The 72,089-nt window shown below is 38.7% G+C and overlaps 4 protein-coding genes and 3 long non-coding RNA genes across 9 annotated transcripts in view; 2 read left to right on the plus strand and 5 right to left on the minus strand.

Annotated features, from left to right (window-relative positions):
• Nucleotides 1-3,065: 3,065 nt before the first annotated feature.
• LOC306988538 lies at nucleotides 3,066-6,836 on the minus strand. The gene is made up of 5 exons (XR_013795423.1): nucleotides 6,771-6,836; nucleotides 6,241-6,407; nucleotides 5,238-5,302; nucleotides 3,929-4,029; nucleotides 3,066-3,700 (listed from the first exon to the last, which is right to left on the minus strand). It is a non-coding gene; the product is annotated as an uncharacterized lncRNA (long non-coding RNA).
• A 640-nt stretch (nucleotides 6,837-7,476) lies between these two features.
• On the minus strand, nucleotides 7,477-18,863 carry LOC306988540 (uncharacterized protein). Of its 2 annotated transcripts, none has more exons than XM_079593594.1 (7): nucleotides 18,819-18,863; nucleotides 18,617-18,706; nucleotides 9,527-9,722; nucleotides 9,301-9,426; nucleotides 8,861-9,221; nucleotides 7,615-7,653; nucleotides 7,477-7,516 (listed from the first exon to the last, which is right to left on the minus strand). In XM_079593594.1, exons 3-5 carry the CDS (start codon nucleotides 9,717-9,719, stop codon nucleotides 9,130-9,132), a joined length of 411 nt encoding a protein of 136 aa, XP_079449720.1. In that variant the 5' UTR covers nucleotides 9,720-9,722; nucleotides 18,617-18,706; nucleotides 18,819-18,863; the 3' UTR covers nucleotides 7,477-7,516; nucleotides 7,615-7,653; nucleotides 8,861-9,129. The 2 variants fall into 2 exon arrangements, with proteins under 2 accessions (XP_079449720.1, XP_079449721.1); XM_079593595.1 differs by lacking the exon at nucleotides 18,819-18,863 and adding an exon at nucleotides 18,384-18,486 and having other exon boundaries at nucleotides 18,617-18,636.
• A 23,258-nt stretch (nucleotides 18,864-42,121) lies between these two features.
• On the minus strand, nucleotides 42,122-45,995 carry LOC306988705 (uncharacterized protein). The gene is made up of 4 exons (XM_079593848.1): nucleotides 45,578-45,995; nucleotides 45,402-45,471; nucleotides 44,716-44,890; nucleotides 42,122-42,370 (listed from the first exon to the last, which is right to left on the minus strand). Exons 1-4 carry the CDS (start codon nucleotides 45,896-45,898, stop codon nucleotides 42,208-42,210), a joined length of 729 nt encoding a protein of 242 aa, XP_079449974.1. The 5' UTR covers nucleotides 45,899-45,995; the 3' UTR covers nucleotides 42,122-42,207.
• A 2,669-nt stretch (nucleotides 45,996-48,664) lies between these two features.
• LOC306988706 lies at nucleotides 48,665-52,624 on the minus strand. Its single transcript, XR_013795480.1, has 3 exons — nucleotides 52,405-52,624; nucleotides 49,287-49,495; nucleotides 48,665-49,032 (listed from the first exon to the last, which is right to left on the minus strand). It is a non-coding gene; the product is annotated as an uncharacterized lncRNA (long non-coding RNA).
• A 10,581-nt stretch (nucleotides 52,625-63,205) lies between these two features.
• Nucleotides 63,206-64,252, plus strand: LOC306988601. The gene is made up of 3 exons (XR_013795449.1): nucleotides 63,206-63,775; nucleotides 63,891-63,953; nucleotides 64,197-64,252. It is a non-coding gene; the product is annotated as an uncharacterized lncRNA (long non-coding RNA).
• A 4,068-nt stretch (nucleotides 64,253-68,320) lies between these two features.
• LOC306988784 (putative nuclease HARBI1) lies at nucleotides 68,321-70,416 on the plus strand (the record flags this gene model as incomplete). The annotated part of the gene is made up of 5 exons (XM_079593933.1): nucleotides 68,321-68,978; nucleotides 69,037-69,180; nucleotides 69,746-69,857; nucleotides 69,934-70,286; nucleotides 70,405-70,416. The coding sequence occupies exons 1-5, from the start codon at nucleotides 68,547-68,549 to the stop codon at nucleotides 70,414-70,416; spliced, it is 1,053 nt and encodes a 350-aa protein (XP_079450059.1). The 5' UTR covers nucleotides 68,321-68,546.
• Nucleotides 70,417-70,482: 66 nt separating this feature from the next.
• Nucleotides 70,483-72,089, minus strand: part of LOC306988613 (uncharacterized protein) — a 1,700-nt gene continuing 93 nt past the window's right edge. Inside the window, exons 1-5 of one of the 2 annotated variants that reach the window (XR_013795456.1) lie at nucleotides 71,680-72,089; nucleotides 71,529-71,596; nucleotides 71,269-71,451; nucleotides 70,731-70,895; nucleotides 70,483-70,654 (exon numbers count right to left, since the gene is read on the minus strand). The exon at nucleotides 71,680-72,089 is cut by the window's right edge and continues 93 nt beyond it. Coding sequence is in view for 1 of the 2 variants with exons in the window: in XM_079593703.1 (XP_079449829.1) it covers nucleotides 70,888-70,895; nucleotides 71,269-71,451; nucleotides 71,529-71,596; nucleotides 71,680-71,840 (420 nt within the window). In the remaining variant the exon portion in view is untranslated. Of the gene's footprint in view, nucleotides 70,896-71,268; nucleotides 71,452-71,528; nucleotides 71,597-71,679 lie in introns of both variants that reach the window. The other variant, XM_079593703.1, reaches the window with a different exon arrangement.

Consider the following 72,089-nt stretch of genomic DNA (forward strand, 5'->3'; position numbering starts at 1 on the left):
TTGATAAAAAATACAGAAACAACAGTAATATTGTGAAATATTATTACAATTTAAAATAATGATTTTCTATTTTAATATACTTTAAAATATAATTTATTTCTTTGATCAAAGCTGAATTTTCAGCATCCTTACTCCAGTCTTCAGTGTCACATGATCCTTCAGAAATCATTCTAATATCATGATCTGATAATCAGGTATTATCAATGTTGGAAACCGTTGTGCTGCTTAATATTTTTTTATAACCTGTGATACTTTTTTCAGGATTCACTGATTAAAAAGAAAAGCATTTATTCAAAATAGAAATCTTTCCTAACAATATAACTTAACACATCCTTTAAAAAAAAGAAAGAAAGGTAGTGTATACTGTTACAAACAGACTCATGGGCGAATGTGAGTAAACAGAGGTCACTTGCGGTCCAGTTTCCCGGGCAGGAATCACGCAGTCTGTGCAACCATGTCAACATCAGTCTCTGTTTTCCATGACAGGGTGGACTTGGACCTGTTGCTTGTTTGCCATGGCTCTCTTCGGGACCGGTGCTTGGACATGTTCATTGTCACATCTGTTGATAACACAATCAAAGAAACTGTATTATTATCGCTATCAATCACTATGGCCATGGATTAAGAAAAAGACAACCGATTTTGTAATTTCACACAAGAATAGGTAGGCCCTACTTGTATATTATGATGAGTATATTATGTATATTGTAAACACAATTACATTTCATCAGTAAAATATTACGTCTGTGCACTTACCATCCCAGCGAGCAAAAAGTAGTCTAGAACACGTCTATAAGACGTATTGTTAGACATCCAGAAGACGTCCTCACAGGAGCCAGAATGAAAGTTTTTTATACGTCTTTTCTGGACATTGCATAGACGTAAATTAAAGACGTTCCACAGACGTAATTGTTAGACATCCAGAAGACGTCCTCACAGGAGCCAGAATGAAAGTTTTTTATACGTCTTTTCTGGACATTGCATAGACGTAAATTAAAGACGTTCCACAGACGTAATTGTTAGACATCCAGAAGACGTCCTCACAGGAGCCAGAATGAAAGTTTTTTATACGTCTTTTCTGGACATTGCATAGACGTAAATTAAAGACGTGCTACAGACGTAATTGTTAGACATCCAGAAGACGTCCTCACAGGAGCCAGAATGAAAGTTTTTTATACGTCTTTTCTGGACACTGCATAGACGTAAATTAAAGACGTGCTACAGACGTAATTGTTAGACATCCAGAAGACGTCTTCACAGGAGCCAGAATGAAAGTTTTTTATACGTCTTTTCTGGACATTGCATAGACGTAAATTAAAGACGTTCCACAGACGTAATTGTTAGACATCCAGAAGACGTCCTCACAGGAGCCAGAATGAAAGTTTTTTATACGTCTTTTCTGGACATTGCATAGACGTAAATTAAAGACGTGCTACAGACGTAATTGTTAGACATCCAGAAGACGTCCTCACAGGAGCCAGAATGAAAGTTTTTTATACGTCTTTTCTGGACATTGCATAGACGTAAATTAAAGACGTGCTACAGACGTAATTGTTAGACATCCAGAAGATGTCCTCACAGGAGCCAGAATGAAAGTTTTTTATACGTCTTATCTGGACATTATATAGACGTAAATTAAAGACGTGCTACAGACGTAATTGTTAGACATCCAGAAGACGTCTTCACAGGAGCCAGAATGAAAGTTTTTTATACGTCTTTTCTGGACATTGCATAGACGTAAATTAAAGACGTGCTACAGACGTAATTGTTAGACATCCAGAAGATGTCCTCACAGGAGCCAGAATAAAGTTTTTTTATACGTCTTTGTAGGACATTATTTAGACGTCAATTAAAGACGTGCTACAGACGTAAGTTAGACAGCTAAAGGCAGCCAGAATAAAAGTTGTATTAGATGCGTTTTCTGTAGAAATGTCAAAGACGATTGTTAAAGACCCATACTAACATGGAAATCCCATCTATGCATATTTGCAAGAATCAAACATTAAGAAATGTTTTACTTCAAACAGTGGCAGTGAGTTAGTTCTCACTGAGAAAAACCCAGTTACTCATTGTTAATGGTTGTCGCGTCATGAAACTGCAGACAGACCATATACCTAAATTAGATTTGAAAGATTATTGAGAATAGTGAATATTCAATTGAATAACTGTGTAACTAGTCTTGCATTTTTGTATCTTATCAATATAATTGTAATAAACTGCTTATCATTTTCCAGTAAACCAAACTGACCACTCCAAGAAATCAACTATTTAAATCTCAAAATATATTTTTATTACTAATAGGCTACTTGACAAAACTTAAAACTAGAACATTAGTATAAATTAACACAATAAAACTTAGAACGAGAACAGGAAGTATAAATTAACACAATAAAACAAAAGCCAAAACAGTAAAGTTATAAATAAAAGTGCTATAAAATGTTATAAAAACGGTAAACGGTTAACAAAATGTGGCTGCTTTAAGGTCCCCAGTATATCTATTTATAGCCACCACCCCCAACTCTCCCAGGGGCATGTTTTAAATTAGAGGTCGACCGATAGTGGATTTTACCGATAACGATAGCTAGGTTGGGCCATACTTGCCGATAACCGATTATTGAACCGATAGTTTTTAAAATTGATACTGGATAAAAACAAACATAACACTCCAAGTAAAACAGTGCTGAACTTTATTATATATAAAAAAAAAAAACTGTATTTAACCATGAAAACATGCTAAATGAAATAAATATATAAATGTGAATAAATATTTAAGTCAATAAAAGACATTCATTCAAACTGAAACAAAAAGTAATACTCTAAATAACAAATAAAACCAGTTACATTCAAAATGTAACTATTTAAACTGTTCTTTTCAAGCCAACTTAATTAATAAAAAAGTAACAAAATTTGTATTAAAGTGAAGATGAAAAAAATAAATAACCGAAATCGAATGCTTTTCTGATTCATTTATGTTTGTCAACTGTGAACATATCAGTTTGCTTACGTCTCTAGCTTTAAATATGCAACTCATCTGCATATTTAATGCAAAAAGTGACCAGCTGGATATGAACTAATGCAAACAGAGGTAACAATTGTGACATTAAACATTCGGGTCGGACTTACGTTTATGTTTGTCAGTTTTAACCGCTTGAGGTACTAGTAATGTTAGCGTCCTCTCAGCCTCGAAGGCAAACAAACATACTGTTGTGCTGTTCTTTCTCTACTAATGCAGCATTTAGTCAACAAATTAATCACTTTATAATGATATGACAAAATGTACTGTATACATACATTTGAGCTGTCGGTGCTTTAAACGCGCATCTGATGTCAGCGCTCTCCACGCAGCATGTGCTCTCAGTGCAGCACGCAGAATCACGTGTCGAAATAAACAACACGAGGCACGAGTTTTTATTACACCTCTAGAGGCCGCTCTTGTACTGCATGATGCCAGCAGACCCTTCTCAGCTCTTACAGTGTGTAATGAATGACAGCGCGCGCTTCTCAGCCGCTCCAGCAATGGACGCAACCAGGGAAAACTATCGGTATATATTTTTGCCGATAACGATAGTTCCACCAGTCAACTATCGGTGCCGATTAATCGGCAAAACCGATGAATCGGTCGACCTCTATTTTAAATGGTCAGATGCAGCAGACTTTATTTGGGCCTCTGTTGCAGCTGGGTCCCATTTCATGACAGCATCTACAATAAAAAATAAATAAAAAATCCACATGTAAAATAAATAAATACGCCACTGTCTCTATCTCTGCTGCAAGCTAAACCACAACATAGTATACATAGATGAAAATTTGAGTAACCGAATCAATTAAATGAAAGTTATTAAATCACAAATCAAGTAAAATTACATCAAGCCTGATATTAAGCATTCCACACACACACTTTTTTAAATTACCATAATATGAAGCTTACCTTTTATTGCTGAAAACAATTTCTTGTCTTCAATTCCCATTTTGTCTTTTTTGCCCTTCCCCTTCATATTACATCTGGTCATGAGCTGATTGGTGAAGAGCCTAATCCAATCAAAGACAAAAATAATATGCAATTATTCCCCCCCACACACACATTGAATTGTCTTCAAATTAAATGAAAAACCAAACAGAGATTTTGATAGAGCAATGGCATTTTACACAGCCACACTATTTTTACTTCATCAAATCGCCTGAAAATGACACTACACAATATAACCATACAGATCTCTACATACATTAGACCTCTTGCTTGGCTAAGAAGGACATAGGGCTTCATAAATTAGCCAGCGTCAGCCTTAGGCTGGCTACACATTGGCTGCGTCGCATGAGCCTGCCGTTTCTGTTGCGTGGCGGCTGCATTGCGCTTTCTACAGCATGTCTTTGCACACCAGAACGTGTTTGAATATCATGCTGCTGCTGATAGCCTTTTCTGTACACGAGCATGTTAACAATTGATTTACTGCAGTAGTACACTTCATGTTAAACATATACTGATTTGAAGACAACTTTGGAAGTATTGACGGGAAAATAGGCTACAGACTATCTTGTTCTGTATTGACAGGTGCAATATATAAAAAAATGTATTGGCACTTCTCTAAACCAATCACAATCGTCTTGGGCGGCGCTAAGCACTAGGCAAAGCAACGGTGCTGCAGCAAAATAGCCTCAGGAAGACATTTCTTCTGGTGGAACGTGCACGTTCAAAAGTTGTTTTAGTCGTGCAACAGAAAACTTGAGCTTGGACAGATAGTCTAGCTAGCGGTCTGGATTTACCCTGCTGAGCAATTTAAATAAAATCGACCAGTTTAAATTCACTTTAAAGAAAGGTAACAGACATCTGTCCGAAAAGAGTGAAATCTGGTGGAATTTCCTCTCATGCTCTCTCTTGTCCATGAGCCCCTGTCTGTCTCTCCTTCTCCCTCTCTTAATCCTGTTATTGTTGAGAAATAGGGCTTTTTTTATTCAACGTAGGGAATAAAACAGGGATTTTATTTTAATGACAGTCCGTTTAAATAAAAGTGCATATGACATCTCACAGGTGGCTTTGACTTACAAACTTAGCCATTTTCATAAAAAAATACGATATACAGTTTATTTTTTAGCACCATTTAACCAAAAAACACCAAGATATAATTGTTTTTATCCATATTGCCAAGCCCTAGCACACGGTCCTGCTCAACTAAACCAAATGAACCATCAAATGAAAACAAATTGGGGATCTGTGTCCAAGTTAATGTGTAAATATATACCTGTCCAGCACTTTGTGGGTGCAGTCCTTTACGTCTTTCCCCCCCACTCTTGCCAGCTGACAAACCTATAATTAAAAAACACATGCAAATATATTAAGGGTAAAAAGCTGAGAACATGTCAAAAATCCAATAAGGCAATACAAAAGACAAACAAGAACGGTGTAGATCCAGGACAACGACGTGTGACGACATATAACAAGGACTCAGTGAAAGACACCAAACAGGCAGGGTATTTAAACACACAGAAACTAACAATCATGATGGGGAACAGCTGGGTGAAATGAACAGTGATGAGAGCAGACAAGGATTGTGGGGAATGTAGTTCGTAATGTGACAGACACCGTGGGGGAAAAGGACCTCTAGTGGACACCAGGGAACATGAACCAGACACTGTGACAGAACATTGTACGGATAGAAAAAACTAAGTTCAACCAGTGGGGTCCAGTTGTTTGCTGCCCTGAAAAACAGTGTCAATTTTGACAATTATATACATATAACTGAGTGTATAGTCTTGAAATAATTGAAAGATTTGTTTAACGCAAATATCACATATTTTCCAACACATTGTAACAGCAGGTAAAATACAAAATGCAGATATAATTTGCTGGATCGATATTGAAATGTATCAATACATAAGATATCTGCTGTATTACTGTGTTGCATATATCTTCTGGCATAAAATGAGACTGCAGGGTGTGTCTCCTTATAACAAAATTAACACGCCTAATCTTTCGGAACCATATCACCCTGACTGAATTGCAGCTTGGCACAACAAAAACTCCTGCTTTTCGGATGTTGCCATTTCTGATATTTTAACATTCCAACATTTTAATTAAAATACACTACAATTTGATCAGAAATAAGAATTTTATTATAATAAGCAATACTTAAGTTACCTAAGACATGACCTACCGCTGCAGATGTGTACTGAAGTGAAAAGTGGAAATGATTAGACCTGTTTTCCAGTTAGAACGTTTGGCATTAGAGGTTGAAAACTTCTTACCAATGTTTCAAATTTGTTTTTATCCAGAAGAGAAGCCTCCTCCCTCTCGAACTCTTCCAAGGTGTCAATCTTTCTAATCTGAATCCTTGAGTTAGGTACGCTCCTCTGGAGTTTTTTGACCTCATCAGTGAGAGTCACCAGTTTTGTAAGCACTTTTTTCTGGAATTCTGGCAATAATGGGAAATTAAGAAAAAAATAATTACTCACTATAATCATGGTTCTCTGGTAACAGCAAGGCATTCCAGCCTTTCAGTAAAAGAGTGCTCTCTAGCAATCCCAGAAAAATGAATGACTATTAAATTAGTTACATAACACTTTATTTAACAGGGAAACTTTAACCCTATATTTGACATCAGTTTTTATTAAAGAACAATTTTATTAAGAGATGGATCTAGACTAAATGTCATAAATGCCAAAGCAAAAAGATGAAAACCTGAAGTCTGATTTACCAAACAGTTACAAAGAGAATGCAATGTTATAATACATAAGTAATTAGTCTGGGTGTCACATGTAAATATTATTGTACTTACTCGCTTCTGACAGGGGGAATGTGGTTGGCACATCCCTATTATAATTGGACTTTGCATGTGAAAGACCTAAGCAGGAAAGAAAAAAGTGTGTGAAGCGATCAATATATTTAGAACATTTGTACAATGTGCCTCATTGAGTGATACAACCAATGACATTCACCATCTATGGACCTGCTTTCCACAGTCTGGGACCTGGGTACACCTGAGAAACCCAAACACCAACATTAGTCAGTCCAGTAGCAATAGTATTCTTCATGCTAATTTGATATTCAATAAGACAAGCCAAATGTAACTGGCAATACTCACGACTACTTGAACTGTCCCAGCCCACGGACCTGGATGAACCTGTGCAACCCAAATGTAGCCATTGTCAATAGTGCTAATTACCTATGCTGACTTGATATTCAATAAGACAAACCAACTGCGCCTGGCTATACTTACAACTACTTGAACTGTCCTGGCCCACAGACCTGGACCTGGACGAATCTGTGTAACCCAAAACTGAAACATCAGTTTGTCATGATCAATTAGTAACCTGCATGCTGATTTCATAATCTGAAAATGAAAAGTTAAACTCACGACTAGTTGACCTGTCGCGGCCCGCAGACCTGGGTGTCCCTAAGCAATGCAGAGCAGAAACATCAGTCAGTCATTATCAATACTCCAAGTGACCTGCCTGCAAAATTCAGCAATGAAAGGCTACTCACGACTAGTTGGCATGTCGCGGCCCGCAGACCTGGGTGTACCTAAGCAATGCAGAGCAGAAACATTAGTCACTCGTTATCAATGGTGTTAGTTACCTGCATGCTGATTTGATAATCTGAAAATGAAAAGTTATACTCACCACTAGTTGACCTGTCACGGCCCGCAGACCCGGGTGAACCTAAACAAACCAAATCGAAAATGTCAGTTAGTCATGATCAGTAGTAGGGCTGTACAATTAACCCTCTGGGGTCGGCAATCACGCCGGCGTGATTTGTGCGATTTTTTTTTCACATATCAGCTGAATGGACTTAAAATACTCCGTCATTTATGGTCATACAGACTTAATAAATATGAAAAAAGAATCTGTGAGATGTCTACTTTTGTATGTGCCCACTTACAATCAAAACAAAACGTTGTGCTTTTGTAAAATAAAGAAAAAAAACGGTGTGCTTTCTGCCTCTCCGTCTCGTGCACTTTTTTTTCTTGAGCATGTCTCTAAACAAACAAAACTCAGCGAATACTTGTCGCACATTTATGAGCTCTATATCTTTAAACATTTAAGTGTAAACATATAAAAAGTAAACTGACCACCAGGGCAGTTGGAACGAATTCTTAAAGTCAAATATAATTTGAATAGTAAAGAAAAATACTATTTGAATCCTAAAATTACAAAATGCTTTTCTCACGTCACGTTTTATGAACAAGTCAATTCAAGTTAGCGAGAGTGAGAAACACAAGGTAATGTGAGGTCTTTAGATTACTGAGCTAACGTTAAGTACCGAATAACGTTAGTACAGGGAAGAGTGACAGGCTGCGGCTGAGAATGGGAAATAGCTTTAACAATAACTTTAAAATCGTCATCCACCGAGCCAAAATGTTTGTTATCATTAGTCAGCAAATTATTTTTTCCTCACTACATTGCGAGTTAAAGAAGTTTAGCTGGGAGCTTCATGGAGACAGCTAAAGTTAAGGTAAGCTGCTCTACAGCTGTCAGAGTTGGCTTCGACTTCATATATTACCTTCTAATAGCTGATTCTCATTAACATCACAATCAGCAAGAAATAGGTTGCGTATTAACTCACTATAATGGTAGTGACAGCACTGCTTGGCTTAATTAGCAATGCCGTTAGCATCGTGGCTAACACTATTGTTAGTTTATGACAAATCTTTTCAGCTGTGCTTTCGAACATGCTGTAATTGTGCTAACCGAGCACCATTAGCCCTTACAAGAGAGCTGCTTCAATACACTTAGATAATGTTTCATTACGGGGTTGACAATGCATAATAGTGAAGTACAGGCTGCATTTGAGCATTAAATATTTGAATATTAAAAGAAAAATGAAATTTGAATGGTATTAAATAGGAAGATTGACAGCTCTACTCACCACTATTTGATCTGTCGCGGCCCACTGACAACAAAGATAGACAGTTTAATACAAATACTTAAAATATGAATCTGGTTAAAATGCGCATGGTCATCTTAGCAACAACTCACCATTCTTTGACTTTTTGATTGGTGGGGTGGGAAAGACTTATAGGCTTATAAGAAAAAAATTATAGGACTGGCATCTTATCAGTAAATAAGGGGTATAAAAAAAATTAACATATAATTTACTTAATTTTTTACTGAGCACAGGCAACATTTCAATACACATTAAAGTAATGCCACAATAAACATTTCTGTACCTCCTTTCCTCTCTTTTTCTTTTTCCTCCCCCTCAGCAGACGCCTCAGACAGGTCTGATCCTTTTAATATTAAAAAACACGTTACAATTGTAACATGAGTTTGCATGGTTTCACTATTCAACCAATGATGGGGACATACCTTCAACAAAATCTTCAAAACTTTTTGTTTTTTTCATCCTCTTTTTCACTACAACCTCTTCATCTTCATCTTCACATTGTTCAGCATGGCTGGTTTGATCATACTCCTCACACTCATGGTGACTTTCTGCAAAGACAGCATGCATGTCATCAAAGCTTATATCAATGTATAGTCCACATTACTTCTCACATTTGTTTTACCGTTGTATCAAAATATAAGAGGTTACCTGAGGTAAATTTCACTTTCAACAATGGGAAAGTTTCCCAGTCCTCCTTAGGAGCCACATGGTTGTCAAAACAATATTTTGCCCTCGTCTTTGGCCATCGAAGGGTTTTTTCAGCTACATTAACCCAGGCATCAGGGATGGTCCCCTCCATTTCCTTCCCATTTTCATTCCAAACGGCTCTGACGAAAAGCATAACCTGCAACAAAAATGAATATAATAAATAAATTAATATATATATATACATTAGTGCTGCACAATCATATGATCAACCGATCATTATTGTGAGAGAATGAGGCGCGAGATCCGCGTCTCTGTCAGCAGTGGCTGGTCTTAAAGAGACAGTAGCCACTAATTATCTTGGTCAGTAAAATTAATCAAAGAACAAAGAGAACAGTGAACATTACTCACTGCTCTTGGCTAAAGAACTTTTGTAGCTTTAATAAGGATTTGTCTATATTTCATTTATAATTTATGCAGTGCAGGCTGTTGTATAACTTTATTCAATGTCGGTACATGTCCAAGGAAAGGCCTACCAGTTAGACAGTAAGGGCACAGGTAAATATGACATCTCTTTTTTACTGTTGTACTATTGAGACAAATAACAAGCCTGCAGTAATGTAAAGATGTCAATATTGAATTTAAAAATATATATTATTTCAATTTGAAAACTCTGTGCATTTAGTTGTTGCATGTTTCTAGATTTCAGCATTATCACTAATCTGTGTGTGCATTTTACTTGAGAACCAAGCAAGTTGACTCATGAAACCATTTGTTTATAATATCACAATCGCATATCGCAATATTGACAATATGACATTTTTCCCAAATCGTGCAGCCCTATATATACATACCCAACGTACTTTATGTCTTGCCAATCTTCATCATGAATGTTCAATGCCATGCAGCAGAGGAATCATGACAGAGCCATTGTTGAAAGGTAGACAGGCTACTTTTCGACCAAGGTCTTTTTCCTTGACTTCTTTTCTTCGAAATCTACGGCCATTCCCTATGTAAGCAATGTTCAAGAGCTTTGACGGACATGGTGTGTCAAACAGGTTGACAGTGTGTCTCTGTTTTACCACATCGCAAACAACTGTCCCATCTCCCTTCCTCTCTTGAACAAAAGCAAAGCTCTCATCTTCCAGAAGGAAGCAGCTGTCTCTCCTTTTTGATGAAATGTACATTTGGGGCTTCGCTTTAGGCTGTGCACTGGAATTCCCCTGGGCATGTTCGATTTCGACCAGGCGTTTGGACACCTGCGCTAATGGATTTTGGCCAGTCCTGACCAATCTTTTGATCTGCTGCAAATAGTTCTCATATGGAAAGCAACATATGTCATTTAAAGAGCACCTGAAACGAGAGACATCTTCATGGATGTGTAACAGGGCATGCACATTGTACACCGTAAATGTTTTTCCATAGAGTGCAGGGCAGCTAGACACAAAGTGCCTCATCAGTTCAGCAGAAAAATCCAAATAGGCAGCTCTTGTCCTGTCATCTGAGTCCAGCATGATGGATACTGCCACGGTAAATGTCACAAAATGATCATAGAGCTGTGAGGAGACAGTATTTTTGAGTACTATGGGTCCCGTGTAAAGAAGAAACTGACGGAACTCTGTGGCTTTCCACCTGTCCAACTCCTGAAGGCCACGGGGCTGTCTCGCAAACTCACTGGGCATCTGGCCTCGTAGCATGTTTAGTTTTTGTGAGATTTCCATTTTCTGTCTCACAGAGATCCTACACAGTTTTGGGCCTCTAGTCAGATACACCAACAGCCGCCTAACAACACCCAAGCAAATCGTATGCATATAATCTAAAACAAAGGCACTGACACAGGGAATCCCAGCAGCTATTAAAGGGCTAGACCCATTTTGATGGCGGGAATACTCTAACTGACTAAATGCTTCATCTGTGCGCAAGGTGGATGTCAGCTGATTAAAGACAACTTTTCTTTCAACATACTGTCCTTTCACTTGGCACCTCTCACAACTGTCATATGCAGTATGACCTTTAATGCATTTTAAATATGCTCTTGCCGGTGCATCACATACAAAGGTACGAACATTTACGGCATATTTTTTCTCACGAAACACCAGGCCATTCTGTTGGAGATTATTGAACTCCTCCAAAAAGTCATGGAGATATTCATCAAGGGGCTCAGGCTTGCTTTCCCCGCAGTATAATGCCACAATAAATGGACTGAAATTGCTAAATTTCACCAGTATTGGCCAGAACTGGACTTTACTACTTTTAAAGATTGGTAGTCCATCAATGTTGACATCCAAACTGACCGTACTGTGTTGTTGTCTGAAAGCATCATTTTGACACAGTACACGGGAAATGCCACCCTCCAAGCCATAGTATATATACTGGCCATTGCATTTTGAATGGCTGTCAATGACTTGAGGAGTGGCTAGTAATGTGCGTGCATCTTTGGGGAGTACATGTCCATGATCCCTTAGAATCTGCAATAATTCATTTAGGGACCTATTAGTAATTTGGTGTCTTGTACTCCACTCTCGCAAGTCATCGCCTAGGTTTCTAACTTGGACCTCTGGTTCGGGATTCAAAATCTCCACATCTGAGTCACACATTCCGATGTCAGTGTCAAAGTCTGAACCATCAGTGGTCACACTGGTGCTGTGCTCATCAGTATTGCTTCCACCATCATCATTGGTTGTTTCCTCTCTATCATTTGTCGTCACTGCGTTGTCGATTGTCACCGCATTGTCATCGTCAGACTGGAGAAGTTCATTGATGTCTGCTTTACGTTTTCTCCACATTCTTAAATAAGCCATCTGTAACCCTTAAGTTGAAAGTGTCAAAACAAAATCCAGTAATATTAAATATAGGGCAGGATAGGGCTGGGCGATATGGCCAAAAAAAAATATCACGATATTTTTTTTTATATCAGTCGATATCGATAATTATCGATAAATGTCAAATCTTTATTTATTTCAAGTTTTAAGACAGATTTGTACTCCTAAGTGAAAGCTGTAGAAACCAGAGCGTTGTGTTTTTAAACTACTCTTTATTGTCAGAACATATGACAAACACTTGCCAAACAGGGGAACATTCACAAATCCGAGGTAGAACATTCAAACATTTGACATTTTTCCTTAACAAAATAAATATCTTTATTTCAGTAGTATTAGCTTGAGTTAGGATGTAGATTTACTTTATACAATTTATGTTCATTAACAAAAACAGTAACATCTGTTAAAAAAGTAACATTATTTTTATTTGGTAAAATGTAATATTCTTTAGTTTTATTAAAATTAACCATTGGTCATCCAGCATCATGCATTTAGATCATGATAACCACAGATAAAATGTAACTTTATGGTTTCTATGGTATTTATGAAAACCAGTAGCCTAAATACATTATTAAAAACGAATTATATTCCATTAGTACTTTAATACATTGTCTACATTAATAATATTATACAATTCAATATATATATATATCCCACATTTCATGGTGGAGTTAATATTACTAGGCTAACGTTACAGTAATGTTAAATACGTGGTAAATGATGGGAATGTGTCGACGGAGAAGCTTCTGACTGTATCGCTGCGCGGTCTCATCTGCCTTTAAACTGGTTTAAATCACTGAGACATTTGTGTTCCTCGCTGAATTCAAGCGCTTCTCACTGGATCTCGTGTCCGAGACCGATCAGAGTAAACGCGTCTGCTTGAGTGAGCTCGCGCTGCGCTGCCGTTTGGACTTTGAGCCGAGAGGATAAACGGTCCGTGTGGCGCGCGGTTCAAATGAGATTCGTTCCGCTTTTGGCGCAAAAACATTATCGAACATTTATCAAACTCCTGATATCGTTTTATCGAGAAAAAGTATATCGCGATAATTATCGTTATCGTTTTATCGCCCAGCCCTAGGGCAGGACAATAATTCGATATCAATATGTATCGCGATATAATTTTTTTCAATAACGGTGATATGATTTTTAAACACATTTACGATATTTCGATATACATTGCAGGCATGGGCTACGTTTACGTTTTCATTTTTACTGCGTGATAAATATAAGCAGCACGGCACAACGGTTAATATGTTCATTGCCTCCAAATTGACCGTTCGCAAAGACCCGCCCCTTTAGTTACTGTTGCTATGTCCAACAAGCTACACCGCTCTCTCACGCCACACTGTTCTCACTCAGTGAAAAATACATAGCGGAGCAGAGAGCACACTGACATCGCGGAGCAGAAAGCGCGCCGACAGATAGGACAGAACAGGTTACTTTAGATGTGAAACAAACTTAGATGTCTCAACTTTCAAATTTGGCAATTTTGTCAAGAAATGTAAACAATAAATACAGTCTTTAATGTGTCTGACAGATCGCTGTAGAGCATCAGTTAAAGCCTATCGAGTTCTCTTTCGGTCTTGAACAAACCATAACACACACAAATTATGCCAAAATGTCCGTTTTGTTGAGTGTCCTTATAAGAGCAGTCTTAAATGATTTAAATAAAGTCTAAAATAGAGATTTGTGAGAAAATGGGACGCGTGTCATATCGCGTCTCTGTCAGCAGCGACCGGTCTTAAAGGGGGGGTAAAATACTTAGTTTCAGTCAATCTCATGTTAATCTTGAGTACCTATAGAGTAATAGTGTGTCCTTCATATCTCCCAAAAGTCTTTAGTTTAATCATATTTATAAAATAAAAATACAGCTTTCCGATTCTATCCGGAAAAAGCCGAGGTCCTTGATTCTGGGCGTGGGCGGAGCTATAGAGTCAAGCGGGAGCGCGTGATACCGTTGTACTTACATGAATGGGGTGTTTTATCACTGGGACCGCGCCAGGTTTTAATTGCAACCGGTTTGCAAATCCAGCGACGGCCTGGGCCTTGTTAATAAAACATTCGTCACTGAAATGACCAGAACACAAAACCGCACTTGCCGAACTCCTTTGCTGTCCCGGAAATACAAACTGCATCCACTGTTCCAGTAACACTGGGTTCTTTGGGAAGCTGAACAAGGTAAACTTTCCCTCACATCCCAAAACACACTTTTTTGGAGACATTCTTGACATCAACCATTCCTATTTTGCGCTGATGATGATGATTTGCGGTAGTAGCCCGTCGATGAGCGCTGTCTGTCTCTCCTCTGGTCGACGTGTGCGTGAACGCGCTTTTCCGAGAGCAATGCTCATATAAGGAGTTCCACTCTGGTCTACGTCATTAGATCTACGATAGAAAAAAACCAGCCGAAAACGTGTTGCAATCCGGAAGTATGATTTTCAGCACAGAAATTCTCTGTTATTCGTTCAAAATAACTTTTCAAACTTTGGCCATTATTAGCATGAGAATCCATCTCTTTAACACTGTAAACAACTCTGAATACATGAAACACCATTGTACCCCCCCTTTAAAGTGTCATTAATGTTAAAGGTCCCGTTCTTCGTGATTCCATTTTTTTAACTTTAGCTAGTGTGTAATGTTGCTGTTAGAGCATAAATATACCTGTAAAATTATAAAGCTCAAAGTTCAATGCCAAGCGAGATATTTGATTTTACAGAAGTCCCCTTTCAAAGCCTACAGCGAACGGCCGGTTTGGACTATATCCTCTACTTCCTGCTTTAATGACGTCACTAGAACAGTTTGACTAACCTCCGCACACATACACAAAAAATGTATTAGTATTGCACACTGCAAACACAATCAAAGCTTCAAAAACACATGAAAAACGGGACCTTTAATCAAAGAACAAAGGTAAGAGAGTAAATGACTCACTCAGACCCGGCGCCAGGAGGATTATTATACAGGTAGCCTAAAAATTATGAATGCACTCCGTTCTTTTAACACATCTCCGGCGAACGGCTTCTTCACGCAAAAGAAAAACTCTTCATGAAGCGCAGTGAAATTCAGCGACAAATTTGGCGTTTCCTGATGGATAGAGGTTGTTCGTTAACTTCATTATATATGTGCAATTAGGGGTGTGCGATATTACGATTTTTGATCGTGGACGATTAAAATGTCTCCACGATCTGCTTTTGAAGAAATATCGTAGGATCGTCCATTTGATCAGTTTGCATTTCTGGCGCCTCCGTCTCAACATACTGTACAGCGCGACGTATATCCACATGAAATGCAGAGGAACATACTAGTTCATAAAAATTAATTATTTGCATGTGCTTTAAAGCCTTGCCGGTTAAACATGTAATTCGCTGCTGATGCGCTGTTCTAACGGGCGCTTTTCTGAGCGCAATACACCCGACGCGCACATGCACTAAAAGCCTGTCTAACAGCGCCTGATTACTGGGCTAAGTTATCTTTCGAGTCTTATTGCGCTAATACTGTCAAATACACACAAGGTTTACATAAACAAAGTTGGTTATGTCTAAAGTGAAAGAACAATAGAAAAAATGAAGAAAAAAATCTGCTTGTCAAATGCGTGTAGACTCGTTGCGCGCAGGTCTTAAAGTGACAGTAGCCCTAATAGTAAACATGCTGCCGCTTGTCCTTAAAGGGACAGTTACCCAAAAAAAAAAAAATTCTGTCATTATTTACTCACTCTCTAATGTTGTTCCAAACCTGTATTAAATTTCTTTCTTGTGCTGAACACAAAAGAAGATATTTTGAGGAGTGTGTAACCGGGCGGTTGCTGGTCCCCATTGACTACCATTGTAGGAAAAACCTATTATGGAAGTCACTGGGGTACATCAACTGTTTGGTTACCCACATTCTTCCAAATAACTTTTATTTTCAACAGATGAGTGAGACTTAATCGGGTTTAAAACGGCTTGAGAGAATTTAAATTTTTTAATAAAACAACAAAATACAAAGAGCATCTCACTCACTCTTGACTGAGAACTTTAATAGTAGCTTTAATAAGAATCAATGTAAAAGTTATACAGTGAAGTCTATGTTTTATTTTCATATTTGTTCATTTAATTACTTTCTTCAATGCTGTTAAATACACCTGTAGCTGAAAAAATAAAGCAGTTTATTTAATTTGTATATTAAGTTGTGTATGTGTATCTTTGTTCTTAATTTTTAATAAAGAAAATGACAAAGATTTTTTATCTTCGCCACTTTGGCCTAAATGTCTGCCATTCTTTTTTATTTTATATTTTGTTACCTAAGGCTTTGTTTTTAAATAGGGACATTAGTTTGGCTGTGATGATCTTGCAAAATAGTAAAACCAACATGAAAAGGAATCGTGATAAAATCGTGATTTTCCTGAAAAAAATCGTGATATAATATTTTTGCCATATCGCCCACCCCTATGTGCAATTCACACGAGCTCTAAGCGCATATGAGACTGCTGCGAGTAGTCAAACTTTATTAATGAAGCAGAAAATCAGAGGGAATAATTTCTGTAATGTTGGCCGTCACACGGCTTTCATAGTTTTCAGTTACGTGACTGGTGCGGAGACCTGGAGTGTTATTTAAATTTTTTATTTAGTTTTATTCATTTTTTTTTTTTTTTTTTTACATCACTCCTCCCCCCCGATGAAACCGATATTACCGGTGTTGTCACAAGTCGAGACATTATTAATGGGAGAATATTATCACTGTCACATCTCTATTGCTGCCCTCAAATGTCAATCTGAACTAAAATAAACATTTGTTTATAAGTACAAAATATTACATTTCATTGTTTTGTTTTATATGCTCCTATTATAGCTCCATCATTGCTCAAAGTAAAAAATATAATACTTTATGAAGTTAGTTTTAATAAAAAAAGAATAAAACAAAATCAAGGAAATTTCTCTGGCATTTCTTTCTTTTTGCTGTATTGAAAACGTACAGAACCGTGACACAAGTGTAACGTATTGAACCGAACCGTGAATTTTGTTAACCGTTACACCCCAAGTACTTATTATTAGATACTAGTACTTCTATGGCAAGCCGTTTTTAATCATTTCAACCGACTAGTATCTATTTTCATGCTACTAGTACGTTTTTTACTAGTATCTATTCTATTCCATTAAGTAGCCTACTAGTACTTATTCTTTAGGTACTAGTGCTTATTCTTTAGGTACTAGTGCTTATTCTTTAGGTACTAGTGCTTATTCTTTAGCTACTAGTGCTTATTCTTTAGGTACTAGTGCTTATTCTTTAGGTACTAGTGCTTATTCTTTAGGTACTAGTGCTTATTCTTTAGGTACTAGTGCTTATTCTTTAGGTATTAGTGCTTATTCATAGGTACTAGTGCTTATTCTTAGGTACTAGTGCTTATTCTTTAGGTACTAGTGCTTATTCTTTAGGTACTAGTGCTTATTCTTAGGTACTAGTGCTTATTCTTTAGGTACTAGTGCTTATTCTTTAGGTACTAGTGCTTATTCTTAGGTACTAGTGCTTATTCTTTAGGTACTAGTGCTTATTCTTTAGGTACTAGTGCTTATTCTTAGGTACTAGTGCTTATTCTTTAGGTACTAGTGCTTATTCTTTAGGTACTAGTGCTTATTCTTAGGTACTAGTGCTTATTCTTTAGGTACTAGTGCTTATTCTTTAGGTACTAGTACTTATTTTGATAGTGACTAGTAACGTTAACTATTCTTTTGTTACAATTGAACTCCACAGTCACAGTGGCTGTTCTGACTAGTCAAGAATAACCACTAGGTTGGAATAGATACTAGTATAGAAAAACATATGTAACGTTATAGCATGAAAATAGATACTAGTCGGTTTAAATTATTAAATGTTAAAACGGCTTGCCATAGAAAGGTTTGAGGCTGATTGCTGCCAACTAAGCTAGCAAGTAGCTAGCACGTCCATTTAGAGGAAAAACATTTAACGTTACCTGGACCAACTGGCACTAACGAAAAAAACTTTATGATAACATTTCGGGAATCACTCACTAATAGTATTACCAATATTATAACATAGTTACTTACAAAGTCCTTGATGCGAACGTCGACTCAAGTGCAAAACGAGACAGCGACACGAGACGAAGACGGCCTTCCTTGGCAACTAAACTAGCTTAAGTAGCTAGCACGTCTATTTAGAGGGAAAAAAAACATTTGAATTACTTAGCTGGACCAACTGGGACTAACGATAAAAACTTTGAGATAACATTTCGGGAATCACTCACTATTAGTATTACCAATATTATAACATAGTTACTTACAAAGTCCTTGATGCGGACGTCGACTCAAGTGCAAAACGAGACGAAGACGGCCTTCCTTGGCAACTAAACTAGCTTAAGTAGCTAGCACGTCTATTTAGAGGGAAAAAAAACATTTGAATTACTTAGCTGGACTAACGATAAAAACTTTGAGATAACATTTCGGGAATCACTCACTATTAGTATTACCAATATTATAACATACTTACGAATTTTTTGATGGGGACGTCAAGTGCAACTCGAGACCGCGACACGAGACGAAGACCTTGGTGCGGAATGCGCGGAGAATGTTGCGCGGCGGACTACAGTCACATATCCGTCCGCCACAGAACCGGAGAAACTTGTATTCCGAGCATGTTTGATCATTTAAAAAAATCTCAGTATCATGTTATAAAAGTTAAAACATTTTTTCAAAATAATGTATACTTGACACATTCCCTATTATTTATTTTCACTATAAAGGAAGAACTGTTTTTCACAGGGGATCGAGGGATATCACGATCTTCTTGAAACCGGTGTACCCAATAAAACCGCCTTTTCCACCACACTTAAACAAAATAAAAATAACACTCTTATCCGAAAACCTTCTATGCTTATCACTTTTTTAATATAATTTTACTAAGCAGCATACACATAAAAAAAAAAATAATAATAACAGCAAAACAATAAGCTAGCCTATTATAAATTGACAAATTTAACTAAAATTACAAAGGCTGACATTTGGAGGAGTATAGTTGTTATGGGTGAAATTGATTTTATATTTGGGCTTGGTCCCATGTAGCTCAAGGTGGTCAGAACAGCTATTTTGGAACCCCGGCCAGGCCTTCAAAGAGCACTGAAGGCCCAATATAAGTGGACATTTCATCACCCTCAAACAAAGACAATGACGAATAAAAAAAATACAATAAATGAATCACTTTTTCTAGAATATAAATATAATTTTATATAAAACTTTAGAATAAATAGTTCATGGACTGGAAGAAATCTGTCCTAGCCATTTTCCCTGTTCCCAAAAATTCATGTGGCTATAACTCACATGTTATCAGTTATTGACAGTTTGGTTTCTTCCTCGCCTTGAGTTTGAGGGATTAGATCTGTCAATTTGTGCCGACCTGCCTGTATCCTATAGGCCTATACTTCTCAGAGATGATCAGATCATAAAAAAATCAGTAAAGTCATCCTGCCACTGCTTTCCCCATGCTGACTGACCTGCCTAAAGTGAAAGTTTAAAAGAGCAAGGTGACCAAAATAATTAAATTATGTAGAGGGTTGAATGACAGGGATAAAAAAACCAATAGCCAATATGCATACACTTAGCGTCAACTAGCCTACACGCAGACGGCGTCGCTCCTACAGCGTTGTGACCCTTTCGGAGTGGCTAGGGGTGATAAGTCTGAGGTTATTTGCAAGGTGTCTGCCGTTAGCATTAGCAAGCAAACCTGCCCTAAAAAAATACTGCTTGCTGGCTAATTTCAAAATGTTACTGCATATTTAAACGAATAACCATGTTATTGTAACCAAAATATGTATTTATTTGCAAAGTCAGTGACCGATGCTTAACACCATCTAACATACAGGACGAGTTGACCAAGTCCTTGTGGCCTGCGTCGCCTTGACATGAATTAGGGTTACACATTTTTGGAGGTGTAGACTTTAGGAAATTATCTGGACTGAGGGACTCACCAGTTATGACAATGACAATGGTTGTTAATTTTTTTTAACAGTCATTTATGACATCTTTTTTGATTGGTTGACGTTTTGTTTGTAGCCTTATCCAGATTTAGTCAATAAATGACAGAAAATATGTTGTTTACGGATGTTTAGATTGTGGGCCGATTGGACATCTTTATTCACGTCATTCATCAATTAAGATTATTGCCTGTATTAACGTCTTTTCTCAACTAATTCTGGATGTCAACGGACGTCCAGATTATGGCCAGATAAACATCTTCATTCACGGCATAAATCGACTAAATCTAGATGTCAATGGACGTTTAGATTATGGTCAATATGAACGTCTTTCCTAAACTAGTACTGGCTGTCAGTGGACGTTTAGATTATGGTCAGATTGGACATCTTCATTCAATGGCATAAACCGACTACATCTAGATGTCAATGGACGTTTAGATTATAGTCAATACAAACGTCTTTCCTAAACTAGTACTGGCTGTCAGTGGACGTTTAGATTATGGCCAGATTGGACATCTTTATTCACGTCATAAATCAACTAAATCTAGATGTCAATGGACGTTTAGATTATAGTCAATACGAACGTCTTTCCTCAACTAGTACTGGCTGTCAGTGGACGTTTAGATTATGGCCAGATTGGACATCTTCATTCACGTCATAAATAAACTAAATCTAGATGTCAATGGACGTTTAGATTATAGTCAATACGAACGTCTTTCCTCAACTAGTACTGGCTGTCAGTGGACGTTTAGATTATGGCCAGATTGGACATCTTCATTCACGGCATAAATCAACTAAATCTAGATGTCAATGGACGTTTAGATTATAGTCAATATGAACGTCTTTCCTCAACTAGTGCTGGCCGTCAGTGGACGTTTAGATTGTGGCTAGATTAGACATCTTTATTCACGTCATAAATAAACTAAATCTAGATGTCAATGGACGTTTAGATTATAGTCAATATGAACGTCTTTCCTCAACTAGTGCTGGCCGTCAGTGGACGTTTAGATTGTGGCTAGATTAGACATCTTTATTCACGTCATAAATCGACTGAATCTAGATGTCCACGGACGTCCAGATTATTGCCTGTATTAACGTCTTTCCTCAACTAATTCTGGTCGTCAGTGGACTTTTAGATTGTGGCCAGATTGGACATCTTTTTTCAAAGTCATTCTTCAACTAATTCTGGATGTCAACGGACGTCCAGATTATAGCCAGTATGAGTGTCTGTTTTGAACTAGTTCTGGCCGTCAGTGGACGTTTAGATTGTGGCCAGATTGGACATCTTTATTCACGTCATAAATCAACTAAATCTAGATGTCAATGGACGTTTAGATTATAGTCAATATGAACGTCTTTCCTCAACTAGTGCTGGCCGTCAGTGGACGTTTAGATTGTGGCCTAGATTAGACATCTTTATTCACGTCATAAATCGACTGAATCTAGATGTCAACGGACGTCCAGATTATTGCCTGTATTAACGTCTTTTCTCAACTAATTCTGGTCGTCAGTGGACTTTTAGATTGTGGCCAGATTGGACATCTTTTTTCAAAGTCATTCTTCAACTAATTCTGGATGTCAACGGACGTCCAGACTATAGCCAGTATGAGTGTCTGTTTTGAACTAGTTCTGGCCGTCAGTGGACGTTTAGATTGTGGCCAGATTGGACATCTTTATTCACGTCATAAATCGACTAAATCTAGATGTCAATGGACGTTTAGATTATAGTCAATATGAACGTCTTTTCTCAACTAGTACTAGCTGTCAGTGGACGTTTAGATTATGGCCTGATAAAACATAATTTCTCAGTGTCATTAATCGACTTATTCTGGTTGTCAATGGACGTTCAGATCATGGCCTGGACGGACGGACGCGATATCAACCTGTTTTGTATGTCCACAGACGTCGCTTGCTCAGTGGGATCATTCTCGATTGAGAACTGAACGACACCTGCGTCCTCTGCGGTGCTGGAGAAGGAGAGTGTGATGCAAACACATTCCTAAAAAAATAAAAACAACTGTGTTAGCATACATTATCCAAAGATGGGCGATTAATGGGTATGGACGCACAATGCATGTAGTCTATATATCTTTTGATGGGCCATAGGACGGAGAAATATCTATTTATGGGCCATAGATCGCGAGCTGTTGATGGCCATTATCTGCGCACGCATTTAGAGCATTTAAAACATTTACACCTGCATTCACAATCATCTGTGGCAATATTTTAGCGTGTGTCATAGGCTAACCAAAACCGAACATTTATATATAAAAATATAATGTCTAGTATTTAGACAGTATCACATTTTACCGGAGGCTGAAATATATTTGCACAAAATCATATTTACACCTAAGCAGATATTCGCAAAAGTCAGTATTTTTAGCATGATAATCAGTGTCATAAGCTAATCAAAACGGATTGAAATATAATACAAATATGTTTAGAGAGTAATATTACATTGAAACACGACCATATACAAATGTTAGGGATATTGTAAGGCAATCTTTCCTGTAAGATGTCAAAAGCTAACCAAAACTAAGCAAAATATAGTCTGAAAATTCACATGAGTTCTATATAATCAGAAAATAATTATATAAACACTAAACAACTTACTCGAACTTGTAACTGTTATCCTCTGTGGGATCAATTCGCTCTTGAAAATGCAGCCGTTCTCCGTCTGAGATGCAACCGTTTCTCTGAGGAAAAGGTGAATTCTTCCTCGCTGTCCATAATCATCTGGAGGACGACTTTACCGGAGAAGCGTGCCATCCTCAAAACGCGATGAACTATCCGTGAATCTGACGAGAAACTGCGTGTTTTCATCATGGCATTGATCGGAGGGCGTGTGCGATGCGTATAGATCACCTCAACTATTAGCATGTGAATAGCGCCGGGGGGCATGGTGGCATCAGCTCATTAAAAATAATGAAGAGAGAACGAAAAACTGCGACTCTCCTTGGTTTCAAACGGATTACATAAACTAAGAATATGTGTTTTTTAATATAAATTACTTCATTGAAAAGAAGAGAATTCTAGCTTCATAAAGACATATCTCTGGTTCCTGAGTGACAAGTATTCGCTGAGTTACAGTTCATTTTCGGACGCATTTCAGAATGGACTTCCCTGACAGAGAGAAGGCAGAACTCGCATCATGTTTATTTTTCTTTATTTGGCGAAAGACACAACACTTTGTTTTTATTGTGAGTATACACAAAAAAATAGAAACTTAACTGGATCGAATGATGTAAAACACTTAAATGTAAGATCAAAACCAACAAAGTATTTTGAATCTCTTTTGCACTGATAAGAAAAAAAGCGAGCAGATCACGCCGGCGTGATTGCCGACCCCAGGGGGTTAATGCATCAATGTGATGGTTCTAAATAAACTGAAATGATACAACACACTTTACATTGTTATTCATTTGTTTATTCATTCATTGATTTAATCTCATGTTAGAATATTGTCACAGCTGAAAGGTGTAGAGATATTTCTGTTTGTGTTAGCTGGTGAATGTCAGATGATTGTATAATTTCATGCCATCTGTAGCCATCAGTACCACTGCAAATCTCAAAACAAGCACTCGACCTTAACTGACAATGAGAGTAATTGGTTTTATCCTGACAAAGAGTATTAGTAAAATTCATCCAGTGACTTCAAACAAAATAAAAAGAAAGAAAGAAAGAAAATTACAATTATTTTTTGAAAATACATTAATCTGTGTTTAAAGAACTGCTATTAACTGCACATTCACTATATAAAATTCACTGGAGGAAAAAGTTTGTGTGGCCGTCGTCAGATTTGGAAGTTGCTCAAAAGGCTCTTTCGCGGTTGTGGCTTCAGTCAACTTCAGTGAGGCGCAGTGGTCTTGTACCTTTGACTTTTTTTGGATTTCTCTTAGTTTTTTCACTCGAAATTATATGTTGTATGCTTATGAGTTCCGCCGTAGCTGGTTATCCTCAGACATGCTCTAAAACTCTTTAGATACGGATTTTTCCAAAACGTCAATGGGAGAAATGAATGGGAAATTTACTTCCGGCACCTAAGCTCTCTCTGGTTGTGGGCGGGACTTTGATGCTCTATAGGCTACTCCGTAATTTTTTAGTCATACAGATAAGAGTAGAGTAGCCTACATCGTTCAAAACTGTAAACTTTTATTCATATTAGGCTAACGACAAAAGTGTATCTGTCGTCTCTGTCTCCGGGAAATGCGTGTCACAAAAAATTTACTGAAAGCCACTTGCCTCCGCTCAGTCACAATAAGTGATCAGAACAACATGATGTTTAGTTCTTACGCACACAATCATCAGAACGACTCTTACATGCGGGGGCTGAATCCTCGTCCTCGATGTATTTGGACACAGAGACGATGTGAATGGTGGACAACGGCAAACATGACTGGTTTTGAAAGATCAGAACATCATAATGTTAGTTTTAAGCCAACAATCATCGGACTGGTGCATACATGCATGAACCAGATCTTCAGCTTCGAGGGGATTATGGCTCACAGACAGCGTGAGAGATGGACAATAACAAACATACTGGCTTTGAGAGATTAGAACATCAGAGTGGTTAGTTTCCAACCAGTAATCATCCGACCATCACATCCATATAGGAACAAAAAGCTTTGAGGATCAATATAGAAGGTAAGCGTGGTACTTAACTTGTTCCAAAAATAGCATGTGCACATCCGTTCTCCGGGAGTCCTCCTTTACGGAATCACCCTCCAAGGGAGAAAGGTTCCGCTTGCCTCTAGTCACCCTGTGACATCAGGATACAAAGATCCCCGTGGAATTTAACATTGAGTTTAACATTTAGTTCATGACAACAAATGAACATGCGTTTAAAGATTGTATTTAGTTTTGCTTGGAAAAAGCTGGCCCAAACCGAGGTAGCGTTTTATTTCTTCAATTATTGAAATAATTAAATGTTTAGTAATAAACTTTTATGACAGAAATATTACTACATGTAGCCTAAATAATTAAATTCCTTCATTATCAACACTTTAATAGCCTAATGCTAATGTCTAGAATTAAGTGTGAATTGCGACTTCTCTTTGTTTTAAGTCGGTTTCAAACTCAGATAGCCTGTGGGGGGTTGGGGGTTCAGGACTATAGATGTTAAATGTTCTGTCTTTCATATGGAGAGTAAGCTTGATGACCAGGCAAAGGCTAAATACTTTTAAGGATATATCTATATCCTATTAAATTATAAATATTGTAGTTTTATGTATTGTATTTAAAGGTTCTTCACTCAAAATTTCAGTTGAAGTGGTAAATCCGTTTGTTTCAACTGGTTTTGTAGAGTTTTAAAATGTTTGAGTAGTGTGTTTGTCAACAATCTGGCATTATAAAACATGAACTATTGACGAAATACGTTCTTGCCACTAAACGAATGCAAGTGAGCAGCAGATGCAGAGCTCTTTTATTCGCGATCCACCTCGTTTTATTGTAAGGTGTTATTTACTGTGTCTTTGAAGCAACAAAGGCTAAATCATTTGTTAATTATTATTTTTTTCTTCGTGATTTGTATGGATGGCACACAGCGACATATATAATATTATCAGCTGTTAGATGTGTTTTAACCCTGAAAGGTTTAATTTCGAGAGAGTACCGGCGCGCAGTGCAGGTAGACTAAATAAACTTGCTGAAAAAGGAGATCCAGCGCGAGAGAGGTTTCAAACTTAATTTTTGTGTTCTTTTACATTTTCATTGTTTTTTATATTGAAAGCAATAGCCTACTATTTTGTTATTTTGTGAGGTCAACTAAATCAGTCTGTGTCTGATTTGTTCAATCAATGCATGGATCTGTTTTTAAAAATTTCTTCCTTTGCTATGGCGGGTATCAATGTCAGTCATGTCAATTTCGTGAATGATTCACAAAACAATAATTTAGCAGATTAAAGACTATCTTCATCATTTTAATTTTCTGACGCGATCGGCTGATAATCTTCCTTCATCAGTTTTGTCATCAGTGCAGCGGCTCTACTGGAATGTAGCAAATTTATGTTGTAATGTGCCATTGATAATTAAACAAAACGCTTGACTTTAATAAACAGTTACCTATCTAAGCATCAAGAATGGTAAAACTGGCTTCCGGTTCCGGCGACTGAGGGAATGGCAGCGTAGTTCATCGTCTCCTCCGACGATCTAATTAAAAGCTCCACTAAATCTTGAGAAAAAATAAAAGCCTTCTTTAAATCAGTCTATAATAGTGGAACAACAATGGAAACAAGAGAGAAGAGCAGGAAAACTAACACAGAGGTCCTAGAAATCGAAGATGGACAGCAAGAAGTCGCCGGCGCGGCACATGCGTTAACGTTAGCTCAAAAGCAAAATGCTAACCGCCAACAAACTCACCCGGATAACATGCAAATCAATCTGGAACGAATCTTGGAGGAGATTCAAAACTTTCGCAAAGAGAATAATCGTCAGCTGGATGAAATTAAGATCGAATTAAACAAGACAAATCAAAGAATTGGTCACGCAGAAGATCGCATTGAAGTAATCGAAATGCGAATCCAAAACGTGGAAGAGACCATGCAAAAAATGATAAAAATGCAGTCGCATCTGGAAAGCAAACAGATTGACCAAGAAGGTAGATCGAGAAGAGATAATATAAGGATATACAACGTGCCAGAGGACGCAGAGAGAAATCCCATGACTGACTACGTCGAACAACTTCTGCGAGAAACTTTGGATTTTCCTCCGGAGACCGAACTGCATGTGGAGAGAGCACACCGGGCACTTGCACCCAAACCTGGAGTGAACGCGAGACCCAGGTCGATTGTAGTGAAATTCCTCAGGTACAAAATGAAAGAAGAAGTGATCCGGAAGGCATGGATGAAAAATGGATGTTGATCTTTGTGGGTCAACAAAAAATCTACTTCGATCATGATTATCCTCCTGCGGTTCTTCAGAAAAGGAAGGAATACACAGAGGTGAAAAAAGTCCTGAAAGAAAAGAAGATTCGATTCCAGACACCTTACCCGGCAAGACTCCGTGTGTTCTACGAGGATGGGACCCACATCTACTACACAGCTGAGGAAGCGTATCTGGATATGGAGAAAAGAGGGTTCAACGTGGAGAAAACTTCGCTGACTGAATCACTCAGTGAACAACTAGAGCGCACGTCTTGGGAGACTGTCTCACAACGAAAGGCAAGAGGTAAAAAGGCTCCGAGATCGACAGACATCAGGGAACGTCTACAGGCGTATAGAAGATAATGTGAGGCTGCATATAAACAATATTTAATAAAAGGAAAAATGCTGTTTTGGACCTTAAATCGTTAGATTGACTTTAATTTAATTTCTCTCTTCATAATATTGAATGACAGTACATTACGTCGGACACGTGAGTTATGTTCTCTTTTATCTCATGTAAAAACGGTGAACAGAAGGGCCCCGATCACCACTGTGGAAGAGAAGGTTTCCCCTTCATGCTAGACGCCACTACCAACTTGTTACAGGGTCGTTTGTTTGAGACCCCTATCTTGGAAGCACATTATGTTTGTAAGTTTTTTTAATTTTCTTTTTACTTGTTCGTATATTGTTTTCCAGGGACTGTGCCTCTATCATCCTTTAGATTTCAATGTTATATTGAACAGACATGACTGAAAAGTAATTTATACCAGAAAGACTCGGGAGATAAATTGATATAACAGCGTATATTTATTAACAGCCCGGCAAGCATGAATTTATAAAGTTCTTTGGCGTAGGCCCCGTCCTTAGAGAGCAATGCGAGGGTAGCGGAATCTGCATATCCTGCCTGAAGACGAAGGCAGGGCCGCAGCCGACCCCCCCTGGAGGTTAAGGAAGGGACCATCCTGGTGGTGGTGGGGAGGATGAAGGGGAAGGTACCATCTTGGTGGTGGTGGGGAAGGTACCATCTTGGTGGTGGTTGGGGAGGATGGAGGTACTTGGCAGCATCAGCATCTGCGAACTCAGACGAATGTAAGTACCAATCTTTTATACTGTGAGTGTTAGCACATGATTGGTTAGAAGAGAAGTAATACGTGGCACGCTGATTGAGTCTTCCTGGCAGAACCTACGCTAAAGCTGTCATTTCTACCAGAAAGACTCGGGAGATAAATTGATATAACAGCGTATATTTATTAACAGCCCAGCAAGCATGAATTTATAAAGTTCTTTGGCGTAGGCCCCGTCCTTAGAGAGCAATGCGAGGGTAGCGGAATCTGCATATCCTGCCTGAAGACGAAGGCAGGGGCGCAGCCGACCCCCAAAGATAGGTGGAGGAATAATTCCACCGGGACGGAGCCCACCCCCAAAGAACTAAAAGTAAGTATACCCACCGGTCGAGCATCCTGCAGTTCCTGAAACGAGAAAGAAAAGTTAGAAAAATAACGTGATAAAAGCAATATAGTGGGTATATACGATATATATACTTTTTTTTTCATATTAATAATGCATGGTTATGATGCCTATAGACACGGCCGCGATGGACCATTAGACCGTGATGGCTGTACATGAACACGGAGAAACAGACAACAGAGACGAGGTCCAATGGACCACACACAGAAGCCATAATAGCGCAAGGTCGAGATGACCACATAAAGACGAGGCCACGATGGACCACTTGACCACGATGGGCCGCACATAAAAGCCGATGAGGCGCCAGGTCATGATAGACCACATAAACACAAGGTCATGCTTGACCACAGGCCATGATAGACCACATAAACACGAGGTCATGCTTGACCACAGGCCATGATAGACCACATAAACACAAGGTCATGCTTGACCACAGGCCGGCTTCGACCACACGTAGTAAGGCCGCGATGGACCAACATACCTCAAGGGCACACACAGACAAGCCGCAATGGCCACACGGCCATTATAGACCACATATAAGCAGGGCCACGATGACCACGAGACCACGATGGGCCACACACAGGACAGGCCACGATAGACCACACGGCCATTGGACCACATAAAACCAGGCCGCGATGGACCACAAGGCCATGATGGCCGCATATGGGACAAGGCCACGGTAGGCCACACGGCCATGGTAGACCACAGAGACGAGACCGCTTAGGAGCCACAACGGCCGCTAATGCCACATAAATATGAACCTATAAGACAAGGCTACTAAGCCACACGAAACAGCGGCCGCGATGAACCGCACATAGGACAGGCCATTGAGGCCACACGTAGACGGCTAAACAGACACGACCATTAGGCCACATGAAACCAAGACCTCTATAGGTCACTAGACCACGATGGGCCTTGGAGGACAAGGCCACAGTAGGCCACACGGCCATGGGAGACCACAGACACGAGACCGCTTAGGAGCCACAACGGCCGCTAATGCCACACAGAGACAAAACCTATAAGACGAGGCAACTAAGCCACATGAAACCGAGGCCACGATGGGCCACAGACCACGATGGGCCACACGTAGGACAAGGCCACAATAGGCCACACGGCCATGATAGACCACACGGAACAAAGGGCCGCGATGGGCCCGGCCACGAATGGCCACGCACAGGACAGGGCAGCAATGAGCTACGAGCCGCTAAAGGCCACACATAGACGGGCTAAACATAGACACGGCCGTAAAGCCACATGAAACCACGACCTCTAGAGATCACTAGACCACAATGGCCTTACAGGACAAGGCCACAGTAGGCCACGCGGCCATGGGAGACCACATAGACGAGACCGCTTAGGAGCCACAATGGCCGCTAATGCCACACAAAAGACAAGTTTCACGAGACAAGGCCGCTAGGCCGCACGAACCAGGCCGCGATGGACCATGAGGACAAGGCCACGATAGGCCACACAGACCATGGCTAAGGCCGCCTACTTGGGACAAGACCGAGCTCAGCCACTAGGCCGAGAAGGATCACACAAAGACGAGAGACAGGCTGGACAGCCACACGGAACGGAGTTGCAACACATGGAGACAGACATAATGTGGTTTATCATAATGTGGATGATGTGAATTAGGCTGCTCGGTAAGTGAGTGATATACAACCGAGACACCACCACCAGTATTTGCGTGAGGATTTACCTGGATTGTTACTGGAGAGCTTGCTGAGCTTCAAGGATAATTTTAGAATCGGTTCTTATATAGGATTTGAAAGCGGAGGAAGACCATCTTCCCATGATCTTAATGGCTGATGTAGAAACTCCTCGTTCGGCTGCTGTAGTGGCTGCCCCAATTCTGGAGGAATGGCCAGTATAGAGAAGGGGATAGATGGCAGCTTTTGAGGACAGCAACTAAATGAGCCCTGAACCAGGCTTTAGATAGAGGTGCTTCATTAGGTTGGATAACAGGGGGAGTGATCTGAGAACTTGGGCAGATTTTAAGGAATTTAATCATAGATGAGAAGGAACAGAATTTATTGCTAATTTTGGAAATTGTTAATGTGATAACAGAACTTGAATTCTAGAGTACATTTAGCAAAGTTACAACACTCAAAAGGTCAACCATGGAAGATTTTCATTTAATGAGATTGCTTTAAAGGACTACGACAAACGCTGAGCGGCATTCCTCCTGGGTTAGTGGCATCACAAACCCTAAAATTACATAAATCCAGTCCCCAGAATATGATTTATAGATATCAAAACAGAATGAGCAAATCAATGACTAGGAGATAACTACGCATAAGCTGCGTAATCATGAACTAACCATCCTGAAGTGAGGTCTACATGTTTACACTTCTTGGGTCTCTCCATCTTTGACTGACTCGGATTTGAACAAGCTAAAAGTTTTGAGATTTGTCTGTGAGGGGTAAGCGAAGCTGTAGTACGAGCTGTTGAAACTCCGCCCCCTGTGCTGGGAGCAGTAGCCTGACTGCATCCGAGGGATAGACAAACTGTGTGCTTCACTCACCCTCAGTGACAATTCCGGCATCAATACGAAAATATCTGTGGGGCTTTGTGAGCCAAAACCCCTCGCACGCACCCTGGGGACACCGGAGACCTACCACACGTAGATTTTGTTATTGTAGACAAGGAAGGAACAACCGGCCATGATCAGGATGGGAAATAAGAGGAATCTGAAAAGATAAGTGAAACATTATAACAAATACTGCAGATTCTGAGCTTTTAAGGTGTTGGGAGCCACGCCTTCAGTGAAATATGGTCTAGCTGGATTGACTTAAATACATGATCTCTATTAGAGGAGGGCAGGGTGATGGATCCGGGTTGCTGAAGGGTGAAGCCATCTGAAGCCTGAAGACTAAAACTTGAAAGCACGTAGATATGGCATTGCAGTGGCCAGGAATGAGCGCAACCTTAATCATGAAATTAGAGACTACTGATTGCCAGATAAACATTCAGAAATAGAATGACCGCCTGACAAGATCTGCCTTAGTGACGCAACAGAGCTTCATTAGCACATACAAGTTTTACCACCACTTCGACCCAAAGGACGTTAGCAGCCGCTATAGCAGGGGTCGGCAAGTAACTTTGGCCGCGGGCCAATATTTTTTTCCAGTAGATGGCGGGCCAGCTACATGGAATAGGCCTATTCGTTACGGTGAAATAACAAAATATAATGCACACAAACGTGTCCCTACTACTTATATACAACCACTGATGAGCATAATCGGTTTTGATGAAGAAAAAAAAACGGAAAAAAAAACCCCTATACAAATGCTGATTAGAACCCAGAACCTTTTACACACTTGACGAAAGTTCTACCACTGGACCATTTAAGCACACGAGAAGTTGCCGCGGATACATCTTATTAACAATAAATTAATTTTACATATATCTGATTTAGTATTGTATTACCAATGGACTGTACAACTTTTGAACTTTATTCCTTTTTTTAAATTATTATTTATTCGGGACACAAGAGGTCTGCGCGGGACTGTTTTTTTCCGTCCCGCTCCCACAAGGTTCAATTCAGCAACCGCTTAAAATACTTAAAAGTAAAAGCTTAAAATGTTCACCTGCTTTAAAAATTTAGATCTCGTTTTCAGAATCTCAAAAACAAGTCGTTTTTTATTTTTATTTTTTTTTGGTTTTAATTTTGGGGGGAAAAAACGATTGAACGAATGATACACGGCAGTGATGCGCGGGTCAATGTATAAACAACCCGCACCCGACCGACGTTTTCAACCCGCCCGCAACTCGGACCGCAAACAAAAGAAAGAAAATATTGTACCCGACCCGAACCCTGGCCCGCAAATTGGGCCATAGACGTAGGAACTAGGGGTGCGCATTTTTCTGAATGCTGTGTTTTGTAATAAAGGCTTGATTTATTCATTTATTTCGTTTCATTTTCTTAACAATTAAGATGCTGCATGTGTTTATCCAGTCTAATCGAAGTGTACGTCTCTCCTCCGAATTTCCCAACAAAAATCCCGCCCCCTCTCAGAAAATACATAAAACTCACATTATATGCGTTTAAAAGTAGCCTATTAAAATGGCACAATGGCATTGCTCAGTTCAACGTGTTGGGAAATCGGGCATTTTGTCCCGCGTCAGCTTTTATTCAAAAGTTAATAACGCGCTCAACATTCAAAAGGTAAATAAGGATTTCCCACTGTCATCTCTGCAGACTGAGCTCGTGCGTCATCCTCGCGCATTCAGCCAATAAAGTGTAGACCTATGTATTTCATAGAACATTATGTCTAGTACTATATAAATTACAATGGTTTAATTGGCATTATTTCAAACGACCCGACCGACCGCGACCCGAATATCATTAAAAATATTTTTGGATGACTCGTAACCGCGGGTGACCGCAGGCACTCGTCGCTCATTTTGGATCATCCCGCGATTCACAGGGCCTATTTGTAAACCGTTATAGTAAAAAAAAAAAAAAACGGACTTCCAAAATAATCCAGCGGGCCAGAAAATATTGCTGGCGGGACAGTTTTGGCCCGCGGGCCGCCAGTTGCCGAACCCTGCGCTATAGGATAATTCTGTGAAGCGTGGATGAACGAAGCCGGAGTAGGCTTGGTAATATGTCTGACCTTAGCTGTTCCAAATGCCCAAATCTGAGATTGGACATGCACCTTCGTCTAAATGAATCAGGTCGCTTAATTCGCCACAGTGGGCCAGCGTTAACAGACAAGATAGATGTCCTGCTTAGAATAGAGATACTCAGTGAATTTTCGAAGACCGAGCAGAAAGCATATACTAGTGGTGTCAACAATAATAGATTCGGTGATGCATCGCAATGCGGGGCATGCGCGATTCAGCATCGATGCGGCAAAGTGCCATAATCGATTATTTCGCCGTTTATTTTCTGGCCTTGGGTTGGACAATAAAGTTGTGAAGTTTCAATTACTTCCGGGGGCATAACAACAACAATCAAGATGGCTTAGGCGGAGGGAGATGACCGCGATAGACGGGTAATTAAAATCGCACCCAAGGCTTGGAAAGCGGACATCTGGGCACATTTAGATTCTACGGAGTTAATGGGAAACGTGACAAAACTTACGCGATGTTTAAAACCTGCCACACTAAAATCAAGCACGTTGGCAATACGACAACAACAAAAAAGTTGGCTGTTATTATTGCACTATTTAATTTCAAATGGTTCAGAAGCAGAGAGATGGGAAACATTTCTCGTTCAAAGCACTGAAAGCAGTGATTTAGGTTTTCTTTTTCAGGTTTGAAAATGCCTTATCCGATACCCTGTACCATAAAATTTTATTTTGTTTAATGACATTGGTCAAAGATACAGAAGAGTGATAATACACACATAGCAGCCTATAAATCTGTTGTTCAATATATGACTGCTTGTATTGCCTCATGACTGATGAAAAATTTGCCTTGTGTGCAGAATAATTTTGATGCAATGCGTTGTAGAATCGAATCGTTACCTGGTGAATCGTAATCGAATCGAATTGTGAGGGCAGTGCCAATTTATTTATTTTAATAGCACTAAATCTTAATCTTATTAATCTTAGTACGATACTTACCTGAAGTAAGGTAACGGTATACCGATAAGATACTACCTCGATACACTTGATATTGTGTTGTTGACTTGAGCGTAGAATACATTTTCAGCTGCGCAGCATATACCTGACATTACTCTTGAGTTGCTCTTGTAGGAATTAAGTTTTATCCACGGCCGGGAGATGCTGGCCATGACAACCAAGTGAGTCCCTTGGATAGGAAAAATATATTAAGATTTAAATCATGCAGATGAGTAAAACAATGTCACTTGAGTCTCTTGACTGTGATTTGTTTTGGTGACACATGCTATCAGTGGATTAAAGTAGTCACCAGCATGGCCGCATTAACAACAGGGCTAGGCGGGGCTAAAGCCCCGGGGCCCGAGCAAGGAGGGGGCCCGTGATTGGCCGTGGAGCAGATTGACTATCCATCGGTAACGCTGATTGCCAAAGCCTCACCACGCCCCCCACAAATTAGCCCTGTTATTTAGTGATGCTTTACCATAAATTGCATGCATTATCATGGAATCATCACTATCAATCATTATTATTAAAGTAATTGACCATTCGCAAAGACCAGCCTCCTGTGTGTGATAAGCCAGGCTCTCGCTCTCACGAGTCACGCCACACATGTTCTCACGCAGTGAAAAATACATCGCGGGGCACAGACTAGTAGGCTACGCGCTGACAGACGAGAGAGCAGCTTACTTTTGACATGAAACAAAGTCTCAACTTTCAAATATTGTCATTTAAGTAATTTAAACAATCCCGTTTTTCAAGTTCAAGTCCAAAGACGTTAACTTTCTACTGACTGCCGGACTAAATTTCGGATTCGGCGTTATGATTGGTCAGATCGCCTGTCCATCAAACCCCCGTGGGCGGCAGGGTGAATTGAAACGTCACGTTTGAATTTGGTATATCAAATGCATTTATTCTAAAAGTGTATGATGGAAATTTGTGTTTTTTTATGTGCTTTTTTATACTAAGAAGAATAACAATTTGGAATGTAACAATTCCAAATGACAATTTGGAATGTAAAGAACAACATATTAGGCTATAGTTATCTGTTATATTGGGAAAATACCATATACATAAAAAGAAGTGGGCTCAAAGTAAACCAAATTTTCCACATTTTATAAATGACTTTACATTATATGTACATCTTTCGGAACAAACTAAAAACAAGAAAGAAATGAAAACATGTAATGCTTTGAAAGCACTGGATTTTATGTAAAATGTATTCTTTCTTTTTTTCCCACTAGAAGCTAATGTTAATGTGACATTGTGAATTTGTAATACCGCTTGTTACAACATTCCTTCTTATGTTCATTCAAGCCCTTGTCTGTTCTAGAAAGGATACAGCAAAGATATTTAATGCTAATGTATGAGACATAGGCCTACGCTGAGTTTCATTCATTTATGAGGTGCGCGCTCTAGTTAACAATGAAAGTGAAAGTGAACGCGGTGCGCGGCTCCTCCATCTCACGGTTATTATATTGTCTGCTATATATTTACAGTGTATTTGTTAAATACATGCAAATGGTTGATGAAACATTTATTAAAATAAGATACAATTGAATTTATACAAAACGAAATTCACTTTAAAGAAAGGCTTTTAACAATGCAATGCAAGTGAACGCGGCGCGCTAGCGCCTCAATGTCACGGTTATTATATTGTCTGCTATATTTGCTTTTTATTTATTAAATACATGCATGCAATTGGTTGATTAAATATTTATTAAAATTAAGATACAATTTATACAAAACGAAATTCACTTTAAAGAAATGCTTTCTACAAAGCAAAACTTAATGAAATGGTAAAAACATGTCTGACGATTTACAAAAACAAAACTAATCTGCACTTTAATGTTAAAAGACGTAAATGTTAATAATTTGGTATACAGTCATGAGAGACTTTCATTTTAATTATTTTATTGCTGTATTTTATTTACATCTAATCGAATAGAGGATTTTAGAAAAAAATATGTGCATTTTATATGCTGGAATATGCAGAAATATAAGTTAACAGAAAAAGGACTTTGTTTATTTCGTTAAAATATGGTGGAATGTGCAGAAATTGGTTAAATGTTCAACAATTTTCTTCAAGTCTGAGACTGTTGCATTTAATACAATTTTTGGTTGATGCAATGTGCATAAAGTTAAAATATTGAAACTAATAAAACAAGTTTTAAAAAAGAGAATGTTTAATTTGATTAAATTTTAGGGGGCCTCCAATAGCTCATAGCCCCGGGGCCCAGTGAGCTCTTAATGCGGCCCTGGTCACCAGGAAAACGTGTTACAACGATTGTACCATATCTGTTATTGTAGAACTTTTTTTTTTTTTTTTAGTATAAAACATTTGTTAGAGAATTTCCAGCACTTGTAAATGTATAATATACTGTCTTTGTACTTTACTACAGCATATGCATAAATATAGTGACCAACTGTTCTCTTAAGCTAAGCTGTTTTCCTTTATAGATATGGTGGTGGTCATATATTAACATGAAAAACTAAAAATAGCCAGACATCTCTGTAAATACCGAAGCTGATGAATTAAGAGAAGGCATAACGGGTTGAATTAGGTACTGCTCCTTTAAGTGGAACGCACTCTCTGGTGAGTGGGCAGACGGTATGAGACGAGAGCGCGAGCTTTGAATATAGCATGTAAGCCGGTTAACATTTGTGTTACTCTTATGCTGGTTTATTTATATTCGGTTATCGTGAAGTATATGCGAACTGCCCATGTGTGCGTGGGATCAACGATGCTGAAAAGACATTAACACTGCGCTGCCTGTGGGATATCAGTTACGTGAATCCTGCTTACACATGCTACTAACCATTCAGCGAGCTATCCAGCCATACTGTAAAGCGTTACAGTATGTTGCGTTGAATACTGCAATCTGTATCCGCAGTTAAGAAAACTGCCACGTCACCACGGTCACGAATGAACTCCACCGCTGGTGAAGGAAGCAGCGGAGTAGCCAAATAAATTAATATACTTACCTGAATGAAGTTTGAATATTTGATCGTGAGTAAATGTTAAAGGATAATTCCGGTATTTAACACCTTGAGTCTATATTGTAGTTCGTTTTGGATGAACAAGAGTGGTGGACAACATTTTTTTGACAATGGTTCCTCTCTCGAGTTTTTGACTATAAAAGAATTGGCCATGGACCCATTTAACATTGGAGTCAATGGGCATGTCCGAAAATGTAATTAAAACAACCTTTAACATTAGTTTTCAAAACTGTGCAACTCACCGAGTGATTAGTGGTGTTAGTTGATGTTCCAGAAACAAAAAGTGTTGCGAAATACAGTTTCTGTCGTGTTTTATTCGTCATTTTGTAAAATCCCATTGAATTCTGTTGAAGGACTGAGTGCTCGAAAATGATGAATAAAACACGACAGAAACTGTATTTCGCAACACTTTTTGTTTCTGGAACATCAACTAACACCACTAATCACTCGGTGAGTTGCACAATTTTGAAAACGAACATTATTGGCTGTTTTAATGACATTTTCGGACATGCCCATTGACTCCAATGTTAAATGGGTCCATGGCCAATTCTTTTATAGTCAAAAACTCGAGAGAGGAACCATTATCAAAAAAATGTTGTCCACCACTCTTGTTCATCCAAAACAAACTACAATATAGACTCAAGGTGTTAAATACCGGAATTATCCTTTAACGTGGCTGCTGGAAGCGCAAATGTGAGAACCGACTTGAAAGCGTTGAAAGTGAATTTGAACTTGAACTGAAAACCATGTTAGAAGATCGTCTCTCGTGAGATGAGTTTCCTGCACGCGTGTCTCGCACTCGCGCGCCGTCTGAGTTGGTAAAACCGACGATATGATTTTGTGTTGGAATGATTGGAATTGAGACGCGGGTGAGTTACTTGGCAGCGTCAGCATCTGCGAACTCAGACGAATGTAAGTACCGATCTTTTATACTGTGAGTGTTAGCACATGATTGGTTAGAAGAGAAGTAATACGTGGCACGCTGATTGAGTCTTCCTGGCAGAACCTACGCTAAAGCTGTCATTTCTTTCAATGTGAATGGTTTGCTTAACCCAATTAAAAGGAAAAAAATCTTAAGCAAAATGAAAAAAGAAAATGCTCATATTGTATATTTACAAGAGACACATCTGAATAACATTGAGCATGAAAAATTAAAAAGAATGGGATTCACTCAGATCTATCATTCATCATATCATACAGGACATAGGAGAGGAGTTATTATTTTGATATCCCATAAGGTTATTTTTGAAAAGAAATATGAGTATGCTGATAAAGAGGGTCGATTTATTTTTGTTCATGGAATGATGAATGGAACATATGTTACTTTATTTAACATTTATGCCCCACCTGGTAGTAATGTTACCTTTTTTCAAAAGGTTTTTCAGATTATTTCCTCTGAAACACAAGGTATATTGATTTGTGGAGGTGATTTATTTTTATTTTTTTATTTACTCTTTATTTGACAGGGACAATGGACAGTAAAGAAGAACTGTCCCAGAATTAGCCACAAGGCTAAATTTCATCCGCAGTCCCTGGGCAGAAAATATCAAATTACATTACATACAATATAATATCCCACAAAATATAATATACGACACATTGTCTATCATTTAACAATAAATACAGCAATTTTACTACTAAAAAAATCTCAATATGCATCCTATAAAATCACATAATATTACAAAATAAATCCCCCATAATTATAAAACCTTGACAAGACATGAGTAACTAATGATTACAGACCTGACTCCTTTTTAACCATATTTTCAAATGCAGCTTGAACTGTGTCAATGTATGACATTGTCTAATAACAATTGGTAAGTTATTCCAGTTTTTAACAGCTCTTACAGAAAAAGTTGATCGACCAAACTCAGTTACTCTAAAATGTGCTTCACAATCACCTCTTGATGAAGCCCTTGTTTGTCTTAGATTTTCTCTACGTGAAGCTACAAATGCTTTTAAAGGAGGAGGTGCAAGATCATTTACAATTTTATACATTAAACAACAACTGTGAAATACAATAAAATTGTCAAAAGTAAGAAAATTGTGCTTTTGGATTATAAGACAATGATGGTATCTATTAGGTTTCTTGTCAAATACCTTTAAAGCACGTTTGTATAAAGTATATAAAGGTCTGAGAGTAGATTTACCTGATTGTGACCATGAATTAATACAATAAGAAAAATGAGAAAAAATCAAAGAATGCAAATAAATTCTTGCGGCTTCCAGTGAGAGTTGACTCCGTATAAATTTAAAGTTTTTAAGTTGAGGTGTCACTACGCAAACTATTTTTTTAATATGCTTTTCAAATGTTAAGTGCGTATCTAAAATAACTCCAAGATATGTAAAATATGACACAATTTGTAATTTTTCACCACAAACTAATATATCAGGAAGATTCTCCTCCTTCCTTTTAATTTTAAAATACATACAGGCAGTTTTCTGAACATTTAACGTTAAACAACACTGAGTAAGCCAGTCTGAAATTTTGGACATTGCAACATCTAATTTTTGTGCAACTTGTTCATTTGTTTTACCATGTACATATACAACAGTATCATCGGCGTACATTTGAATATTTACATCCGGGCAAACATCAGGTAAATCATTCAAATACAAACTAAAAAGTAAGGGCCCTAATACAGACCCCTGCGGTACCCCCGTAAAACACTCTCTCAAAGACGATACCTGCGTTTCAATCCGTGTACACTGTTTCCTCGATGTGAGATAAGATTCGATCCACTTCATTGCTTCTACCGAAAAATTCAAATTTAATAATTTAGACATTAAAACATTATGATTTAGCGTATCGAATGCCTTTTTCAAATCAAGGAATACTGCACCCACAACCCCACCTTTATCTAATTTTGACCTCACTTGCTCAATAAAATGACACACAGCCGTTTCTGTTGAGTGCTGTTTACGGAACCCAAATTGCATAGTGCACAATAAATTTTGTACGTTTAAATAATTTACAATTTGCTCAGTTACTACCTTTTCTAGTATTTTAGACACTACTGATAAAATTGAGATCGGCCTATAATTTTCAACTCTACTCGGATCACCTGCCTTGAAGACTGGAATAACTAATCCAGTTTTCCAACAATTTGGGAAAATTGATTGTCCAATTGATAAATTAGCTAGATGAGTAATTGATGCTAAAAACATATCACTATTACCTTTTAAGAATCTACAGTCCAAACCATCTATATCTTTGGCATTAGAATGTTTTAAACCCTTTATAATATTCTGAATTTTAATCTCTGAAACTGTAGTTAGAGCAAATGCAGGTTTTACTGAATTTACAGAATATAATTCTTTATATCTAATTCCATATTTATCAGTCAAACAAACTCTGGACTGAGTCAACAAAATAATTATTAAATATATCAGTAATTTCATCAGGCTTATCAATTATTCTTCCTTTAAAATTTAATTCTAGACATTTACTACCCGAGTTAAAGTCTGTCTTTATTAATTGTTTAATGGTTTGCCATACCTTTTTACTGTTACCTTTAGCCTCATTTAAAATATTAATAAAATATTGTGCCTTAGCCTGCCGTATTATCTTAACTACATTATTTCTCAAACTATTAAAAAGAAGTCGGTCCTGCCGTAATCCAGATTTTATAGCTTTTTTTAAAGAAATGTCACGTTTTTTCATGAGCATCCGTACCTGTTCGGTAATCCATGGTAAGTTATTCTTTTTATGCCTATTTACAGCAAATGTAGTATATTTATTCCTTATTCTTTGTATTTCCTCTATAAAGATTGTATGCGCAGTTTCCACATCTTCGGTTGATAAAAGGGGTGCCCAATCAATTTGTTCAAGCTCTCCTTCGAACGCACTCATATCCTTTTTTAATATTCTAAACGAATAATTCTGTTTATTCTGTGTAGTAGTATGATAATTAAATCTATTCTTATTTAATTTCCTATAAATAAGTGTTAGATTGTGATCTGACAATCCAGTCAAAAAATTAAAAGACTTTACTATTCTATCTGGCTTATTAGTAAAAATCAGATCTAATAAAGTTTGTGAAGTGGCTGTAATTCGTGTAGGGCCCTCAACCATTTGTATAAAATCATATAATTTTGTTATTTCACTTAATTTTTTTAAAATGATTTTATCAGACCAATTAAGATTAAAATCCCCCATAACAAGACACTCTTTACGTAAATCAATTTCTTTAAAAATATTTTTTAAATGTTTATAAAATAAGATATCAGATGAAGGAGGTCTATAAACTACAACTATAGTAAAAGACATTTGTGAAGATAAAGTGATTAAAACGGCCATACACTGTAAAAAATTTCCCTGTTAATTTACAGTAAACTACAGGCAGCTAGATTTACCTGTAGAATGCTGTAATTTTACAGTGGACCTGCTGTAATCTGAAACAACAGTTTATTACTGTAAAAAAATCCCTGTTAATTTACAGTAAACTACAGGCAGCTAGATTTACCTGTAGAATGCTGTAATCTGAAACAACAGTTTATTACTGTAAAAAAGATTACAGTACTGTGCTGTAGAAAATATAGGCTGCACAGTATACAGCACTGTCAGGTGTTTGGGTCGTTATTTTTACATTAGTGTTCTTGCTGTAATCTTCATAAACTGTGCATTAATATAAAGTCTATTTAAGTACTCTAAAATTAATTAAAAACTCGTTGAAATATGCTTGCAAACAAATTACTCAAAACAAAAGATGACCTTAAAACATGCTTTTATTAAAGCAACAATGTACAAAATATTCAATGAATTCAATTATTTCTGCTTCACTAGAGAAACTGGGTAACTCAATGCTTTGACTTCACATAAACATATGTGAGCAGAACAGAATGATGTGATGTCAGAAACATCTGATTGCAGAAATCAATGCTGCAACTGTAAACATGACAGAACTCAATACTTACTGAACTCCGTACTGTCACAAACATTATAGAACTCAATGCTGTGATTAAGTAAACATCTGGCACACCAGCACAATGCTCTGACTTCACCTTATTAAATAAAGCCCCACTCGAAGTCTATGAGTTTTTTTAAGAGGGTGGCCACATGCAAATTCACAGTGGTTGCCTTTTTCTGGACAAGCTTCCCCGTCTTCTTGGACACCACCTTTGCCTGGCTTGCTTTGGTTCCTCTCTCGGGGTTCACACCAACAAAGCGTCTACAATGTAATTACAGAGAAATATAATACATTAAGTGAGGCAAGTAAAGATTAATTTAACTTTAATCATACAAAACCCATTGCATTCTCAATATGAATATTCTAGGTTGTTACCCATTATGGCAGTATTTGTTTAAGTTTGTTCTGAGGCATTTGAAGACCTGAGCATTTTAGAGTAATGTAGATAGCTTTCTATAGATTTGTCAGTAGTGTTAAAAGGATAGTTAACCCAAAAATTTAAATTGTGTCATCAAAAAGAGAAATAATTTCTTTCTTCTGTTGAACACAAAAGAAGATATGTTAAAGAATGTCGGTAACCAGACAGTTGACAGTTGGCCATAGTAGTAACAAAAAATACTATGGAAGTCAATGGGTGCCATCAACTGTCTGGTTACCAACATTCTTTTACAAAAAAAATAAACTCATACAGGTTTGGAGGAACATGAGGGTGAGTAAATTACCAAATTAAAATTTTTGGGTAATATCCCTTTACGCAGATTGATTTTTATGACTTTGGTTGGAGCATTTTAAGATAAAAATAAATGGTAATGCTACCCTTAAATGAGCTCAGAACTGTATTTTAAATGTAAAATAAAATTATGTCTCCAAAACACGCAAGTCCTTCAAAGCAAATAACTATTTTAGTCGACTGGATTGTTCAGACCAAGCTGTGGCATGGATCTACTAATGGCTGGTGCAACAATAGTGTATGGCATCAAATGGTGGACTAACAGCGCAAGCACGTAAACACAGCACACAAGTGCATTTCAACAGTGTGAACACCATGAAAAGCTGGCACGTAAAATGTAAACATGCAGAACATTCAAAGGACAGAAAATATGATGCGCTCATAATTACAAGTTGCGAGCAGAAATAACAAATCCGCAAGTCATGACAGGTTCCACACCCACAAGTTCTTATTGTACATGCAGATTTGAACATACGGACAAGAACTCTTCTACATTCGGGCACAGCTGAAATCTTTGCACACAAGTCAGATTTGACACTCGGGGCCGGAGCCCGAACCTTCCAGTTAACAAATGCTATTGGCTGCTGGCCAAATCGGAGCTCATCTTATTTTGATTGTCTGCTTCTATGCCGTGAATGTGGTCCTCCTGTTGAGGTTGACCCTCAAAACAGAAAGCAAGATCCGGGATGACAGACTGTAAGAAGTTAGTTTTCTTTAGAATTTCATACATGTGTTTATCTTTGGTGTTTATATGCAACAGGTATAACAATTATATTGTTAAATTTATTTAGAATTTGGGTAGAATTAACACAAAATTTTCATTTACATATGTCTGATGTATTTAATCAATAATAATACTTCCATTGATACAAGGTTGTCTTTTGACATGATTCTTCTACAATGGCTGACCCAAGTTGGCATGTAAGTGATTTAGGACATTTTTACATAATTGACTTGTGTTACATAGATAAGGTAACACCAACAACTATAAATATAAATAAAATAGCTAGACACGTGCATGTTTTTATTTTTCTTTACGTAAAATGTAACAACTGAAAACAGATCAAACTGACCTGAAGGAAAATGTTAATGTCTACATGTCTAGCTTTTTATAATATCAAGAGTTGTCTGTGTTACCTTATCTATGTTACACAAGTCAATTATGTAAAAATTTTCTAAATATTTAAATCAATACATGCAAACTTGGGTATGCCATTTTAGAAGAATCAGGTCTAAAGACATCATTGTATTGATGAAAATGTTTAAAAAATATCAAACATATGTAATTGATAAATTTTGTGTTAATTCTACCCAAATAATACATACATTTAAAATTATTATTTGTATACCCATTACATATACTGTAAACAAACTATAGATAAACATGTATGAAGTTGTAAAGAAAACTTACCTTCTTACAGTCTGTCAGCCCGGATCCCGCGTTCTGTTTTGAGGGACAACAACAGCCAATTGCAGCTAATCAAAATAAGAGGCCAACAGCCAATAGCATTTGTTAACAGGAAGGTTTTGTTCTTGAGTGTTGGATTTGTGTTTACGTTTTACTTGCGAGCTTTGTCAGGGTGCTCACACTGTTGTAATTTACATGCACGCTGTGTTTATGCGCTTGCGCTGTTTTTTCCTCCATTGTTGACAGAAATGAGAGAGAATTATTCTCTCTATTCAAAACATACAGCATGACAACACATTTTGCCTGAACCTAGTGCTACATTTTGTGCTACATAAATGTGCAAGCATAAACTTCAAGTCACTATCAAAAGGAACTACTGTAATCGTAAAGTCAATAGGAACAAGAGAAAGTCATCAATTTAACATTCCTGAACAGAGCTGATAAAACAGACTTAAGCAGAGGATTTACCTTTGAACAAACTCCAATGTTTTTGCAGCTTCTTCTTGGTACTGCAAATTGAAGACATAGTAGGTGGCAAAAACTGCTGCAAGGCCAGTGATGAAGTTCTGTTGGATGCCTTCACAGATGACGTTGTTTTCCACACTGATCATCCATCCTCCTAGAGTGACTTCATCACCAGCAACTGATTCAGACAAAAAATATAGTTAATGTCCTGAAACAGTATCAAATATTGGTATGAGTGCCCTATCCATGCATTTTCAAGGTACTAGCTAAAACACACACAATTAAATTGAGCAGTATATATATTTTTTTTTTCTCTATTTACACTATTATAACCGCTGCAAATCAGTACTTTCCCAATGACCTGTGAAGGCTAAAACAACAAGTTACATCTAAGAGCACAACAAAACATAAGTTAAAGGGTTAGTTCACCCAAAAATGTTTTCCATACTTTACTTACTCTCAAGCTATCCTAGATCTATATGACTTTCTTCTTTCAGCCAAATAAATTATAAATAAATATATATATATAGACCTAGGATGGCTTGAGGGTTGAGTTAAGTATTGGATCATTTTCATTTTTGAGTGAACTAACCCTTTAATGAGGTTAATACAGAAAGAGAGCAATTACACAGTAGGTTATAAGCTGTTTTATTATTTTATAGTCCATGCCTTGCTTATGTGACACTTACCCAGCAGTATCAGTCGTGGGCTGGCAGGGAGGGTCAGGGTGTGCTGAACATCTGCTGCAGTGGCAGATATCTGTAGAACAGAAAAATGGTATGTAGTGAAATGAAAATATGTTTAGAGTCATAGCAGGCATGAAGTAAATATTAAAACAAATAAATTAATACTAAGCAAAACTTACATCAGCACGGAGTATCAATCCCTCTATTCTTTCATCAAAGTAGGCCATCAGCAGCTGGATGAGAGTCAACTCCCCATCTTCACCCTGGGCAATGGCATCCTTGTTCTTTGCTTTTGTCATCAAATACTTCACTATTCCTTGTCCACATTCTTTAATGGATAAGTCCATGGCACGTAACACATTATTGTCAGTTAGTAACTCGAAGTGAGAGAAGATACTCCTTTGGGTAAAAAGGTAAGGCCACTGGATTCTCAAATCTTCAATGGAAGGTGCTGGAATCTGATTGATTGATTTGCGCTGAAGACAGAATGTTGTTTTCATAAGGTTTATCACTTCAGCCTTCTCACCACCTTGAATACCTTCCTGTCTGTAGATTGTCTCCAGCTGTTGCCGCTTTTGCTCCAGCGTATCATTTGTTTCTTCTGATGGCAGTTCTGGGTTAACCTGTTAGCCTTCAGCGCCACTTTTGAAAAATCCCCAGAAATTGCATACCCAACCTAAAAAAGATTCAATTCATTGACCCTTCGTCCTAAAAGCTCAAGTATGGTCTCATTTGAAAGCTGACACCTGGCACTTTATTGGAAATGTAGAATGAATTATTGTCATAATGAAAAAAAAATTATGAATAGCTTCAAAGTTGTGTAAGTTATTAGAAATTTATTTTTATGAAACATCTTCATGAAAATTAAATTGAAGTTGGCCCGTCAGCACTCTATAAATGCACTCCAGCTAAAGACACATGTCTGACCATGTTATATTTAAAATTTGAAGGTGATAAGTCTAAAACTCTGTATTTTGTTAAATGTTTTTCAAGATCATCTCAAATGACTTTATTTTGAATTGACTCTAAAATGCAAACTTGTGTTTATTGTCATCTATTAGCATCTATTCAGTCTATTGTCTCTATTGTTTTGTGGTGCAAACGAGCCCCATTCAGTGTCACTCTCTCCTGCTCACATTTACACCTTTCCAGCCGGCTTATGGCCATAAATATTATTTTCCTTTGTCTCCATTATAATCGCTAACGACTGGCTAATCACGGTGTTTCACCCCCTAATTTCTTTCATAATCTTCACTTCACATTTGAAACTGTGTCAAATGCCTTTCTCAAATAAAGAAATATTTCAGTAAGCATTCCGATTTAGAAAAAAAATCATAAAAAATAACAGCTAGATGGCAGGTGCAACTAGAGAGCTAGCTAGCATGTTAGCTTAGCACACCATCAATACACGACAATTTATGAGATTAAAACCCTGTTTTATGCTCCAAACTTACTTTATAGCGCAAGTCGAGTGTTTTAAATAATCTTCTATGAGCTTATTTGGCTTCAGAAAAGAAAATCAGACAGAAAATAAATGAGTTTATGGTATTCTGCATGTTTGTAAAGTCTATATCGATTAGCATTGCATTATACATATAATCTATTATTATAAAAATACCTGACATGGCTCGAAGAACACAGGTAAATCAAATATCATTGCAATCATGTTTATTGTCTTCAAAACATCTTTATCTGCATGTTATAGCGATCTCTGAAAGCTAACGTTAGCTGTGTTTATGTCAGTGACGTCCTGGAAGGTCACAGGTTATTGTTCTTCTTCGTGAGCTCCCATATTTGGAAAAAACTGTGCATAGAGCGCCCTCATTCTGCTGTATGGATTGAAAACACAGTACAGAGTATCCAGCGCTCTTTATGTATACATCGACGCATTTGGATATAAATTCAATAAATATTATTCCTGTCTATAGAAATATGATGTAAACCTATGATAATATATCAATATTTCTCCAAATCTGCACATTTTTGAGCCAAAAGCCCTGAGGAACGTTGTTTTGTCACGCGTTCTCAAGACAACAGCACCGGAGTTTTTTTCTGAATGGAGCAGCTGACGCTCATAATTCATATTAAAGGTATCGACTCATTTTTTCATTACATAAATCCTGACACAAATTAAGACATAACTGTCACTATAAGTTTCTCAGAATACAATAGTGGTCAAATACTGAAACGTGAGACTTATATATTTTTAATGATGTATAGTTTGTCAAGGTAATAACATTAAATCTGATAGTAACTTTGAACTATTTAAAAAAAAAAACGCTTCAGAGCGTCCTCGCTCTGGTGAAGGCTAACAGGTTAAATTGTGTGCATCCGTAAGAATCACTTGGCCTCTGCAGTGTTGATGTTCGGAGTCGTTTCAATGTCCCTGCACGGTAGTGATGCGCGGGTCGGCTTTTTTTCCAACCCGCGGGTCCGCATTTATGAAATTATTTGGCCCGCCCCAGCCCGCCCCGCACCACTGTATCTATTTTTACAACCCGCCCCGCACCGCACCCGCGACCATTAAATAGACATGCGTTGTAATGGAAATGAAAACAGCCTTTATTACAGGCTGAAAGTGCAGAAACATCGCCATGTTAACTGACAACAACAGACGATTATGAATATGAATGAAATGAACCATAAATCAGGTCATGTGATAAACATTTTAAACATTTACAAAGCACTTCACGTAGCCGAAACTGCTGTTGTCTCCTGCTGCAACTATTTCTGAGAACCGGTCCCAAACATTAGATTTAGCAGCCTGACCTTCTTTTCTTTTAATGATGTAAATTCCCGACCTCAATATCTCCCTCGCCTCGTCTTCCATCTCCACTTTTATTTCTCCTTATTTTATAGCTGGCGGTGGGAGCTGTTTGGCGCGCCGCTTTCGTGACATCACGTGACGCCTCGCCTGGGCACATCACGCAATATACGTTGCTGCGATCTTCATATTGTAAACTTATCAAATAACCTAATAGAATATGAAAATATATATTCCCAAATATTTAATATAGGCTGACATTTTTTTATTTTGTTTTTAATGACCCGCCCCAACCCGCCCCGCAAATAAAGTGACAATTTCTTTACCCGCCCCAACCCGACCCGCGGGTAACCCGCGGGGTCCGCGGGTTATGAGACGACCCGCGCATCACTACTGCACGGTTCATGTTCTCAATTCTTGTTTTTACTTGAGTAAGGAGTGAAGTAAATCCACCACCAATGATGACACCTCCTGGTGTCATATCTGCAAAACTACTGGGGTATTGTTTAAAAATGTTACGGCAGATGATGGCACATTCATTGCGTGTGGGGTTAACCTCATGCTTTCTTATTTCATCTACCAGGATGCGTATCATCTGGCGTCGCTTGTCAGGAGCAGGTCGCTTGCCATTGGCAATGGCTAACTGCACTTCCTCAGGCATTTTATGCCAAGGAATCTCAAATGTTTCATGCCATTTACTGGATATGTTGGCTGATTGGCTTACCCTGCTTAAAGTACAAGGTGATGATGGTGTAGAGCTTGACAGTGAAGATGAAGAGCAACAAGGCAGTGGACTGGAGACTAAAGACAGACTTGAATATGTTGAATCAACTGGCACGGTTTCAAGATCAAGTATGACTTTTGTAGTTTCTGAAAAACATGAAAATAAAATCGAACCTATACATCAATATTTTCACAAAATGTGTAGCATTAGGCAAATCATTAACATAAAAACTTAAGATTTTGAATTCAGAAGGCAATTCAATTTAATGTTTTCTACAGACTTTAAGCATTAATAATTGAAACTGCCTTTGACTGTGGCTGGCCCAAATACCGCTCAATCTAAACAGTCCGTTGCTTTAACTAGACAGGACAACTATTAACACTAAATTAATAATAATTACCCATTCTGAATGCCTCCAGAAGTTTCCTTTGCTGTATAACAGGCAACAGGTCTCCGAGATCATCCTGCTGTACATACTTGAGGTCTTCTGTTGATTCCACACCTGAGCTTTCAAGTGCAGTGATAATCCGTTTTTGAATATCCTCAGACATGTTGGGAAAAGTCTTGAAGATGATGACCTTTATTTCATCCATGATGGATGACATCACTCTAAAACGTTGGGACAGAATGATGAAGAGTTAGCAAAGACATGCCACAAAATGAATATTTAGGCAGTGGATAATAATCAAGCAGCTCTGCTTGATTGACACAGTAGTAGCCCTCCTGCACTGATGTAGTGACATAAGCATTAATGCAAGGTTGACGAACAGCCTGATGTACCTCAGTGATAAAGTACACTTCTGAATTCTTATGAATGACAGCCTTTTTTATTTGTCCTACTACAAGGCCATCATCTTTATGGCCAATCACAACAAACATGTTGCTCTTATATGCTGTCCCTTTTACAGTCACAGCATGACTAATAAGGGTATCTAGAGGATCAAAGTTAAGATGAGCAACTGACTGTCTTATCTTATCGTTGTAGTCTCCTATGATAAATTCAGTTCCCTTCTCTACCACAACAGATGATGGGAATAGGGTCCCAGCACTCAGAAACGATTGCAACAGTTGATGTCTTTCAGAAAGGGTTAAGCAGAGGTTTTTAAAGTTATGTAGCTTTCTTGCACATTGCTTGAAGTAACCATGCTTACTTTCATATCTTAATGTCCATAGACGGATTAGTGGCCCAAAGTGACTAATGAGTTCCGGATAATGATTAAGGTAGTGGTGCTTAGGCTTAAGCATATGATCCCCAAAAATCTGCATTCTGATATGCAAATATTTATCTATCAGAACTCTTAAATATGCTACCTGGCCTGTAGAAATGGTTGGTGCACAAACAAGCTCAACAATCTCTTTCAGCTGTAAGATAAGCTGCCAGACCTCACTTTCTCCAGGAGTTTTTATTTTATCACCGATTAATATTGGCAACATTCGCAGAAAACACCAATTCTGAACTGCATGTCCAGAGAGTTTTCCAGCCCCTGGGTTTACCTCACAAGGTTTGTTGTTGGCATCATTACCCAGATATTTAAATTGGTCTATACGCCGATTCAATTCAACATAAGTGAATGATTTCTCTTTTGAAACAAGGTGGCTGAGGTATAATGCCAAATCGGTTGAGACAATGCCCTCAAAAAGATCATGCCCAAGACAAGGAGGTAATCCAGGCTGGCATACATGAAAATATGTAAGCTCATTGAAAATGGAGTTAAATTTAATGCCTCCACAGTCCTTTGGGTCCGCATTACGACTCAGAGCATCAATATTTTTCTGATATGACTGTGGTGTGCGGTCAGGTCCCTTAGCCAAAGGATCGTCCAGAAATGTTTTCCGATCAATTTCACAATATCTGCAAAAGTGTGAGCTCTTGCTAAAATTTTCAGTGAAGCCCCCAATGTTGTGTGAACCCAAATTGTCGCCTGCTATGGCATACAATGTTCCCTTGCAGAGCTGGCCATCTGGCAAAGTTACTCCATTCAGCTCAAGATCTTTTAAATCATTCACAACAGTGCCAAACACTAGATCCTGTCCAAAATGCTTATAGTCTTGTTCTCGACAAAGCATCACAAGCTGCATCTGATCAATACTCGATCTATTGTGTGGCAAAATATTTGCAAGGGTCAGATACGTGGCCAAAATCTTGTGCTTTTTCCTCCCTGACCCTAGGGGGTTTACGACTTCAAACGAATCCTGATACAGGATTATGCCTATTGAATCAGCTGTGTGCTTAAGCAGCAAGTTGTTTTTAATATTTGTACCATCCCACAAATCCTGATAAACATTATCAGGCTCGACTCTAGTTCTTATTTGCTGCAATTGCTCCCTTACTGACTCTGAGGACAAGAGAGAAGCTATTGTCTTTTTCACCGGCACATATTGTGCAAAACATTCTTTACCTGACTCATTTTTACCGAGACAAATGGGCACTGGCTCAACATAATTGAAATTACTTTTAAAAAACTTTTTTCTCTTATGGTCAGTTTTGAGTTTGTTGGTATTGCAAGCCCTGTGGAGATCCTCACTTTTCATAGTATCCATCACAGTGTTTATGTCACCTTCAGGAAGTCCAAGTGATTTCAATTTTTCTTGTAGTTTGGAAATTAGGTGTGACTGATTTATGTCATGTATTTCCTGACAGTCTTCAATAATTGTTTGAATTGTAGATGATGGAAGGAGCAATTTAGCTTGTAGTTTCAGATAAAACAATGCTATATTTTTGAGAAATTGTTCTTCGTCTGCTTTTTCTGGGTAGATCTCCATTTCTTCATAACTTTCCTGACTGGGACTGCCAAGTTGCATATCACTCTCATCATTACAATCACTGCTGATTGAATGTGCAATTGAGTCAACTAGACTTTCTTTAGAGCAATCTTTATGCTTTCTTGACACATGTGCTGTGAATGTAGACTTCACCGTAAATTTTTTGTCACATTGTTTGAAAGGGCATGTAACTGTCTTGCCTTCAGTAAAATGACTTTTCAGATGTAAAAGAAGGCCACGGATATCCTCACACTTATAGCTACACAAGTCAATATGACATGTTAAATCACCTAGACAATCTAGTTTAGTCCTATTCGTTCCATATCTATGGCCATATGTGTGACACTTGAAGGCTGAAAACTTAGAAAAAGTTCTTGTGCATTCAGAGAAACCACACTTAAATGATGCATTCGGCGCAAAACTGTGAGCTCGCATGTGCCTGACATATGCAAATGTGTTGCTGCATGTTTTAGCACAAATGTTGCAAGTTATCATTTTTATAATAAAATCCAAAGACCTCCCCTACGAAATAATCGCACAATATTAACTCAGAAAATCTTTAAGCTATACTCTCTCTAGGGATAGTAAAAGTTTTGCATAAAACAGATGCAGAAAGTTAATAGGCTAACTGTTAGCCTTGATTTAGTGCACATTTCAAAAAAACCCAAACAAATGGTAAAATATCCCAATCCTCGACGTAGTTTTGGTAATCAAGTCAATATCACAGGGTAACACTTTTATCAGTTTGCACTTACCTTGATATATTGACGAAGAGAAAAGCTGAATGCAGGTGTCCACTGATCTGTGCTGGCAGGGTCACAGTCGGAGTGAAAATCCTCTTTCTGAATATATAATCGTTTTCTTACTCGTCTTTCTCACATAATACAATTTTTAAGAAATGTAATTTTAAACCTGTAATGTAATGTTAATCATTTTTGAATGCACGTCTGTTGATGGCGATTGATGAGTCCTGATGTTTTTTCCCGAGTTGTGAGCGAGCGGGCTCAAGCTGGCTCAAGCATGTGACTAGACTACAAAAAATACTGTATTATCCCGTAATACTGAACAGTAGCTTGCCGTTATTATTTTGCTTTTAAAATTCAGCATAATTTACAGTATTCAGCTGTATTTTTGAATAACGGTAAATTACTGTACAAAATCTCCCGTATTTTTACAGGATTTTTTTACAGTGTACATTCAAAATCTTTTGAGCATTCAAGATGAACTTGTTCACATTTAAAATGATTTTTAACATAAATAAGGAGCCCTCCTCCTCTACCAGTTTTCCTATCGTGTCTGAAACATTTATACCCATGCATTGTCAAAGCAGCACTAGGAGAATTTTTAGTTAACCATGTTTCCGACAAACACAAAAAATCTAAATTTGAATCGTTAAGCAAATGTTCAATTTGTTCATGTTTTGGTAACACACTTCTAATATTTAAATGTCCTCCCAAAATACCCTTCGGTTTAGCGCTGCGGTCCCAGATTACTTTAGAATGGTTCATTGTTTTAAAATATTGCAGCTTACGATGCCTCTCGACAGCCGACAGTCCATTGCGTCTCCCGACGACCAACACACGGCGACAAGTCGAGCCAGTCCCCCCGACACAGCCGGACAGCACATCCAGATTACAGCCGGCTCTGGCCTGGCCACCAGCAGCCACCGTGAGAAATGCAGGTGAGTCTCCAGCACAATTCGGCCCAACAGTCAAACCGCAGTATATTTAAATATACATTTACAGCCTGAGCTTGACTCCTCAAACAAAAAAACGACTTTTTCTAAACCCATCCATCGGAAAATTAACACATTGATGAATGATATTGGCACAATTGATGTATGGATAGATCTATATCCGAATACTAAGGATTATACACATTTTTCTCCCCCACACAATGTCTACACCAGGATAGATTATTATCTCATGTTTAATAGAGATAGGACCAGGGTGACAAGCTGCGATATTGGAACGATAGATATCAATGACCATGCCCCAATATACTTAACAGTAAAACTAGATAATAAATTTAAGGATACGTTGTGGAAATTTAATTTGACTCTTCTTAATGAGCCCTCTTTTAAAATACATATTAAAAATGAGATTCATTCTTATTTAGAAACTAATGATAATGAAGAGGTTACACCCCCCATATTGTGGGATGCTGCAAAAGCAGTATTAAGAGGTAAAATTATAGCACTAGCCTCACTTAAAAAGAAAACTCGACAACAGGGGTTAAAAAAATTACAGCATCAATTAAATGTATTAGAAAAAGAACATAAGGACAGGCAAACCCCAAAAATACTAGAACAAATAATAAAAAAAAAGAAACGAAATTAATATGCTGTATACTCAAGAAATAGAGAAAAAAATTATGTTCTCTAGGCAAAAATATTACGAAAACGGATCTAAATTTATGAAAACATTGGCATGGAAATTAAAAAAACAACAAGCAGATCAAACAATATACAAAGTCAGGGATCCTATTACCAACACAATACAAACCAAACAAGAGAACATTCAAGATGTTTTCGAAAGGTTTTACAAAAAATTATATTCTAAAATGCCTGAAGATAGAAACCAGGAGATTGATTGTGTTTTAGATGTATTGGAGTTACCTACCCTTACTGATGAGCAAAATAAAACATTGATAGCAGAAATAACAGCAAATGAAGTAAAAAGGGCTATTACTAAATTAAAATCGAATAAATCCCCAGGACCGGATGGATTTACTGGAGAGTGGTATAGAGCATTCCAAAAGGAACTAATACCTATACAAAATACAAAATAGCCTGCTATGCAGATGATATACTGATTTATCTTAGAGACCCAACCAAGTCTTTACCTCAACTCATGAAACAACTTCAGAATTCTGGCCCTCTTTCTGGATATAAATTAAATATTGATAAAACAGAAATTATTTTGTATAATTATAATCCCCCTGTAAATATTAAAAATACATATTTGTTAAAATGGCATACAAAATCATTTAAATATTTAGGTATCCATTTGACGAAAAACCTTGAAAAATTACAAAGAAAATTTTTTGAACCACTAACTGTTAAAATTAAAGAAGATTTAGCAAGATGGAATCTAATTCCCTTTTTTAGTTTTAGTTCGAGGATTGAAGCAATTAAAATGAATGTATTACCAAAATATCTTTACCTATTCCAAAGTCTGCCTGTAGAAATAACCGGAAAACAATTCATAGAATGGGATAAAATGCTTTCACGTTTTATTTGGCAAGGGAAAAAACCCAGAGTACGCTTTAAAACATTGCAGCTTCCAAAGGATAAAGGAGGGTGGTGGGCTCTTCCCTCATTAAAAGATTATTATACAGCAGCGCAAATTAGGACAGTGGTAAATTGGTGTGACCCACATTATAATGCTCCTTGGAAGGATATGGAAAGTTGTATTACAAAGAATATTCCTGTACAAACAATATTAGCAGATAATAATTTACGACAATATATAGATAAGCTAGAAGACCCATGGACAAAGTTAACTGTAAATGTTTGGGCAACTGTGATAAAAGAATTTAAATTATTGGAATGCACTTCTGTTTTGAAATGGATTGCTTATGATTCAGACTTCACGCCAAATCAGTCTGATAATAGATTTAAATTGTGGACAAATAAGGGAATAACTTCTTTTTGCACAATTATTGAGAAAGGGGAAATGTTAAGCTTTCAAGAATTAAAGGAAAAGGTTTTACTAGAAAATCAAGATTTTTACAGATACCTTCAGGTTCAAAGTTATTATGATAAAAAAATAAAAGGAAAAATAAAAGATAATTTGAATCCACTGATAGACTTGCTTAAGAAGGCATACACATCAGGTATTAGATATAAGATAGTTTCCCAGATATACAAGAGTTTAATAAATATGAAAGAACACTCTACAAGTTATATCAAAGAGAAATGGATGACAGAAAGTGGAATAACTTTTACTGATGAAGAGTGGTCAACTGTATGCAAATTTCAGTGGAAATCAACTAGGTCACTAAATTGGAAGGAGTACTATTGGAAAAACATTATTAGATATTTTATAACACCAATGCAAACAGCCAAATACAGTAATAACACTCCAAAATGTTGGCGAAACTGTGGATGTAATGAAGCAAACCATTACCATATATTTTGGGAATGTCTACATATTCAAGAATATTGGAAGGAAGTACAGGATGCTCTTGAACATATTTTTAGAAGAGACATACCACTAGAATGCAGATTGCTGTATTTTGGTTGTGTATGTCCAGATATAATAGCAGCAGATAACAAATACCTGTTGGGCGTACTTTTGGCAGCCAGTAAGAAGGCAATTACACGCAAATGGTTAAAACAAGAGAGACCAACATTAGATGACTGGATAGATGTGACCATAGAGATTTATATGATGGAAAAGATAACTTTTTTTGTTAATTTAAAGAAAGATGTTTTCCTTAAGAAATGGGTTGAATATGTATCAGAAAGAAGATCAGATTTTGCTGCTATACTTAAATAGTTGAAGATGAATATATAATGTATATGTTAATAATATAGCTATGTTTGCAGGTGTATGTAATAATAATACTCTTAAGTCATTTGAGATTATAATAAGTTGTCATTTGAGGTTGTTGAGGATGGAATCTAACCTAGGACACATGTTTCTCTCCCTGGATGTAAAAATAAAAAAATTGTGAAAGGAAAAAAAATGTATACTTTGAAACAGTTCTAGAGTACTCAACATATCTAGAGTACAATTTACATTTAAAACACATTAGGTAATTGTACATATATATATTTGTAAAGACACTTTGTGATTGCATTGAGCAATGTATGTAAACTGAAATATACTGTATGATTGTACTCAACTGAATGGTCAAAATAAACATAAAATAACAAAAAAAAAAGAATGGTAAAACTATCGGCCAACAGCATGTAGGCTACAATGAGATTCGATCTCGGATCGCGTGAAGCTCGCGTGGAGCTATCGTCGGACCGCTATCAAGATCACGTCTTATGCTCTTACAAAGCCTCATTGATGTAGCCTAATATTTTTCTATTGCAATGTTTTATGTTGAAATGTTTTCATTATTTATTAAATGTTTTACATTTAATTTAAGTAATTTCAGTATTGTGATTATGAATTCGTTTAACTACAATGTTTCACTTGAATGGATCTGCTACCACATTTCAATAACTCAATGAGCCGCGGCGCGGCGGCAGATTACGCAATAGAGAGAATAAACTGACACTTTTCAAAGTCTGTGATTGTAGCGCCTCTTAGTGGTCAAAGGCAGCAAATACACACCCGCAATTTTACCACCGCCGTAAAGTATTATTCTGGTTGAGTACCAACTGTATAATACTTACAGTATAATTTTTTTTGAAATTCTCCTGGTTGTTACCCCTGTATTCCCCAAACTTTACATATTGTTCCCTTATACTTGCATGTAAGTACTTCATAGGCAGGGGCGGACTGGCCATCTGTGTGATCTGGAGAATCACAGAACGGCCGGTACTCAGGACGGCCGGTGGGCCGGCCCACCACCCGCCACGCACGCAGTCATTACCTGTTTTTTTCCCCCCACTAATCTGTTTCACACTCCAGTACTGTAGGTGGCAGTAATGCACCTTTAAGTTGGATGCCAGCTGCACTGGCCGCGGCCGCCAAGTAAGGAGAAGAAGTGGTATGAGGAGGAAGAAACCAACAGCAAAGACGTTAGATAGAACGAAGTAGAACATAGAAGCATAGAAACAAACAAACAATATGCATAACGCGGCCGCGGGTAAAAAGCGGAAAGAAAAGGGTGGGGCTGAGAAGGCGAGAGAAAAAAAATTGCGGAATTTAGATAGTGAAGCAGCTAAATGTCACAAAATAACTGAACTATTTAGTTGCAGCACAGCCAGCAGCAGCACCACCTCGCTGTTAAATATTAGTAGTGAAGAAGTGAGCCAGACAGCTATTCAGCAACATGCCACCACCAGTGATGAGGGACAGAAAGATGAGCTGGTTCCACAGGTAGATCCAGGGCAAGTAAGTATGGAACATGAGAGGAGAAAGAGAGTTACTTGCTAGGGATGATGTTAGGAAGTGATATTCAGGGGTTGCTACATTTTTAATGATTACAGAAGTTAAAACAGCTAAACTTCAACATTTTAGCTGTAAAATGCCACATGCAGTAGCTAATATTAAGAAATATGTTGTGATTTTACTTTAAAAAATGTTGGTAACGTTACAGTTAATGCTTACAAACTTTGAAGATTTTGAATACAGAAGTTACATTTGTAATGGTGTGTTTTCATTTAGATGTGGTATTATTATTTGTGCAGTAAGATTAATTACTGCATAAATTAATTAACATTAGTAAGTAATAAATTAATTTTAAGACATCATGGAATAGATTGTATAATATGCTGTTATAATAGCATATTGTATAATCTATTCCATGCTATCTTGGAATAAAACCTGTTTTAAAAAAAAAAATCTATTCCATCATTTGTTTATTCAGGTTGAGCTTAGACCAAGATCTGAGAAAGACACCCACTCCAGCTCAACTTTGAATTTTTTTAAGCGCCCCAAGTCAGACAGTCACAGCCTAGAGGGTTTTTTTTCATACCACCCTCAGAAGAAGACAAAATACCTGACAGTACAGAGAGTGTTTAAACACAAAGATGGCACAGAGAGAAAATGGCTTACATACTGTGAAGAGAACCATACCCTGTATTGTGCAGTATGTTTAGCATTTGCCAAACCAACTGAAACCAGTCCCTTCATAAGTGGAATGCAGGACTGGAACCATATCAGTCAAAGAGTTGAGGAACATGAAAGGAGCAACATACACAGAGGTTGTGCTGAGGCATATTTTTTGAGGGCATCTAAATCAGATATAGCTAGCCTGCTACATGGTCCCCAAATTGTGGCTCACAGAGATCAAGTGAGGAAGAGACGGCAGGTGTTAGAAAGAGTAGTAGATGTGGTGAAGTTCATAGGAAAGAGAGGACTGAGCTACAGAGGACAGCAATCTGAGGCAGCGTACACTCTAGATGACCACAACATTGACCACGGCAACTTCCTAGAGCTCATCATTCTTCTAGGGAAATATGATGTATGTTTGAAGGAACATCTCACTGAGTGCATAGCAAAAAGTAAAAAGATGCACCAGTCACAGGCTAGGGGTCGCGGTGCTGCTGTAACATTTTTATCCAAAACCACTGTGAACACCGTAATTTCTACAGTGTCAAGTGTCTAATTCAGGAGACCATTGCAAAAGAGGTTGCTGAAAGTGTGATATTCTCTGTGCAGATAGATACAACCCAAGACATTACGTCCCATGAGCAATGCTCTGTAATTCTGAGATATGTTACAGATGCAATTCAGGAAAGGCTTCTTGCAGTGGTTAAGTGTGAGGCATCCACTGGTCAAGATTTTGAAACACCTTAAAGGTGCAGCTTGGACACATCTTCAGTGAAGGACCCAGGGTCATAGGGTGTTTCGGGTCTTTGATCTTCAGACACCCTCATCTGGGCGACCCAACCGGGGTTGATCAGGCCCCGGTTTGTGTCCAAGCAGCGCGCTACTCCATACTTCTCCCCTTTTGATCCACAACCACCTAGAGGCTTTTTCTGCGGCCTCACTGATGTTTTTAGTGGCTCTTCTTTCACGCAACCCTCTGATGCCAAGGAGCCCGAATGCCCGATGCACAGATTGACTTAGAAAGCCCCTGCATCCCACTTCTATCGGTTCACAGCGGGCCCTCCATCCACTCCCTCTGCATGCCTCAACCAGCTCGAGATATTTGGCCTTCTTCCTTTCGAAAGCCTCCTCCATCCTGTCCTCCCAGGGGACAGTAAGCTCCACTAGCACAACTTGCTTTGTTGAATCAGATGTTAAGACCAGATCTGGCCTCAGTGACGTCCTTGCTATGTGCTCTGGGAACTTTAACTGCCTCCCAAGGTCCGAATGCAACTGCCAGTCTCGGGCCGAGGCTAGCAGTCCTGTTGAGGCCTTACGTTCTCCCTGAGGTTTCTCCCCTGCCCTAACAAAGGAGATATTGTGCCTCACTGGGACTTGATGTTTAGACTCCCGGATTGCGGTGCAGATGGTGTCCGCTACTACCTTCAGCACCTGGTTATGGCGCCACGTGTACCTCCCCTGTCCTAGTGCTACAGAGCAGCAACTCAGGATGTGCTCCAGGGAACCACGAGCCGGACACAGAGGGCATGTTGGTGTTTCTGCTAGGCCCCAGATGTGAAGGTTAGATGGACTTGGGAGGACATCATACACCGACTGGATCAAGAACTTAAGTCTTGCGGGTTCTGACTTCCATAGTTCTGTCCAGGTAATCTTCCGGGCGGCTGCATGATTCCAATTGGTCCATGCTCCTTGCTGGCGCATTGCCACGGTCCTACTTAGGCGATCCTTCTCCACCTCAGCACGAATCTCTCCCTGCACCATCTGGCGTCTCTCTCGTCCTTGGGCTTTGTCGTAGCGTGGTTTTATGTGGCTACCTAGACCCGCTCTTCCCACTGCCACAGCGCCAACTAAGACACTATGTCTCAGCCTCGCTTCTGCCTTTTCGACTGCCTCTTGCGCTCGCCATTTCCTCCCAGTTCTGACCTTGATACCGGCAGAAGAGACTCTGGTGTCAGCAGAGTCTCTGTAAAGCAGCACCTCCCTGGCTCTGGTGACTTTGAACTCCTCAGTCAGGCCAGTAAAAGGAAGCTGCAACTTGTTGCTGTGCCCATACAGAGCAATGCTGCTCAGGCTCTTCGGCAGACCCAGCCATCTACGCAGATATTGGCTGATATTACGTTCAAAGCCCTCCACAATGGATACTGGGACTTCATAAATCAGTAGCGGCCACAGGAGTCTTGGCAGGATACCATGCTGGTATATCCATGCCTTGAACTTTCCCGGGAGACCGGACTTGTCCACCTCTGATAGCCAAGTCTTCAGCTCCATGTGGGCTGCCTCCACCGCTGCCTTGTCCTTCAGGGTGCTGTCGAAGATCTTTCCTAGGCTCTTCACGGGCTTCTCTGACACTGTTGGAATAGTAACTCCATCCACATAAAAGCGGTATTTGTCCTCCACTCTCCCCTTTCTCAGGACCAAGGATCTGGACTTGGCGGGCTTGAACATCATTCTTGCCCATGCCGTGATCCTTTCCAGACCACGGAGGAGCCACCTGCACCCTGTCACTGATGTTGATGTGACAGTCAGATCGTCCATATAGGCTCGGATTGGCGGTTGGCGAATGCCGGATCTGGACAGGGGACCCCTACATTCCACCTCAGCAGCCTTGACCAGCATGCTCATCGCTAGGGCAAACAATACCACTGAAATGGTGCAGCCTGTGATAATGCCCTTCTCTAGGCGGTGCCACGCAGATGTTACTGTTCCCGAGGTGAATCTCAGGTTGAAACTGTTGTAGTAGTCCCTTATGAGTTCAGTGATCTTCTCAGGGATGTGGTGTAACGTCAGAACTGTTGTCACCAGCTTGTGTGGAATTGATCCGTAGGCGTCGGCCAGGTCAAGCCAGAGGACTGCCAGGACTCCTCGATTTTCTCTTGCCTCCCGGATCAACTGGGTGATCACTCCTGTATGTTCCAAACAGCCCGGCATGCCTGGGACTCCACCCTTCTGCACCGAGGTGTCAATGTAGGAATTCCTCAGGAGATACTCAGATAACCTGTTGGCAAGAATCTTGAAAAAGATTTTGCCTTCCACACTGAGCAGAGAGATGGTACGAAATTGCGTGATGTCACTCGCGTTCTCCTCCTTTGGTATCCAAACACCCTCTGCATGACGCCATTGCTGGGCCACCTTTCCCCTCCGCCATACTACCCTGATGAGTCTCCACAGCCTCTCCAGGAGTCTCGGGCAATATTTATAGACGTTGTATGGCACTCCACTTGGGCCTGGGGCTGCGCTGGAGCGTGCAGCTCGTACAATGTTCCTGACCTCTGCCAAAGTGGGCTCCTTGGTGTTAAACTGGAAAGCGGGTTCTGGTGGTGTGGGTAGCTCTTTGCAGGTGGGCAGGTTCTCCTCTCTCTTGCTGTCACTGTATTTGTCACTGAGGTGCTGATTGATCTCCTCCTCTGGGCATCGCAGGGTCCCACTCCGCTTTTGCCCCAGCAGCTGCTTAGTAAAGCTAAAGGGATTTGCAACGAAAGCCATTCGCTTGCGAGCTCTCTCTCTGCCTCTCCTCCTGTGCCTCTCAGCCCGTCTTAGCGAGATGAGTTTCTGCCTCAAGATGTCCCTGAGCTCTGTCAGGGCTGGCTTTTCCTCCTCACTCGCCCTCTTATATTGACGCCTTAGGGCCTTCAGCTCTTTCCTGAGCTGGGAGATCTTGATCTCCCGCCGGTTTGGTCTAGCGATGTTCTGAGCCTTCGGTAATTTGATGCCAAATCTCTCTGCACCGATGCTGATGATTAGTGTACTCATCCACTGCAATCGCTGATCAACTTCTCCTCTGCATGATGCATCTAGAGTAGCCTCAACATCCTCGTCAAATTGCCGCCACTCGGCCTCCTTGTTTGCAGCTGGCCATAATACCCGACGGTGTTCTGATGGTTTGCTAGGTGAAGTCAATACTTTGTCCAGATGCTGACAGATGTGATGGAACGTTTTAATCTGGACATCAGTAACTGTGTCAGTAATGCTACAGATGGGGCATCAAACATGCAAGGCAAGTACAGAGGCTTCTCCACACTCCTGTCATCCAAAGCCCCAAACCAGGTACATGTTTGGTGCTATGCACATGTGCTGAACCTAGTTCTGGCTGACACAACTGAAATGGCCATATCCAGTGGGTCCCTCTTCTCCCTCATGAATGACATTGCTGTGTTCATTCGTGAATCGTATCAAAGAATGAATGTGTGGGAACAAAGAAGCCAGGATACTCGACACAGACGTCTCTCTACTATCGGAGAGACAAGGTGGTGGGCCAAAGATGTAGCCTTGAAGAGGATCTTTGGGTCATTTGGAAAACCAGACCAGGCTTTATACATTGATGTCCTCATGACACTCAGCGTCTTTCAAGGTCAGGCCAATTTAAAAACTGCAGTGCGTGTCAAAGCTGGATTCTTAGAGGCTCTGATGAGGTATGACACAGTGTTAACTGCTCAGCTTTTCCTGCGGATATTTGAGGTCACAACACCGCTGTCAAAATACCTACAGTCAAGTGGACTAGATATCTTAACTGCACACAGGATGGTAATGGCAACTCAAGAAACCATGAAGAACATGGCAAGAGATTTTGAGTCAGTTAAGCAAGCTGCTGATACCTTTGTCCAGTGGGCAAATGCACAACTCATGGTGGAAGAGGACTGTGAGCTTGAATTGGAGGCAGAACTTCCACAGAAAAGGAAGAGGAAAAGGAAGATGATGGCTGGAGAAATGACAACAAGTGATGAGACTCTCACAGATGCAAACAGAGCCTATGAAGTTGAGGTCCATAACCAGATTATGGATACAATCACCGAGAGCATCCACAGGCGTTTTCTGACCCATGCTACACTCTATGCCGACTTGGCTCTTCTTGATCCGAGAAACTTTGCTGAAGTGTCATCAGGTACTCTGCCTGATTCTGCATTTCAAGAACTTAGCAAATGCTTGCTCAGGTTTGACAGCAGAGCAACAGCTGTCAATTTGCAGTCTGAGTTAAAGTGTCTGGCAGCTCAGTGGCCACGGCTTAAAATGTCTGCACTTGAAGAGTACAAAGTCAGGATGGTAGGGGGCGGCTGTGATGATGACGAAGAAGACACAGATGTACTAAACAAACAGTGCAAATCTTGTAAGGAATGCCCAGTCTGTTGCTATCAAATTCTGAAACGCTACAACCTCTTCACAGATGCCTATCATATCCTTGGCTGGGGATACAGGTACCTCCTTACTCTGCCTGTGACACAGGTAGCCTGTGAGAGAAGTTTCTCTGTTCTCAAACACATCAAAAGTCGAATAAGAAGCACACAGTCACAAGAACACCTGGAAGCATTCATGCTTATGTCCACAGAGAAAGACATCCTCATGTCCCTTGATAATGACTTGGTCATAGACAGAGTTGCAGAACAAAGCGACCTGTTGAAGAAAATCCTTATCCCCCAACATTGAGTAAAATTCCATTGCTGGATTGTTTTTTTAGGTGAGTATTCAACCTCCATTTATATGTGAGTATTCAAGTTAAACTGTATATTAAAACCTCTTTAATTTGTGATTTATCATATAACTCATACAGTACTATGTGTTGTGTGTTTCAGATACCTGTTTTGTATTGGTTCAGCCAGAGAGGGACTGCAGTGTGTTGAGACCTCCATTTATATGTGAGTATTCAAGTTAAACTGTATATTAATACCTCTTTACTTTGTGATTTATCATATAACTCATACAGTACTATGTGTTGTGTGTTTCAGATACCTGTTTTGTATTGGTTCAGCCAGAGAGGGACTGCAGTGTGTTGAGACCTCCATTTACATGTGAGTATTCAAGTTAAACTGTATATTAATACCTCTTTACTTTGTGATTTATCATATAACTCATACAGTACTGTGTGTTGTGTGTTTCAGATACCTGTTTTGTATTGGTTCAGCCAGAGAGGGACTGCAGTGTGTTGAGACCTCCATTTACATGTGAGTATTCAAGTTAAACTGTATATTAATACCTCTTTACTTTGTGATTTATCATATAACTCATACAGTACTATGTGTTGTGTGTTTCAGATACCTGTTTTGTATTGGTTCAGCCAGAGAGGGACTGCAGTGTGTTGAGACCTCCATTTACATGTGAGTATTCAAGTTAATCTAGAATAATATGCTTTTAACACAACATCTAGTCAACATCAGTGCTATTGCTATAATTTGGATGGGATAGTATCATGAGCCACAATTAAAGTCTTGTGACACTCATGCCAGGCGTTATTGTTGTTGTTGTTGTTGACGAGTTTCCGCGCGCCGATTGCTTTGGGCCAGGCCTAGTCAAAGTCCAGGGCCGTTTTTTAGTCCCAGTCCGTCCCTGTTCATAGGTACACTATAATTAGGACCCGAGCACTAACGGTGCGAGAACCCTATTGGAATTGCTCCGTTTATTTAGGCCCCAAGCCTTGAAAAGGCGAAGGCCCTATTTTTTTCCTTAGGATTATTATTAGGGCCCAAGCCCTGAAAGGTATTACGAATATTCAGGCACTTTTGGGGCTCTTAACATGCTCGAAAACTCTTGAAACTTTGCACACGGGTCAGAACCCTCGGCCATTAGGGCCGGGCTGAAGCTGGTACCTGGGCGTGGCAGGGGGGCTCAACAGCGCCCCCTGAAATGGGGTCCGAAAACTTGGTCCATAAATCAAACACACTTGCATGTAATAATATGAATGTAATATGAAGTTCTCCATATTATGAATGGGTGTCAGTGATCTGGCAGTGATGAGCAACCTTGCTAGTTCCCTCATTTTCTGCCTAATGTAGTAATTTCTTCCTGAATGTGACTTCACCCTGTTGTACATCTGCTCCCCTAAAAGAAGAATGTATCGATCATTTCTGACAACATTTGAAACTTCATCATTCACCATCTCACAAGCAATGGTCCATAGACTTTTGCTAACATCCACTGGTGGAGGAAGGGTCAAGCTGTTGATTGGCTGAACTCTCTTCTTCCCAATTGTGCGGTTTTCATATTTGGGGTTCTGGGGCCATGTTCGGATGTGTCTCCATAGTGTCTTTCTGTTGTTCAGACCTTGACAGTGGATACAGTGAAGTCAAAGGTGGATTTTACTTCTTTTGCAAGCAACCATTTCCCCATTTCCGTTTTTTGAAACTGCAGCATTATGGGCAAAGTTTCCTCTACTTTTCAAAAGGCGTAATCTCACTTTTCTTTCCTTTGACCTTTTATCGAAGCTGAATGCCTTAGCTACCTCAAAATCATTGCGATGAACAAACTCCAAGTGCAGTGCGATTTTAGAGTATGGCTTCTGACAATAGGCGCAATATGGTTTCTTGTATCTCTTTTTTTGCACTTTATTAGGCATCGGTGTCACAGATGTGGAACTGTGATAGAATGAGCTTGTACTCGTGTCTGTTGTACTCTTAAACTCTACAGCACCTCCCTTCACTGGCTCAGCATGCCAGATATTTAGTTCTTTACTTTCAAAACTGTCGTCTGATGAGCTACCGTCGGTATCAGGGACATATTCTTTGTCACTGCAGTCAGAAAAGGAAGATTCCTCACAAGATATCTGTGAGAAAAATATTATTGTATTAAATGCCCCTATAAGGAATATTAAGCAAATGAATACTGAAAGCCATGTCGTGGCTCCCACCAACAAAAAACTAGCACATACCTCAGATTCATCATTCTGTGAGTGATCAGTCGCCCCTCTTTCAGTTTCAGGTGTTCTTGTTGACAGTTGTTCATAGCGTTGAACACAATTGTCATGATGTTCTTTCAGTCTGTTTACCCGGGCAGCAAACCTATACAGTACCTGTGGTTTATAAATAGTTCAGAATTTGGAAGTATGTTGAACTTTTTTCTGAAGAAACTGGCCAAATGTCTATTTAATGTTATGTGAATATAAATGTTTTATGTGATATAAAATGTAAATAAATTAGCTGCGCACTGTGCGCAGTACTTGGTAGTTAAATTAATTATAAATAAACATAAACATTAAAAAAAAATAGTAGGCTATTTGCAGTATAGTAAATCATTTTGCACTGAAATGAGTCTGACACTCGAGTCTGTCGGCTCTGACAGTGCTGCATCACCTGCGCTATATCATAGCCTAAGATTTCCGAAAATAATACTATGTTGTTAAGTGATATCATCACAAGAACTTGAGGAATATGCAACATAATTTAGACAATTGTTTTTGTCATATGTATTATAATAACTGACAGACACTATCATTTCAGCCGCTGTGTGCAGAGCCGTGTTGGGAGCTCAGCTTCGCGGCTGACACACGATCAGACTATTAACTTAAAGCTTTTACTCTTAAACACAAAAGACACATCCACTTTAATAAAAAACAAATATATTTATTAAACAAACCAGATAGAGAGCAGAAACTAAATAAAGAGCATAACGGAAAAATAAAGCATAGGCTCAAAAACTAATACAAACAGTGGGCACAGCGCATTGCACATTAGGCTCCAAATAAAAAATAAAACAGGGCAACCTAACGCAGACAAGTTAGCTTACCATTTTTAGGTGATATGACATGTTTGTCGTCGAGCTGTGATATGCAAATTGTTTCTTGCAAAATTTGCATTCGACTTTTTTCCCGTTTTCTATTTAAAAAACTACTTTCTTCAATCTGTCTGTCATCTGTCTGACATTAGTTATGCGTAAATGCACGTAACTAATGTCAACCAAGCAAGCTAGTGCGTATAGGCCATGAGGTGTTGGCGAAATAGCACATTAGCGGGCCGGAGGGAATAAAATGGAGCAAAATCCCCAGTGTTAAATTAACACTGCTCAGTGTTTATATGAGTCCACACTCAGAGAGTGTTAAATGAACACTGAAGCAGTGTTAAAGTTAATTAGATAATTAAGTGATTAATTGAGTTATGATTGAGCATTATTAAAGACACCTGATGATAACAAGCAGAATCACTGAAGGAGAAAATCGTAATTGGTATGTTACCATTATGGAGATCAGTGTTTGTTTTAGTTGGGCTCTTGACCCTTAAATTAATATCTTTAGATTTTGTTTGGGTGCTGTACGTGAGTTATAACTTCCAGATGAACAAAGAGAAAATGTGATATGATGGTGTTGCTTGTGTTATAACATTATCATTATTTCACAATCATTTGACTTGAATCACTGAACTCAAGTCGAGCCAAATTACTGAGTTACTTTTAGTTTATTGATTATAGCAGCAATGTACTTGAAAATCATAATTTTTTTAACTTTTAAAATGTAATCCAATGTTTTTTTTTTTGTGTTTTTTTACAGACATCACAAATCAGCCTGTGAATCTGAACAAGCATTTTGCAGTGCATTCTGGATGCCACCAATCAAATCTCATTCATGGCTCCCATCATGCATTGCTGCATGAATAAATAATGAGCTTATGTTCAGAGGTGATCTGTTTGTCACCATTGTTGAGAGTCATCCGCTAATTCTAGATCTCTGTGTATGCGTCCCTGACAAATACTTTTAAGTTTTTTTTTTGTAATTGATTTGATAATTTGGATTTAATTGAAAAAGTTAAAAAGGCATATTCTACAAAGACAGTGCTATAATCCATAAAGTAAACTTAACTCAGAAATTATGCTCTCAGTGAGTTCAGTGCTTCAGACCAAGTATTGATTACGTTAAAACACAACCAACACCATCTGATCACCTTTTCTCTTTGTTCATCTGGCTGTTATGACTGAATTACAGCAGCCGAACTTAATCTAAATGTAACAAAGTAAGGGTCAAGAGCCCAACTAAACTAAACACTGATCTCCATAATGGTGACCATTCATTTTCTCCTTCAGTGATTCTGCTTGTTAACATCAGGTGTCTTCAATAATGCTTAATCATAGCTCAATTAATCCCTTAATTATCTCATTAACTTTAACATTGCTTCAGTGTTCATTTAACACTCTCTGAGTGTGGACTCATATAAACATTTCATTTCATTCATTTTTCATTTTTTTCTGTTTGGTCATTTACAGATCATTCAATCAAATCATTCAAAACATAAACACAATAGATGACCTGGGGTCCGTTCTTCGTACGTCGCTAACTCACTTAGCTGGATTTGATTGTTGGCGATTTGGCATGATCTTGGATTGTTTGGTTCTTCGACGCTCATCCTGGACTTGCTGTCATAGCAACAGGTGCGCAATCTTAAACCTGCTCGCGAGCAGGCTTATTTCATGTTAACAGGATTAGATCCCGGCTTTATAAGCAGAGGTGATACGGTAAGTCGTTCGCAGCCATGTCTTGTCCGTTTTTACGCCAGGAACCTGTTGCTGAAGGTGCCAGAATAATTCGAAGAGCTCTTCGAATTAATCGCGTTTTGCGAGATCGACAGGATCCTTTAGCGCAGCGCGATAATCTAATGATTGAGAGATATCTTTTTTCTCAGGAGGGTGTAATCTACATTGTCAACTTGTTGGAGCCACACGTTAAATGTTCGACTCGTCGGAGTCGGGCTTTAACAACTGCAGAAACAGTTTGTATAGCTTTGAGATTCTTTGCGAGTGGCACTTTCCTTTACACTATTGGAGATGCGGAAAACTTGGGGAAAAGTGCTGTATGTCGTGCCATTCGCAAAGTTTATCTGGCACTCAAACAGTTTTTAGGGGGCTTTGTGATATTTCCGAGCCACTTAAGACCACAGGCTGTGAAGCAGAATTGTTTTGCCATTGCAGGTACATTATAATTGTTAATGAAGATCATGCAATCAAGATCATGCCAAAAAGTAGCCTAGGACTTACAGTATTTGTTCCTCAGGCTTCCCTAACGTGATTGGTACCATAGACTGCACACACATCCCCATCAAGGCCCCACCCGGCCCCAATGAAGGGGATTTTGTGAACCGAAAGGGATTTCACAGTGTAAATGTGCAGGTAAATTACTATTACGATTCTTAAAGGTAGGGTAGGTCAGAATTGTCGAAAAAAAACTTTTATTCAAATTTGTTTAAACTGTCTTTATATACCAATGCATAATTAAAATGTAAGTACTCTGATAAAAAGAGTATAAAAATCGAGTGACTCTAGACCGTTTAATCTTCATTAAACACAGCTCATTAATTCCATTCACTCCCACCTAAAAACGGGTGCGCGACTGCGCGCACGTGGGCAGAGCCAGTAATAACGGCGGTAGTCATGGCGACGTCGAGTGACAGTCGCGCAAGCCAATCCTGTGATTCGTCCCGAATGGAAATAATGAGCTGTGTTTAATGAAGATTAAACGGTCTAGAGTCACTCGATTTTTATACTCTTTTTATCAGAGTACTTACATTTTAATTATGCATTGATATATATAGAAAGTTTAATCAAATTTGGTAAAAAGTTTTTATATAAATCCTACCTACCCTACCTTTAATATTCCAGATTAGAAAAAAAAAAAAATATATATATATATAAAGTAATCAAAAAGTATGCAGTTGACAGATTACAAATATTTTAGATGGTGTGTGACGCCATGTTCCACATAACAAATGTGGAAGCCAAATGGCCTGGTTCTGTGCATGACTCCAGGATTTTCAGAGAGTCACATTTATGCACATTATTTGAACGTGGTAAGGAAAAATAATAATTTCAAACTCACTGTATTACATAATTTTATTATGAGCCTAACAAAACTGCATTTTTCAGGTGCTTACGATGGGATCCTGCTAGGAGACAGGGGCTATGCCTGCAGGCAGTACTTCATGACACCATTCCCTGACCCAACCCCTGGACCACAAACCCGTTTCAATACAGCTCTAGCCAGGACAAGGGCACGCATTGAAATGACCTTTGGGCAACTAAAGGGAAGATTTCAGTGTCTGAAGGGTCTGAGGGTTGCACCTGACAGGGCCTGTGACATTATTGTTGCATGTGCCATCCTCCACAATATTGCCACCATCAGAAAGGAGAGGACCCCTGTGGTGGAGGTGCAGCCTGATGATGACCTCCAGCCAGTGCACTTGGACCAACCCAGTGGCAGAGCTACACGGGACCGAATTGTGGGACACCATTTTTTTTTTTTTTTTTTTTTTTTTACACACACAAACCTTCATTAAATTAATAATAGACAAGACAACATGCTTAGTTCCTTGAGTTTTATTTCAATTGTTTCTCAAGAAAAGGCAGTGATGGTCATCTTTTGCCTGCAATAAGAGATATTGTTATGCAAGCTCAGCAATAGTACGGTGTGAAAAATAGTGTTTTAGCACTTACTCTGAAGTTCTTTTTGAAGCAACTCAATCTCTAGTGCCATTTTTTTCTTCTTTAAGGTGTCAAGTTCTATTTCTCCCCTTAATTTTTGTTTTTTAAGATCAAAATACTAAATTTTCTGTTGAAGATTCCATTTATAAAGGGTACGGATATCACCCTGTGCCAAAAAATAAATAAAAAAATCAACACAAGCCTCACGCAACAGAAATATAAAGGAAAAGTAGACTGCCCACCTCTGTATCACTTTGTGCAGTAGGCCTTTCTGTAGGCCTTTCCTCCTGCAACTCATATTGCAGTCAGAAATAATATGTACACAGCTATAAATTAAATCAAGTTATTTATGCACTTACAAGTACTTCCTCCAAAGGACAGTCATCTGAGAGGGTTTCCTCACTGTCCTGTGCAAAAGAAAAATGGGTATTACAAAGTGTTGCACTTTCTTCCCTTTTGATGTAAAGTTTTAAAAAAATCCACTTACTGCACATTTCTTGGGAACAGGTAAAAGTGTTGGTGTATTATGTAAAACTACACAAAAGACGAGAACTCAATGGCATTACAATATGAACTACACTAGGCAAAAATGTGATCAATAACATATTGCAAAATATATTTACATTAAGTTATGCAGTTTTCACCTTCACAAGTCAAAGCATTTGACTCAATATTTCTCTGTTGAAATGACTGTACCAGCCATTTGGATTATAGACATACTTAATTTAATGCAGCACCAAATTATTTACAGTGTAGCTAGATGATTTAAAACTAATTTACCTGCACTTAAGGTTTTGCTGTTACTGGTCCCTGGCTTTAGGTCTAAGGAAGAGCTACCCCCAGGGATGCCCTCCATAATGGGTCGGTTCTCATTTAACCCAAGGGCCAGCTCTTCTGCCGGGGTATAATGTGGGGGTGCAGGACCACCACCTGTTTTTTTCATCTCAGCCTTTTTCTTGGTTGCTGTTATAAACAGACAAACACATCATTTAAAATGTTTTTGGTAAAAGAGACTAAACAGTAGAAGTAGAAAAGATTACCAGTTTGAAGAATATTCTTGTACTTCACTTTTACTTGTTCCCATGTTCTAGTGGGTCCTGAGCTGGCTCTGACATCAAGCAATTATGAAATTATTAAAATACAAGAATATATACTGTAATAAGTGATATAACCATAACATGGAACACTTACGCATTTAATTTGTCTGCTACTTTTTGCCAGCCCTCTCTCCTGGCTTTTGCACACTTTAAGGTGTTCCCTGGCGTTTTAATTATTTTTTCAAACTCAGCATACCCTTCCAGTAATAATTCTTGCTCTGCTGAGGTGAAAAACTGAGAGCGCTCTTTGGCCATGATGAGCAGCCAATAGCAGCGTTGCTGATCAATGTTTCTACTATCGATACATGTACCCTTTTAAACCAGCGCATGAACGCGCAATTATCTCACTAACTCAATCCAGCTATACTAATCATAACCGGCAGGTGTGTTCGAAGAACCTATTTAGCCAGATCATGATTACCACGATGATATCATCTTGGATGTCTCATTTGATCTTGGATGTTCTCTTATTAGAGATACTCTCGTACTGCGTTGTCGTAGCAA

Source organism: Phoxinus phoxinus, assembly GCF_949152265.1.
Source record: "Phoxinus phoxinus genome assembly, chromosome: 20".
In the NCBI taxonomy this organism is placed as follows: Eukaryota; Metazoa; Chordata; class Actinopteri; order Cypriniformes; family Leuciscidae; genus Phoxinus; species Phoxinus phoxinus.

What these genes read in the sequence shown, in the direction of transcription:
- LOC306988540 (XM_079593594.1), bottom strand. Translation starts at nt 9,719, where the DNA reads ATGCTTTTCGTCAGAGCCGTTTGGAATGAAAATGGGAAGGAAATGGAG. An exon ending in GAAAGTGAAATTTACCTCAG is followed by an intron (nt 9,427 to 9,526) that starts GTAACCTCTTAT and finishes CTGTCTTTGCAG; the next exon opens with AAAGTCACCATGAGTGTGAG. An exon ending in TTTTGAAGATTTTGTTGAAG is followed by an intron (nt 9,222 to 9,300) that starts GTATGTCCCCAT and finishes TAATATTAAAAG; the next exon opens with GATCAGACCTGTCTGAGGCG.
- LOC306988705 (XM_079593848.1), bottom strand. Translation starts at nt 45,898, where the DNA reads ATGAAAACAACATTCTGTCTTCAGCGCAAATCAATCAATCAGATTCCA. An exon ending in GATTGATACTCCGTGCTGAT is followed by an intron (nt 45,472 to 45,577) that starts GTAAGTTTTGCT and finishes TCTGTTCTACAG; the next exon opens with ATATCTGCCACTGCAGCAGA. An exon ending in CCCACGACTGATACTGCTGG is followed by an intron (nt 44,891 to 45,401) that starts GTAAGTGTCACA and finishes TGTCTGAATCAG; the next exon opens with TTGCTGGTGATGAAGTCACT.